The sequence below is a fragment of the Asparagus officinalis genome, chromosome 4 (genome assembly GCF_001876935.1).
Source record: "Asparagus officinalis chromosome 4, Aspof.V1, whole genome shotgun sequence".
NCBI classification, from domain to species: Eukaryota; Viridiplantae; Streptophyta; class Magnoliopsida; order Asparagales; family Asparagaceae; genus Asparagus; species Asparagus officinalis.
In genome coordinates this window covers 125,875,766-125,947,854 of record NC_033797.1, presented here as the reverse complement: position 1 = coordinate 125,947,854, position 72,089 = coordinate 125,875,766, and the positions used below count along the sequence as shown (strand labels likewise).

The 72,089-nt window shown below is 38.6% G+C and overlaps 4 protein-coding genes and 1 long non-coding RNA gene across 9 annotated transcripts; 2 read left to right on the top strand and 3 right to left on the bottom strand.

Annotated features, from left to right (window-relative positions):
* LOC109836137 lies at nt 18,104–20,364 on the top strand. 3 transcript variants are annotated; one of them, XR_002245852.1, is made up of 5 exons: nt 18,104–18,256; nt 18,758–18,931; nt 19,014–19,184; nt 19,254–19,355; nt 20,145–20,364. It is a non-coding gene; the product is annotated as an uncharacterized LOC109836137 (long non-coding RNA). The 3 variants fall into 3 exon arrangements; XR_002245851.1 differs by having other exon boundaries at nt 18,758–19,083; XR_002245850.1 differs by having other exon boundaries at nt 18,758–19,184.
* On the top strand, nt 22,380–24,495 carry LOC109836136. 3 transcript variants are annotated; one of them, XR_002245849.1, is made up of 7 exons: nt 22,380–22,650; nt 22,756–23,030; nt 23,133–23,440; nt 23,526–23,613; nt 23,707–23,803; nt 23,884–24,188; nt 24,278–24,495. XR_002245849.1 is itself a non-coding variant. In XM_020404028.1 (7 exons), the coding sequence occupies exons 3-7, from the start codon at nt 23,433–23,435 to the stop codon at nt 24,423–24,425; spliced, it is 642 nt and encodes a 213-aa protein (XP_020259617.1). In that variant the 5' UTR covers nt 22,380–22,650; nt 22,756–23,030; nt 23,133–23,432; the 3' UTR covers nt 24,426–24,495. The 3 variants fall into 3 exon arrangements, 2 of the variants coding, with proteins under 2 accessions (XP_020259617.1, XP_020259618.1); XM_020404028.1 differs by having other exon boundaries at nt 23,707–23,799; XM_020404029.1 differs by lacking the exon at nt 22,380–22,650 and having other exon boundaries at nt 22,659–23,030; nt 23,707–23,799.
* LOC109839259 (protein FAR1-RELATED SEQUENCE 5-like) lies at nt 40,585–43,346 on the bottom strand. The gene is made up of 3 exons (XM_020407688.1): nt 43,033–43,346; nt 40,699–42,936; nt 40,585–40,620 (listed from the first exon to the last, which is right to left on the bottom strand). Exons 1-3 carry the CDS (start codon nt 43,090–43,092, stop codon nt 40,585–40,587), a joined length of 2,334 nt encoding a protein of 777 aa, XP_020263277.1. The 5' UTR covers nt 43,093–43,346.
* Nucleotides 46,376–46,997, bottom strand: LOC109839258. Its single transcript, XM_020407687.1, has 2 exons — nt 46,480–46,997; nt 46,376–46,379 (listed from the first exon to the last, which is right to left on the bottom strand). Exons 1-2 carry the CDS (start codon nt 46,995–46,997, stop codon nt 46,376–46,378), a joined length of 522 nt encoding a protein of 173 aa, XP_020263276.1.
* LOC109839257 (protein FAR1-RELATED SEQUENCE 5-like) lies at nt 47,038–49,679 on the bottom strand. The gene is made up of 2 exons (XM_020407686.1): nt 49,518–49,679; nt 47,038–49,180 (listed from the first exon to the last, which is right to left on the bottom strand). Exon 2 carries the CDS (start codon nt 48,781–48,783, stop codon nt 47,038–47,040), a length of 1,746 nt encoding a protein of 581 aa, XP_020263275.1. The 5' UTR covers nt 48,784–49,180; nt 49,518–49,679.

The following is a 72,089-nucleotide window of genomic DNA, read 5'->3' as shown; positions in this document are numbered from 1 at the left end:
TGCACTAACAGTTCGAGGTCAAGATCCAAACCGTCGCCAGTTCAACCGCTCAAAATCAAGGAATAGGAGTGCCTATAAGAGTGTTGGTAGAAATCAATGTCGGTATTATAAAGAAGAAGGACATTGGAAGATTGACTGCCCAAAATGGAAAGAAAAAGCCAGGAAGAATAAGGGGAAAGTTGCACAAGCTTCAGAGGTGAATGTTGCTAAAGCTATTGGTGAGCATTCAGATTCAGATTCTTCAAGCTATTCATGCCCTGCATTATCGTCGGTTTGCTATGCGGATTCCATGGAGTGGATGATGGATTCGGGAGCTACATATCACATCTGCCCTAAGAGGGAGTGGTTCTCTAGCTTTGAGGAGCTGGAAAGAGGGGATGTCGTGCTTATGTGAAATGATCACGTATGTCCTATTGGTGGTATTGGTTCAGTCCGGATTAGGATGCATGACGGTGTAGTGAGGGAGTTAAAGGAAGTGAGGTTCGTGTCGTAGTTGATGAAGAACATCATTTCTCTTGGGACTTTGGAGGCAGCAGGTTATCGAGTGATCTTAGAGGATGCTACAGTGAAGGTCACAAAGGGTTCTATGGTGGTGATGCGAGGTGTCAGGGAAAACAACCTATACTACTTGAAGGGCAAGACAGTTACAGGGGGTCTGGCAGCTTCTATCACTACAGAGGAGGACACTACCACCTTATGGCACATGAGACTTGGACAAACAGGTGATAAGTCCTTACAGTCATTGGCAAAACAGGGGCTATTGAAAGATGCTAAGACCTACAAGATGGAACTGTGTGAGCACTGTGTTCTTAGGAAAAAGACTAGAGTAAAGTTTGGCACCGCTGTTCACAACACCCGAGGTACATTGGATTATATTCACACAGATGTTTGGGGTCCTTTCAAGAACACATCTCTTGGTGGGGCCAACTATTTTGTCACTTTTATTAATGACTATTCCAAGAGAAATTAGGTATACCCTATGAAGCATAAACATCAGGTCCTGGATATTTTTGTGGAGTGGAAAAAGAAAGTGGAGCTGCAGACAGGTAGAAAGGTGAAGATTCTACATTCAGATAACGGTGGAGAGTACAAGAGTAATCTGTTTCTGCAGTTTTGCCGGGATCACGGTATTAGAAGACACTTCACAGTTCGAGAGACACCGCAATAGAACGGGATGGCTGAGAGACTGAACCGTACCTTGCTGGAGAAGGTGCGGTGTATGATGACGCACAGTGGATTGCCTAGATCCTTTTTGGCCGAGGCGTTAGTTTATGTGAGTCATCTCGTGAACAGGTTATCGTGCACTGCGATAGACGGGAAGACTCCATTAGAGCGTTGGTTTGGTTCGGTGGCTAGTGACTATAAGTCACTTTGGATATTCGGGTGTCCAGGTTATTATCATGTCAGTTATGGTAAATTAAATCCGAGAGCGAGGAAAGCAGTCTTTGTGGGATTTAGAGATGGAGTCAAAGGCTTCAAGAGAGCGAGGAAAGCAGTCTTTGTGGGATTTAGAGATGGAGTCAAAGGCTTCAAGTTATGGGATCCATAGGACAAGAAGATAGTTATTAGCAGAGATGTCACATTTGACGAGGCGTACATGATGAGGCCTCGAGCCCCTCAGCAAGTGGAGGGAGACCAGACAGGAGAGATATCGCAGCAGGTGGAGGATGATGTGACTCCACTCACTCGAGAGAGCATTGTATCCATAGAGGCTCCTATAGAAGTGACACTGGGAGGAGATGAGATGATAGCCGGGCAGATAGAGGATACATTGAATTATGGGACTCAGGAACAGGGTCATGTTTAGGGGTCCATTGTAGCAGATAGACCGAGGAGAGAGATTCGTCGGTCAGCTAGGTATAATGATGTCATGGTCACATATGCATTATCAGTAGAGGTCGTTGATGATATGGTTCCAGCCACATTTAGGGAGGCAGAGTCTAGTCCCGATTCGATCAGGTGGAGGGAAGTTATGGAGGAGGAGATGCGATCTCTTCAGAAGAACGACACTTGGATACTTACACATCTACCTAAGGGTAAGAAAGCTATTGGTTGCAAGTGGGTATATGTGAAGAAGGAGGGATATTCTACTGGGGACATTCGGTCCAAAGCCAGATTGGTTGCCAAGGGATATGCACAGCTTGAGGGTATTGATTACAACGAGGTATTTTTACCTGTTGTGAAGCATTCGTCGATACGGATTTTATTAACATTAGTGGCACAATTGGATTTGGATTTGGTCCAGATGGATGTGAAAACATCCTTTCTATATGGTGATTTAGATGAGGAGATCTACATGACACAACCATTGGGATTTAAAGCTGTAGGAAAAAAAACTTAGTTTGTAAGTTGAAGAAGTCTCTTTATGGTTTGAAGCAGTCATCAAGACAGTGGTATAAGAGATTCGATGGTTTTATGATTGGCCGAGGGTACACCAGGAGCTCATATGACCCATGTGTTTATATGCACAAGCTACAGGATGGTGAGCTCATATATTTTCTTTTATATGTTAACGATATGCTTATTGCTTCCAGGAATTCTTCAGTTATTTAAAAGCTGAAAGAGGAGCTATCATCTGAGTTTGAGATGAAGGATCTTGGAGAGGCAAAGAAGATATTAGGTATGGAGATCGAGAGAGACAGGGTGAAAAGGAGTTTGAAGCTTACACAGAAGAGCTACTTGCAGAAGATGTTGAAGAAATTCAGTTTTGATGGCAATGCAAAAGCAGTTAGCACACCATTGGCTCCCCACTTCTAGCTTTCAGCATTGATGTCACATGTTTCAGTTAGGGACAGAGATTATATGTCGAAGGTCCCATATGACAGTGCAGTAGGTAGCTTGATGTATGTGATGGTGTGTACGATGCCAGATTTATCACAGGCCGTGAGCATGGTATCTAGATACATGCATGACCCCGGGAAGGGTCACTGGGAGGCCGTGAAATGTATTCTATGGTATGTTCGAGGCACCGTGGATGTTGGTTTAGTATTTCAGAAGGATGAGAAGAATGGGCGGGATTGTATTGGATATATGGATTCAGATTATGCTGGAGATCTTGACAAGCGCCGGTCTACTTTAGGATATGCTTTTACATTGGCAGGTGCACCTGTATGTTGGCGATGCACGCTTCAGTCCATAGTGGCTCTCTCTACTACAGAGGCAGAGTATATGACAGTAACTGAAGCTATTAAGGAGGCTTTATGGTTGCGTGGATTATTGGAGAACTTGGGGATCACTCAGGAGACCATTTGGATATATTGTGATAGCATGTCGGCTATCTATTTGGCAAAGAACCAGGTTTATCATGCGCGCACGAAGCACATCGACGTCAGATTTCACTTTGTTCGGGACGTTTTGGATGATGGAGACGTCATATTGGAGAAGGTCCACACGAATGACAACCCTGCAGATATGTTGACCAAAGTTGTTTCAGGTGTGAAATTTGGTCATTGCTTGAAGCTTTTGAACATCCTTCAGTGCTGAGGCCTTTGGAGGCCATTTGGGTGAACTACGCTCGGCTTGATTCCTTGGGCAAGAGGATACGTAGGCAGTCTTTCAGATGCAGCCGGTTTGATCAGTTGATTTAGATGGGGGAGATCGCGTTTCAACTGGTTCCCTGACTTGTTGAGGGACTATTGGATGATTTGGTGTCAGCTCAGTTTTGGTAGAAACATTCGCCGAGGTGGAGAATTAAAGAAATACAGGAAATAGCAAAGAATCAGCCAGGCAGACTGGTGGTCGACCGCCGCGGTTGACCGCGAACGTGCACAAGTGCAAGTAGGATTCGGAGCTGATGGCGGTCGACCACGGATGACTGTAATCGATTTTTACTCTCGGGTTTGTAGTTCGGTCGACTGCCGCGGTCGACCGCAAAACCTGCGCGGTCGACCGTCGCGGTCGACCGCAGTCTGTTTGGGCTGGGCCTTTTGGATTTTGACCCGTTTCGTTTCTGAGTTATATATAACTCAAAACCTGATTGATTTCTAATAGTAAGAACTCCCCCCTCCTTGCCCCGTGGACGTAGGTAACTTGCCGAACCACGTAAATCTTTTGTTCTTGCTGTGGTTGTGTTTTGTTTATTAGTTGTGGTTTACCTCGAGTTATTGTTTGTGTTGAACTCGAAGCTTCCGCCGCGCACAACAAGAAATGCCATCAAAAGAAACATTAGAAGTATTTTATTTAGGACTCTATAGCTAAGATAAAAAAAGCATAGGAGATGAGGGATTCTTCTAGTCGATACCTTTGGAGCATGTAAAAGTTTAGAGGAGACCTATTGACCAAGATAGAGGATTTAGACGAAACTACAATGAATTTCACCTTGTGATACCATTTGATCCCCAAGCCCCTAGCATGAAGGAATTCTAAAATTTAATCCCAATTGATACAATCATAGGCCTTCATGAAGTCTATTTTAAACACACTGATCTCTTTTTTCTTAAATGCATAAAAATACAATAGAGAATGGAATCAAGAGTAGGCTGACCACTTAAGAAAGCAGGTTGGGAAGGATCAACTAGAGAAGATAGAAGAGGTGCAAATCTATTTACTAAAATCTTGGTAAAAATTTTGAACAGACCATTTAGAGGTTTGATAGGTCTGAAATCTTTCACTTTGCAGGCTCCTTCAACCTTAGTGATGAGAGTTATAAGACAAAATTTGATCCTGTGAAGCGAACAATCATCTTGATAGAGAGAACTGCAAACAGAGAAGATATCATCTTTGATAGCTTCTCAAAATTATTGATAGAACATAATAGAGAAACCTTTTAGGGCTAGTGGAGTTTTTTAGGATGTAGTCTAAAAACTACGAATTTGATTTTCTCATGAGAAAAGTGATCATCTAAGGATCGCAGACCATTGATAGATGGCCCGGGTATAGAGAGCTCCAATCCAGAGAAAAGAGAGAAGGGTCCTTAGTAGAAAGAGATTAGAAACTCATAGAAAGCCTCCTCAGGGATAACAAAATGATCAATGATGAAGAGGTGAGGGATAAAATTTTTCTTCTATGGTAGGAGGTTGACTTGTGAAAAAAGAAAGTGTTATTTTCTACCTCCTTAAGCCACATGAGTCTTGATCTCTGCCTCTAGAAAATTTCTTTAGTCTTAGCATTGGAGGCAAAGTCATTTTTGAGCTGGACCATAGAAGCAAATTTAGATTCCACTCTAAAGAAGATAGAGCTTTTTGTTTATCGGGAGAGATGAATATATCTTTTTTCTATAACTTAATTATTCTTTGAAGGAGTTTGAGGTTAGAAGAGAAGGCTTCAACAGGATTTCCTTTGCATGAAAAGGATTGCTAACAAGCAACAATAAAAGATTTGAAGGATGGATGAGAACACTATACTTTTTCAAACATAAACATAGATTTAGGGATATGACCCTTTGAATTCAGGATAATATGTGAATGGTCAAGCATGTAGAAGGAAAAGCATATTGAACTAATGAAGGAAAGCGAGATTCAAAATTAGTAGAGATGTGAAATCTATCCGGTCTAGCAAGGAATGGATCTAGACCAAGTAAACTGTCTACCACTAAGAGGAATGTCCATGAGAAAAAGAGAATAAACTAAATTCTTGAAGGAGTTTATGTCCCTTAAGGAGCTTTTTTGTCATGCTTGCGACCTAATCGGAGCGCAACGAAGCTGCACTCACAACTCTGATGATGACTTTGTCACATTAATGTATTATGCCTATAATTATTGCTACTCATATTTATTTATTTATTTATCGAATAGGTCAAATTCAAAAAATATAATTTTTCAGAAAAAGGGAACAAATACTAAAAATCAATAATATCCAACATTAAAATCCATACCTAGCCATTTATGTTCTCAATCCATTCGTTGCTCACAATCTGGTTCACGTTAACTATTTGGGAAGGGAACAAAAACAATTCATTAGAGTAGATTTAGCAAGTACTGTCAAAGGAATAGAATCCAAATAATCGGACTTGTGAATAATAATTCACAATCAAAATAAAACAAATGACTAATAAGCTCAAGGAGATAGTGATCAACAAAAAGATAATAGAGCTCAAATAAAATGGTCAAATGATAACATACAATAAATGATAGTACTACAAATAGGATGTTGACTACAACATATATAGTGGACTAATATATAAGTGAATATATTACACCTCATTAAATATAACACCACTACTAAACATGTCTACTCAAGTCCTACAATACCGTCTTAACTTATGCCAAAAAGGTATAATAAAATACCAGTGAAAAATGATGAGAGTAAATCACCGATATATTAATTATAGCAGAGGACATCATCCACTCTACTACAACATCGTCATCATATAATGTTATCGTATTAATCATGATGTCATATAGGCACTCATCTTGAATTTTTCTCTAGTCAACCGACTCCCCTTAAGACACAACCCACCTCATTACTTATCCCCCATCCTCATGATTATTTAAACTATTTTCTTTGTACATATAAAATTATGCATTAAATCCCAGTCCTCCAAAGTATTGACTGTATGACTAGTTAGGTGTTATGTACTAGCATTGACAATATGGTCAGTAGCTAACTGGCTGGTGCGTACGTATGTAATCCTTAACCTAGGATATCCATTGCCTCACATTCTGGGAGCATGTTATTAAACTCATCTACATGTACAAATAATTAACAAATAAAATCCTATCAATCATCAATATTCAGCATCATTCATTTTATAATGATAGCTATAAAATTATTCAAATCGTCTACAAGTATATTCAGTAATTTATATTTGTTAGATAATTTTGTTTAATCAAGTGGGCCCCACTGTGGTGGGGCCCACAACAAAAGTGTTCCTCATGGTTGGCACCGTCCTGCAGCCAAAGTTGAAGAAAAAATGAAAACGTGAAAATAATTTGGGTGTGGGGCCCACATGAATAGTAAATAATATTATTTTATTAGTGCATAGTATTTTTCCAAACGCTATAAATATACCTCAAATCATTAAGGAAAATTCATTCCAAAAACAACAATCAATATATACAGATATAGATTGTAAAATAGCCGGTGCTTATAGGAATTTTGCCTGATAGATCGAGGAGATCTTTTGTCTGATAGATCGAGGAGATCTTTGCCTTATAGATCGAGGAGATCTTGACAGTACTGGGTCGGTGCACACCAGAATACTGGACTGATATTCCTGGAAGCAATTTGGCCTTGGGATCCTTGCACCGGAGTAGGCCAAATAATGCTTTAAGCACATCGTTTTACAAAGGCACAACAGCTGAGTTGAAAATTTTAAATTACTGCCCTTCAATTTTCTGTTCAGATTTTTGCTGTTATATATCTGTATTATTCCAGTTTTAACCACAGGCGCCAACAATCTTAAAGCATTATTTCGATCTACCATGGATCCTACGAGGACTCTTGGAGTGGACTGTCTTAAGTTAGAAAATTTTGACGGATCCAACTTCAACGCATGGCGTCGAAAAGTGATCTTCGGGATGCAACTCCTGAAAATCTACTATGTGGTTTCTGAGGAGAAACCTGACTCTGAAGAAGACTCTGAAGCTGAAGCCTCTTGGGCTAGAGATGATCACTGGCCGATCATCTGGCAGATGCTTACACCAACAAGCCCTCTGCAAAGGAAATCTGGAATGCTCTGGAGGACCAGTACAAGGATGAGGAGAAGCTGTCCAAATCTCACCTCATTGACAAATTTCTGGACTTGAAGTTCGAAGATGATACTGGGGTTTTGCCTCAAGTCAAAGAGCTTGAAAAGCTTGTTATGAAGCTGAAGGATGAAAAAATCGGTCTTTGTCAAACCTTCATTTCTGGTGCAATTGTCAACAAGCTTCCTCCATCTTGGATGTCATTCTCCACTGACATTCGGAGAAGGAAAAGACAGGTGACTCTGTCTGATTTGAAGAGGTTTATTCGGATCAAGGACGAGACTCGGACTCGCACGAAGACTGAGCTCCTTGCTAAGCAGAAGGCGTCTGCTAACATGGTGGCTGCTAACTCTGAAAAGGGTAATTATTCATCTTTCAAGAAGAAGAAGTCTTTTAACAGAAAGAAGACTCAGAATCCGAAGAACCTGAACGTTCAGAAGAAGGAGTTCAAGAGGAGCGGCAAATGCTTCAACTGTGGGAAGCAAGGACATTTTTCCAAAGATTGCAAAGCACCAAATAAGGAAACAACACACAATATCAATCAAGTTGATGATTGTGTGGCTATGCTCTTTCAGGTAACAACTCCAAGCAACATCTCTAGTTGGTGTCAATCAAGTTGATGATTGTGTGGCTATGCTCTTTCAGGTAACAACTCCAAGCAACATCTCTAGTTGGTGGTTAGATACGGGTGCTACTTGTCATGGGTAACAACTCCAAGCAACATCTCTAGTTGGTGGTTAGATACGGGTGCTACTTGTCATGTATGCTCCAACAGAGATATGTTCTCTTCTTATGTTGCTATCAAAGACAACGTATCAATGGCTGATCGTTCTGTGGTTCCTGTTCTTGGAACTGGGACTGTGGTGCTGACTCTTTCTTCGGGAAAGACTCTCACATTGAAGGATGTGAAACACGTTCCCTCAATTGCCAAAAACTTAGTCTCTGGAAGCATGCTGTGTGATGCAGGCATGAGGCTGGATTTCCAAGGAGGAAAGGCTGTATTATCCTTCAAGAAAATGTATTTTGGCAATGCATATCGTACTGATGGCATGTATAAAATCAATACGAGTGCACCCAACCCCATTGTAAATGAAGTATTCTCTTCTGCTTACTCCTCTGTGTTATGGCACAATAGACTGTGACATGCAAATTATAGAAAACTGTCTAGCATGGAGAAGATAGGATTACTCCCAAAATGTGGGGGTAACAAACCTGAGAAGTGTGAAGTTTGCGCGCAAGCAAAGCTGATGAGGAAGCCATTTTCAAGTGTCACGAGGAGCACCAACCTGTTGGATCTGATTCATTCAGATACTTGTGACTTTAAGAGCTTCGTCACTCGTGGCGGCAAGAAGTACTTCATCACCTTCATCGATTTTCGGACTGAAATCTAAAGATGAAGCCTTCAGCAAATTTGTCGAGTTTCGGACTCAAGTGGAGAAGCAGCTTGGACTTCAGGTGAAAAGACTCAGGAGCGACAGAGGATGAGAGTACCGATCTAAGGAATCAGAAGCATACTTCAAGGAGTATGGAATCATTGCTGAAACTACTGCTCCGTATTCTCCGCAATCTAATGGGATTGCAGAAAGAAAGAATCGCACATTGACCGAGATGGTGAATTCGATGCTGATCACATCTGGTCTACCTACCTGCTATTGGGGAGAGGCTTTGCTGATGGCAAATTGGATTCTGAATAGAGTATCCTATTCCAAAACTGATAGTACTCCTCATCAGTTATGGTTGGGATATCCAGATTCTTTGGATAGTCTCAAAGTGTGGGGGTGTCTCGCATACGTTCGAATACCTGATATCAGAAGGTCTAAGCTCGGACCAAAGGCAAACAAATGTGTATTTCTTGGCTTTGCTGGAGATAGCAATGCATGTAGATTCCTAGACCTTGGAACCAACTCCATTATTGAAGCTCGGGATGCAGAATTCTTTGAGGATAAGTTTATCAAACATAAAGGTTTATTGCTCAAAGATGTAGCAGAGAATGCTAGTACATCAGATGCATAAGAGGAGCCAGTCAATGATGAAGGAGTTATCGAACCATCTTCCAAGCGCTTCAGAAGACAGAAAGATTTTGGAGATGACTTCATCACCTATAATGTGGAAAGAGATCCACAGACTTTTCAAGAAGCAATGCAGTCAACAGACGTTCTTCTATGGAAAGAAGCTATAGATGATGAGATGGATTCATTGATCCAAAATCACACTTGGAAGCTGGTGGATGTACCTGAAGGTGCAAGGCCTATCAGTTGCAAGTGGATCTTCAAAAAGAAGCTTCGTCCTGATGGTTCTATTGAAAAGTACAAAGCAAGACTGGTGGCAAAAGGATTCTCTCAGAAAGAAGGTATAGATTTCTTTGATATCTATGCACCGGTTTGCAGGATCACTACCATCAGAGTACTTATCGCATGGGCGGTGATTAAAAGGTTCATCATACATCAGATAGATGTGAAGACTACCTTTCTCAATGGAAATTTCACAGAAGAAATCTACATGGAGAAACCAGAAGGACTTGATGCTCCACCTGGTAAGGTTTGTAAACTTGTTAAGTCATTATATGGAATTAAGCAGGCACCAAAACTCTGGCATGAGAAGTTCGATGGGGTTGTTCGTAACAATGAGTATCAAGTCAGTGAATCTGACAAGTGCCTATACATCAAGGTCGCTGAAGGAAAAGTGGTGGTTATTTGCCTTTATGTGGATGATATGCTTATCATCGGGAGTGATTTGGAGATAGTAACATCTATCAAGAAATTTCTCTCGGTACAGTTCAGCATGAAGGACCTTGGAACTGCGGACGTGATTCTCGGAATCAAAATCATATACTCTGAAGATGGTATTGGATTGTCCCAATCTCATTATGTCAAGAGCATACTAAGAAAGTATGGCTACTACGACTTGCCAGAACTATCAGTACCGTATGATTACAACAAGAAGCTTCGACCAAACACTAGAAAACCAGTAGATCAGCTAAGGTACTCAAAGATCATTGGGAGTCTTATGTACGCGATGAGCTGCACAAGGCCAGATATAGCATTCTCTATAGGAATGCTTAGTAGGTTCACAAGTAATCCTGGAAAGCTTCATTGGGATGCTGTCCAGAGATTGATGAGATACTTGAAATGAACTACAGGTCTGGGCCTATTCTACACTGGATATTCGGGTGTAATCGAAGGCTATTCAGATGCGAGCTGGTGCTCAGAACCAGATGAGTGCAGATCTACTGGAGGTTTTGTCTTCACCATAGGTGGAGCTGCCATCTCGTGGAAGTCTAAGAAGCAGACCATGATTGCAAAGTCATCAATGGAATCTGAATTCTTCGCACTCTGTGTTGCAGGAGATGAAGCTGAGTGGCTCAGTTGTATTCTCCGAGACCTTCCATTGACGGAATTGCAAGGTGCAATTACTATCTGTTGTGATAATCAAGCGGCTAGTGCTGTGGCAGCAAACTCATTGTTCAATGGAAAGAAGCGGACCATTCATCTGAAGCATGGCTATTTGAGAGAGCTCATTTGTCAAGGAGTCATCTCTGTGATTGACGTCCGATCTTTAGAGAATGTGGCTGATCCTTTGACTAAAGGTCTGAAAAAAGACATAGTCGAAAGGACGTCTGCTGGAATGGGTCTCAAAGTTTTGTAAGTCTTACAAATACTTACCATGTTTATTAAGTTATTAGTTCAAAGCTTATGCTACTAATAATAAAATAATTGGTTCAAAAGTCAAGTAAGATTTACAAAGTTTGGTGAGTCTTACAAATACTTACCATTTACATCTAGTCATTGGTTCAAAACGTATGCTACTAATGACAAGATAAATGGTTCAAAAGTCAAGTAAGATTTACAAGTGAAAGGATTCAAGTTTTCTTGAATTAGTCGGTGTCTAAGGCAATGTTTGGGGGTTGCGTAACGCGCTCCGCAAGGAACGAGGTACTTAATTGATCTTTGATCAACCTCTAATACTATCCTTACCTGGCTGAACTACCTGAGTAAAACTTTGATCTTTTCAACTAGAATCCTATCATGTAAAGGGGATGACTGTTAAGCCTTAATGAGTCCAAAGCATTTCGGATGCGGGGTGTTAGATAGGAAACACACCTAAAGGACTCACCTAGAATCCTATCATGAGAGAGGGTGGCTCTTAAGCCTTAATGAGTTCAACGCATTTCGGATGCGGGATGTTTGATAGGAAACATGCCTAAAGAACTCACCTATGCATGGGTGGAGATTTGGCCGTCTCCTATGGTGTCTTGTGGAAAGATACCTAGAGCCCTAGCAGAAACCAGGACATGCACATGGCCATAAATGTGCAAAAATAAAGGCAAGGCCAAGGCAAAGGCAAAGGCAAGTGTGGTTCAAAGTGAAAACTACCACAGATGAGTTTGATCTTATGTGATCACTAGATTTTTAGACATGTGCTAGTTCAAGTCTCTACGACACCATGCACCTATCTTTTATTCAGTTGGTCTAAGGGGGATTCAAGTCCTTGCGACATCTACCTTATGCATAACGATTGAAACGACGGCACCAATACACGACACTAGTTAAAAAAAAAAAATTTGTGGGGGATTGTTAGATAATTTTTTTAATCAAGTGGGTCCCACCGTGGTGGGGCCCACAACAAAAGTTTTCCTCATGGTTGGCACCGTCCTACAGCCAAAGTTGAAGAAAAAATGAAAACGTGAAAATAATTTGGGTGTGGGGCCCACATGAATAGTAAATAATATTATTTTATTAGTGCATAGTATTTTCCCAAACGCTATAAATATACCTTAAATCCTTAAGGAAAATTCATTCCAAAAACAACAATCAATATATACAGATATAGATTGTAAAATAGCTTGTGCTTATAGGAATTTTGCCTGATAGATCGAGGAGATCTTTTGCCTGATAGATCGAGGAGATCTTTGCCTTATAGATCGAGGAGATCTTGACAGTACTGGGTCGGTGCACACCAGAGTACTGGACTGCTGTTCCTGAAAGCAATTTGGCCTTGGGATCCTTGCACCGGAGTAGGCCAAATAATGCTTTAAGCACAGCGTTTTACAAACGCACAGCAGCTGAGTTGAAAATTTTAAATTACTGCCCTTAATTTTCTGTTCAGATTTTTGCTGTTATATATCTGTATTATTCCAGTTTTAACCACAGGCGCCGACAATATTAATGTGCTGAGTTATTTGAGTGGCAAAATACTCTATAATACAGTGTATGCGTCTCATAGGACTACACCACACTACCAAATAATTAAATATTCCTTCGAGCCTCATTACTTGTAAAAATTATTATAATTTTTCATAATTTTGAGGTGTCGAGTTTCTTCGAACATAATTGGACACTTTCAGATTATCAATCAAATAACGATCCCATTTCGGTTGTGAATCAAATACTCCATTGAGCAAAGATCAAAAATCATCTAATATACCCTAAAAGGATTGTGAATAAGCAGAGAACTCTACTTTGAGTTTCAAATAATAATTCATCCTCATTTGATTAATATAAATCAAATGGTTATATGTAATTATATTAATATGAGACACTCAATTATAATTCAACTATCCCCAATTATTTGTATAAGAGAGTTTACAAACCAGCATGATAAAGACAGACTCCAATCCTAGACAACTCTCTCAACAATACGGTTCGTGTAGAGAAGGATAAAGTCAATGCCTAAGAGAGCGAATCGTTCGAATGTCTTAACAGCCAACCAAAAGAACTACCGATGTGTTGAGGCAAGAGTATGCCTTAAAATAGGTAACTGGTCCAAATATAGACCCATTAGCCAACTACGGTCAAAGACCAAGTGGCTGGAAAGAATATCAAAAGGATATAATAATAAGGTTAAAATTTGCCAAGTATCATTCAAGACTGAATTAAAACATCCTATATCATCAATTAGTCCCATATTCTCTCTTAAACAAGTTTAAAACTGATAAATAGTCCAACAGACTAAGCTATAATTCATTAAAGAGATAAAATTGATTTAGAACAAATTTAGACGTCTGAAAAAGGAGACAAGACATCTGAAAATAACATCAGACGTCTGCCAAAGCGAACCAGACATCAAACTTAAAAATAGTGTTTTTTTGACACTGTGATCAGACATCCCTTTTTTCCACCACCAAACGTCTTATTTACAAATTAGATGTTTGATATCGGAGCACAAGCCATCTAAATTCAATTCAAGCATTTGATGTCATGCCATCTGACAATTGTGTCGTCGCTGTTGTGTTCCAACGATCTGTTTCACCACGTTTCTTTGTTGTTTGCTTCACAACGCAAAACACAAGACTCAAAGAACAGCAAACAGGAATCCAGCAGCACACAAAAGAAAAACATAAAAACAAAGACGCCACGACAACAGAAAATATGAAGACCGGTGCGACTTGACAACGAACACACAAACGGTAAACTCAGAGGAAACGAAACACAAACGGAACAGACTAAAACGCACAAGACACAGAAACACACACACCAAGGAAAAACAGAACCAAAAGAACACCGAACCGACAACACTAACAACAAACACAGAACGGGACCGACACAACGACAAGCAACAGTCAAACGAAAAGAAAAAGCAAAGAACAAAGATCAATACAATTGGGAGACAACAAACACTGCGAACACAGACCACAGAAGAGGGCGAAACAGAAAAATTTGAGTTAAGAGAGACAGATCAAACTGTAGGGACATTTAGAAAGAAGCCATGGGGTGGGTAAAACGGGGGAGAGCACAGGAGTTTTACGGGCGCACAGGAAAGCTGGTGAAACCACACTACCGAACAAACTGTAAACAAAAACAGACACCAGATATTCTCGTGACTCCTGTTAGAACTATGACATATATATATATAATAATAATACTGATATATACTATACTGAAAAAGTGAACTTGGGCGGTGACTCCCCCCGTATGGCTTGCCTGACGGTATGCGGCGATCTGGGCGCGTTATTATAAATCCCAATAAAGAGATCTGAGCCTTCGCTGAAGATCTTCGCCACCGGCAAAATCCGCTACCCTTTCACTAAGTAGAAAAACTGAGCAATTTGGCGACGGGGTATTGGCGAGGATTTCAAATCCGTCGCCAATACAAACATTGGCGACGGAACATTGAGACGGGGTTTGTAAATGTGTCTGTGCAGATGTTTTGTATTGGGCGACGGATTCAAATGTGTAGCGCGCCGCGCCGCCGGCCCGCCGGCCGCAACCCCAGGCCCCCGCCCGGCCGCCCGGGCCGCCCCCCGGGCCGCCCAGGCCCGCGCGCCGCCCCCGCCCCGGCCCGCGCGCCCCCCGCCCGCCCGCCGGCGCCCGCCCCCCCGCGCCCCCGCGGCGCGCCCGGCGCGCGGCGGCGCCCCCGCCCGGCGGGCGCGCCCCGCCGCGCCAATGATTTTCCGTCGCCAAACTCCTTGGGTGACGAAAAAAACATGGCGACCAGAAAATCTTCCGCGCAATACTTATTGGCCCGAGCGGATCAGATCGCGCCAATAATATGGCAACGGATTCAATCCGCACCAATGGTTTTCCTGTCTGCTAATAAGGTATTGGCGACGGGATCGAGTTTCGTCGCCATGAGTTATTGGCGACGGATTGATCCGTCGCTAATGTTCCGATCGCAATACTTATAGCGACGGAATTAGTGTCTCGTCGGCCAATCACCATAACGATCGAATAGATTCGTCGGCCATAAGTATTGGTGCGGGAGACTATGTGGTGACTGAATCGAATCGCGTCGCCAAAATGACTTATTGGCAAACGGATCAAGGATCCGTTATTGGCGCACCGGATTCGATTCGTTGCCATGAATATTGGTTGACGATTTGACACCGTCGCCATACTTATTGGGCGACGGAGTTCGGATCGTAGTCATGCTAATGTGTCCATCACGTAAAAAAATTTTTTGGTTTTAATTAATCATATTGTTGATGATTATCTCATTTGTTAATTGAGTGTCTTCATAAAATTAAGAATTATTTTTACTATTAGTACCCGTCAAAATCTTATAATATTTTAAATGTAGTCGCACACAAATTATGTAAATTGTTATACGACACATCTTACCGAGAGTCGTGTAAACACATCAATATATAAGTAATAAATTAGATACTCGCAAAATTAAATTCCTTTATGCGGAATAGATATACTTTGATATTCGATAAGTATTCGTGAGTTTTTTGGCGACGACTTTGATTAGTTCAGAGAAAATATTGTGAAAAGTGAAAATAATGAGAAAATGGTGAGATACATAGGAGATCATTTTAGTTATACGTGTCATGAACATGTAAGCATATTAATATTGTTAATGATATACCAGAACTTATCATAGCCATTTTTAATTAATTAGGAATATGATATATATTGGAGAAAAAAATAAGTTTTTTAATGGATTTGGGGTTCTATGTTAGTTTTAAATTTTGTTTTTTACTCTTTATGCTAGCAGATTCAATGATTTGAAAATTGTCACGCTCCGAAACTATAGTGAATATTCATAAACACGGGTTACGAGACAACATCAACCCTTGCACAAGCCAAGTCCTGTGTACGAGTCAAGCCTGACACTTTATATCACGTACCTCAACTCAAAATATATACATAAGCCTGCTAAAGATAGTAGGTCAAAACAAACTATATATATATATATATATATATATATATATATATATACTATAATAAGAGAGATGAGATGAGACGAGAGAGAGAGAGATTAATGGGTACTCTTGTCATATTGGAGGAGATTTTCCTCCTTGTCGCCATATGTTGACACAATCCCCACCATTCTCATAAAGTAGTGTAGGCGTCAAAAAATACGCTTACAGACGTCCTAACACCACTCAAGACAACATAGAAAGAACGATATACATGGTCATCAGGCAACACACTGCAGCGCGGCAGGACATGTGGGCCGCGGCTAAGGCCGCGCAGCATATGACGCCGCGGCTTAGGCGCTGCAGCCTAGGGTGCGCGGCTTTAGTGCGATAGTTAGGGTGTCGCGTCTTGGCGCGACAAGCCCTAGGGTGCCTGGCGCCCATTATAGAAAGAGTGGCTGTGCGCGGTTACAAGGCAGTTATACAATGATTATTTGAAGCCCACGTAGTGGCATATCAGAGATAGAATGTGTGCTGACGTGGACAAGCAGTTAAACCACGAAAAGAGTGGTTAAAGGTCGTGGGAGAGCGGTTTCAAGCACGATGGAACGTGCTGATAACCGCCTCTTTGGCCTCGGCAGCCTATACTGCCGCGCCAATAGCCGCGGCAGTGTAGACTGCAGCGGCCAAAGAGAAAACACTCGGTCAGTTATTTCGCCCCCGTTTCAACTGTGGTGCACTGAGACCCCTATAAATACCTCCCTAAACACGAAGTAAAGGGGAGAGGAGAGCAGATTAGGGTAGAGGGCCTTGAGTTTTGGGTGAATTAGAACAAGAGAGAGTCTTCCTTCTTCACAAACATCCTCAAGAAGCTTCTGGCGATTCCTAGAGATCTAAGCTCAGACTTGATCTTTGGAAGAGTGAACATCTTACATCGATAAGATATTCGCTTCAAATTCTTACTTTGATAAACGAAGGAAGAATCATTAAACCCCTCACGGTTCAATCAGAATCTGTGATTTGGTGGTCCACGAGTCAAAGCGCTCCCGGCACAGGCAAAGATCCCACGCAAGCAGCGATCCAAACAACGATCCTGCGTTTGTTTCTAAAAAGTTATAATTTTCCTTTTGTTGTGTAAAAGAAGTCTTATAAAAAGACTATCTCTTTTGAATTTGTTGTAATCGACCGAAGATATAATGAATTCCATAACAAAACTAACTTTTGACGCAAACAGTAGGCACAAATTCCCACCAACTCACACACTCTCTTTTACTTCATGAGAATGGTGGGAAATGTGCCACATAGGCGTCAAGAAGGAAATCACCTCCTATGATAAGAATATCCATTAATCTCATATATATATATATATATATATAAAATAAAACATATTATTGCCACTTTTTATCGCAAAGCATTGTAGAATCGTGGTAAAATATTCCAAAATCAAACTCTCTTTGAAAACAAGCAATTAGGTTCCCACAATCAAACTTGTTCATCATTAGGTATAAATATAAATTTGTTTAAATAAATTGTGTTTGTGGTATAAATATGCATATTTTGTATTTATAATTTTATTTTTTTACGTGAAGGAATGTCCTCACGACCTTCTTGTAGTCCATTATCTCTACATGGATCCTCACCTGTTGAAGGTATTAATTTTAAATTTCATTAAGTTAATTGAGGAACTTATTTACTTATATTGTTTTTATTAACATATACTAAAAAATTACTTTATTTTGAAGGATAAATGTTAAAAAAATTACTTTTTTTTCATTTCCCGCCTCCTTTTTCATTTCCCCGCTTCTGTTTTCATTTCGCTTCTGTTTTCATTTCCCCGCTCCCTCTAAAAACCCCCAAAACAGGCCAAACCCCTCTCTCTCTCTCCAAACCTCCAAATCTCTCTAGAACGATCGCTAGCAACTCCTCTCGCTGAAGAAACCTCCAGCACGCGCGCTGCACCCGCAGCTTCTCCACGCAGCACCCCCGTCTCTCACCTCCCAACTCTACCAAAACCCTTGGCGGCTCCTTCGAAAAAATAGGCCACCACCGAGTATTCCTTCTCTCAAAACCTTATTTCCCCCCTATTTTTTTGTTCATTATTTAGGTTTTTTTAGAAGAAAGTTATGATCTGAACTTTTGTTTGCAGTTTTGTTGGTTTTTTTAGAAGAAAGTTATGATCTGAACTTTTGTTTGCAGTTTTGTTGATTTATGAGGCTTGTGATTACTTATTTCGCTGGCTAAACGCAAAGAATCTGTTTGCAGTTTTGTTGATTTATGAGGCTTGTGATTACTTATTTCGCTGGCTAAACGCAAAGAATCGAAGTAAACATGCATCATTTTTTATGGATCGCTTGATATTTTGTTAGTGTTGAATCTTATAATCATGGCCCTGTAATTTTGGTGGATATAGCACGGATAGTTACATTATTTTGGTGGATAATCATGGCCCTATAATTTTAGTGTTGCAATGGGAGAGGTAGGCCAAATTACCAGATTGGTAATTAACTCGATTCTATTTTCTAATATAGTATTTATTTCTATATATTTACAGCGGAGGAGGGTGGTGAACATCTGGAGGCGGTGACCGGAGGAGAGTTTCACGGGGAGCATTGATAATTGGGTCTGGTCACTCGCGGTGTGATTTGTGAGAGTTTCACGGGGAGCAAATGAGGGGTTCAAATTTTCTTTGATGAATGAGGGGTTGGGATTTCAACAAGTTATTCAGGTTTGGTTTATTCAAAAAATATTTAACAACTATCATTATATTTCCCTTTTTCTATAATTATTTTGAATGTATATTGTAGCAGTATCAAGGTTTTCAAACAAATCAACCAGGTGACTATACATTTCCAGTAGTAAAGCGTCCTCCTTACTATAGTATGATGCAAGCAAATTGACAATTTTATTTTCCTCATCCATTTTTGGTATGATCATAAATTAACTTGTGCTTATAGCGATTTGTTGACATCTCAAATTAGGTATCAGTTCTCATCAAATAGGCAATATATATACTTGAATGTGTAGATACAGTTGACATCTCAAATTAGGTATCAGTTCTCATCAAATAGGCAATATATATACTTGAATGTGTAGATACAGGAGGATCAAGTCCAAAGAGCTCAGAGTCATGCAGATAAGTAGAAGTGCAGGTATAGCATTAACAAAGGATTTTTTTTTTGCTTATATTCTCTCTTTGCAGATTTGATGAAATTTATTGAATCTTTTTGGACTAGTTAATCCATAACATGTTCTTATACATGTTTTTATTTATTTATTTATTTATTTATTTATATTTGTAGAAGTTTGCAACGTGGAGAGTTAAACATGCTCCGAGTTGTCAAACTGAAAAGCTTGTTCAAAATCAAATGGAGAGTCCTCATTTTGTTTGCGTGGTTCGATATTGGTTTAAAACTGAAAAGCTTGTTCAAAATCAAATGGAGAGTCCTCATTTTGTTTGCGTGGTTCGATATTGGTTTAGAAGTTGGAATTTTAATGTATGAAATCTCTATAGCACTTGCAAGAGTTTTCTATCATATAAAAGCGACCTTTCGAATAGTTAGTGAAACATTTATCTCTTTCCTCTTCTTATTTTTCAGATATAGTTCATTGATCCAACCTGTTAAAAATTACATGGTATATATTTATTTTTCTTAATCAAATAAAAGGAGTAATTTACATGGTATATATTTATTTTGTTTTTACTTGTGGTGCAATGAATATAAATGATAACACAGGGAATAATCTTTAAACTATTAACTTCCTAAATTTATTCATATTTGCACACATGTATTTCTAATTAGAATTTCTAATTTATGATATTTTTTGGCGTTTGACGAGCATGAAGTTCATAGTGGTGGGGAGGTATATATAACGTGACATATATGTGTTTATTATGATATTTTTGGTATATATCTTATGCGGAGTGATAATCTTTTCAGGTTAGAGGAGGTACTCTCGTAGGGAGCAGCAGTACGATACGACGTTCTAATGCAGACGATGCTGTAATAAGGATGCCGACAACGACGATGACGAGGAGTGAGTGAGACTTGTGTTAAGACATATTATGACTTTTAAATTTTACCTATATGTAATATATTTGTGATTTTATTGCGTAGTGAATGAATATTATTTGAGCATGCGAGATGTATTGTGATTGTGATTATATGATGAGCATTGTTCAATATTGTGGATTGACAGATGAAATTGGATGAGTATTCATTTGGAATGTGAATGTATATCATGGTTGATTTTATGATATATTGTTAAATATTATCATTGGATTGATGTCGATACAGGTTATATGTGTATTCTCGTATGAGAGGCTATCAGAAAATTAAATTTTTTTGCGTAAATATATACATTGGCGACGGATTTCCCCGTCGCCAATGCACATTGCCGACGAGGAAATCCGTCGCTAATGCTAAAACATTGGCGACGACGGGGTTTACCAGTCACCAATGTTTTAAGCATTGGCGACGGATTTTTCGTCGCCGTCGCCAATAAGCATTAGCGACGGGGAAATCCGTCACCAATGCTTAAAATATTGGCGACGGTAAACCCCCGACGCCAATGTTTTAGGCATTGGTGACGGATTTTCCCATCGCCAATGTGTATTGGCGACGGGGGAATCCGTCGCCAATGTTAAACATTAACGACGGATTTACCCGTCGCCAATGTTTATTGCGACGAAACAACCATCGCCAAAGAAATCCGTCGCCAATAGTCGTCCGTCGCTAATAAGTATTGGCGACGGGAACCCGTCGCCAATACTTATTGGCGACGATATTATTGGCGACGGATCCATTTTCGTCACCAATATGTATTGGTGACGGATTTTGGGGTATTGGTGACGGATTTCCCGCGCCAATGCCCTGTTTTCTACTAGTGCTCTCTCATCTCTCCGCTCAGATCGCGCCATCACCGACCCCCTCCTCCTCACCACCGCCCGAAAGCGCCGCCGCCCAAGCTCGGCCAAGCCCTCGACGTCCCCGTTCAGCGTCGCCGTCGTCCCCTTGCCCTAGCCATCACCTCCCCTCCTCCTCTCCAGCTCCCGAGATCGCCGCCGCTGAGCGTCGCCGCCGGGTCAGCGCCGTCTACTCCTCCTCGCCGTCGAGCTCAGCCCTCGTCATTAGCCACGCCTCCGATGGCATTCGAGCTCAGCCCTCAGGTGTATCGCCGCCTCCGGAGCTCGACCAAACCCTCGACGTCTGCCCTCATGGCTTCGAACAAATTGAAAGAGTCGACGTCTTCGAATTCTTCAAAATCAAAGCCTACCTCTTCTAAATGCAATAATCCTCCAACTTCGTAAGTAATTTGCCATGATATATCTAATTTTTAACTCTTTCTGAATTATAATTTTTGTTGTAAGCCATGATGTATAATGTTTGTGTTAATAAACTTGTTAATATGCGTCTTAATTTGCCCAAATATATTTAATTTTTAACTCTTTCTGAATTATAATTTTCTTGTAGGGCTAAGATAACACACTTGAGAATTCCGGCCAATTTGTGTTATTTTCGAGATTTAATTGATAAGCGAATAATATTAGATGAAAGACACATAAAATCCCTACAGACGACACCTTTTCACAACTTTCTCAATATACCCACATCCTTGAGAAATGAGCAAATAGCAATTGATTGCTTGATTCAAAATTTTAATCCCGATAAATGCTCATTCATGATTGGGAATAAAAATTGTGTGTTCGGTATAGATGATATTCACCGAATTACCGGATTGCCAAAGGAGGGAATTCCGATAAAAATGAGTGGGGCAGCGGCTAATACAATCTACACCTATTTTGTAAAGAATTATAAGAAAGCCGATGAGGAAAAGAAGGCGGTGATTTCGGGGAAGCGCGATAGAATGGCCGAGATGATTGTAGATATGATTAATGAAGACCCTATAATATGTGTGAAACTTATTGTGGCTTTCATTATCGGCTTCATATTATGCCCGCGGACATGTAAGACATGTCCCTTGTGGGCGTTTAGATATGCGGAGCAGTTATCAACTTTGCATAAATATAATTGGTGCCATGCGGTGTTCACTTTTCTTTGCAAAGAGATGAGTAAATCAAAGAAGTCTCTCTTAGTATGCGGGAATTAGGTCAGCGCTCAAATGTCGGGTACATGGGTGGTTTTTCCTCCGTTTTACTGGTGAGTTAAATGAACATTATTTTGTATATCTTTTCATTTTGATAATGATTATTGTTTATGCACATGCTAATGTGTAGTTTCTTTTTTGTAGGTTTGGTTTTATGAAAAAGTGGGGGAATTAGAGTATACTTCAGATGTTGAAAGGTTACCGCTGCTCTTTTGTGTGAAGAGTACTGGAAAGTGGAGGAGGACTACTATGAACAAATTATATAGAGTCCCGAAGTTGGTTACGGATAATGGCCAAGAGAATACTCCTCTTATTCATACGGCATCGCCAATAGTATTTGTACATATCGTTGCTCTAATAGTTCATTATTTTATGTCCCTTTTGTTAGTATCTATGTTTGCAACTATAGTATACGTACTAATACTAGCTTTTTTTGTCAAATAGGAATCAAGGAAAGCTGAATTAATTTTCTTAATTGCGGAGAAGACGTACGAGTTGAATGAGCTCACTACAGAATTACGAGAATTAGAAGAGCGTAGTGCTAGATGCCAAAAAAAAACCAAGGAGAAAGAGGATGACGGAAATGTAACTGAAGAAAAAAAAATCAAAGAGGATATGGAAGCTAAGGAATATGAGAATTTGGAAGGAACTGGGGAAGCCGATTTATGTGATGACTTTGTGATGAGCGCAAGAGACGTGAGAATTTTAGAAGATGCTCGGTGAGTTTAGTTTTTTAAATTTTCTTGCAATTTTAATTTTTATATTTTCCATATAATTCTTGTGTAACTCTTTGTTAATTATATGCCTTCTCGACTCTATAGAGATGTTTCTCAAAAAGATGAAGGTGGTAATGAGAATAACAGAGAAACGCCATCTATCAAACGGGCTGTCGGAAAGAGGGAGAGGAAGGATGGACCCTCTGTTACTTCACCTTATATGCCTCTAGATCAACCAAAGGAAGGCACAAAGAAGAGACGTGTCATCCAGATATTGGATAGTCCTGATGGGAAAAAAAGTACAAAAATGAAGAAGGCTTCATACCTACATCTAGAGACTATCCAGGTAAGGCACTGGCGTTTGATTATGAGAACAAATTAATTGAAGACTTTCTACAATCGAGAATGAACAGGTAACTGTTACTGACTTATTCTAATAATAATCTTTGAATTTACTTAATTCTAGTAGCAATTTTCTCACAATGTACTTGCATATAGTGATACGTACATTTGGAAGTGTGCCGAAGCAAGCGTATCTCGCTTAGATGCTTATATACTATTAACGGGAGGTGAACTCAGTGACGATGTAGGTTCTAAACAATTGTGTTATTGATTGTTTGATGTTGTATATAAAATAATTTATATTAACTATTTTATTCATTCATGGTAATTTTTGTAGGTGATCGATGCATTTGTTATTCGGCTTTGTAACAAGATTGAAACAACTGATAGTTATGATCGAAAGATACATGTCACAAGACCTTGGCTTGCAGTAAGTATATCCTTGTTTTTTTCACTAATTGGTGGATATTATTATTATGTTATCCCACAATGTTGACATTATTGCATCTTTTAGCAAGCATTTCTAGAAGGAAATCTTGAAATGGTGGCAAAACGAATGAAGGAAAATGTTTCTCAGCAGAAGTTCTTGGAGTGTGAAAGAATTCTGATCCCGATTGTCAGCTCCGGACATTGGCACCTGGTAGAGTTAGTGAGAGAGGAGACAAAATTCTATCACTACTCCTCAATCAACTCCCCCATTTATACCGCCGATGCTGTGAAATTTATAAATAAGTTTATGAGTTTCATTGAGAGTAATTGGGGATTGGGGAAATTGGAGCATCATGGTCTTGTGTCAGTTGCCGTGCCACAACAAGGACCGTAAGTGTTTCATGCATTTCTAATTTAATTGTTCATTTTTTTGTTTCATTGTCATTTTCAATATTGTAATATTTTTCCCTTAAATGCAGAACGTTAGATTGCGGGATCTTTATGATTGAATTCATTAACAGCATTGTCGAAAAACGGTCGATAACAATTTCAAAAGGAGATTGTGCAAAATATAGAGCAAGGTTTTGTGCTGCTCTTTTGTATGCACGCGATTCACCTTTTTTGTAAATATTATTTTAATTTTCTCCAAGGTTTTTGTTGTGTATTCAATGTTGTAAGTATGTTCATGTTGTTAATATGTTGTTAATTGTTTTGCGTGTACATTTACAGACAACTACGTTGTTGTTGTGTGTTGTAAGTATTTTCATGTTAAATGAGAAGTGAGCTAGGGCTAACATAGCCACCAGAGCAAAAACTTGTGCTAAAAATAACGTCAGCCCACAGTAGAACTAACTCGAGAAGGGATAGAACTAATAGGAGGGCAGCTAGAACTAACAAGCGTGAGGTAGGGCTAACATGGACACCAGAGCAAACACTTGTGCTAGAAATAACGCCAGCCCGCAGTAGAACTAACTCGAGAAGGGATAGAACTAACAGGAGGACAACTAGAACTAACAAGCGGTTAGGTAGGGCTAACATGGCCAACAGAACACACACTTGTGCTAGAAATAACGCCAGCCCGCAGTATAGAACTAACTCGAGAAGGGATAGAACTAACAGGAGGGCAGCTAGAACTAACAAGCGTGAGATAGGGCTAACATGGACACCAAAACAAACACTTGTGTTAGAAATAACGCCAGCCCGCAGTAGAACTAACTCGAGAAGTGATAGAACTAACAGGAGGGCAGCTAGAACTAACAAGCGTGAGGTAGGGCTAACATGGCAACCAAAACAAATACTTGTGCTAGAAATAACGCCAGCCCGCAGTAGAACTAACTCGAGAAGGGATAGAACTAACAGGAGGGCAGCTAGAACTAACAAGAAGTGAGGTAGGGCTAACATGGCCAACAGAACACACACTTGTGCTAGAAATAACGCCAGCACGTAGTAGAACTAACTCCAGATATTGTAGAACTAATAGTAGGACAGCTAAAACTAATAAGAAGTGATCTAGGCCTAACATGGGCAATAGAACAAACACTTGTGCTAGAAATGAAGCCAGCACGAAGTAGAACTAACTCGAGATGGGCTAGAACTAACATGAGGGAAGCTCGCGTACTAACTAGGAGTGGGCTAGGGCTAACATGGCCGCGTGAACAAATACTTGTGCTAGAGATAACGCCAGCACGAAGTAGAACTAACTCGAGAAGTGGTAGAACTATTCAGGAGGGCAGCTAGAACTTATATAACCAATAGAACCAAAACTTAAACTAGAACTTAAAGTTATCTGGAGGTGGAAATAACAAGAGATCAGCTAGAACTATCACATTTAATCTAGAACTAACATAGTCATTAGAACACAACTAGAACTAACATAGGCATTAGAACCCACATTTAAACCAGACCTTGTGTTAGCTAACACGAGAATGGCAAGAACTAACACGGAAACGGCTAGAACGAACATTAACCCAGGTAGAACTAATATATTCAATAGATCCAACACTTAAACTAACATTATTCACTTGCACTTGGCTGTGAAGGTTACCGAGATATTATAAGTTTGACTGCATTCATTGTTTTTGCATAGTTCCCAAGGTTGAAGAGTTAACTCACCTTGCAAAAGTGCAGTCCCAAGGAGGAGAGTTATGATAAAAGAAATGATAGGGGCACACCCTTGGGCACACCACCAACCACATAATATGAGGATCCGGGTTCGAAGGGATATGTCTTTCTTGGGAACACGCGGAGTTAGAGCTAGCAAGAAATGAGGTAGAACTAACGCGATCTAAACAAAAGCTAACACTTACTGTATTATAACTAACACGAAGCTAGAAATAACAATAAATGGGAAAGAACTAACGGGGTATCAACTAGAACTAACACTTACTCTATTAAAACTAACTAGAATCGAGTTAGAACTAACAGAACCACGAAGTAGTCCAATAGAACTGACAGGAGGACAGCTAGAACTAACATGGGCAATAGAACAAAATTGACTAGCTGGAACTAACAATTAGGTAGAACTAACGCGAGCTAAACTACAGCTAACACTTACAGTATTATAACTAACACGAATCTATAAATAGCAATGAGGTACAAAACGTTGCCCAAGTGATATAGCAATTCTTTATGTTAGTTCTAATTGCCAAAGTTGTAGGACTCTTCAACAGCTTTTTAACAAATCTTAAATCACCTCATTCCGAGTTCGGGCGGAAAAATTACAGTGAAAACAACAATTAGAACTTACATGGTGTAGATTAGAACTAACATGGTATAAGTTAGAACCAACAAGACATAAGTTAGAACTAACGTGGCATAACTTAGAACTAACAAGGCACAAACTGGTCATTTTCTATCTGATTCCGCTCGAATCTGGAAAATCTCAAATGCTAAAGTTGTAGGACTCTTCAACAGCTTTCCAATAAATCTTAAATCGCCTCATTCCGAGTTCGGACGGAGAAATTACAACGAAAACAACAATGTAAACTAACATCGTGTAGATTAGAACTAACATGGCATAAGTTAGAAAAACACAATGGTGTTGTGTTTTTCCCTTAAAACATTTTCAAAACACTATGTTAAGTGTTTTTGGTCTACACTAGTTTGACCCATTACAACATTAGTATTAAACATATTATTAATATATTAAACATTAATTATAATAAAATATATTGTAAATAAAATGTTACAATATTTAGTTTACATTATTATATTATTAGAAGTATTAAATATAATACAATATAAAATTGTATAATGTATTATAATGTTCTATTGTACTTAATGAGTTATATTATATTATAATTATTACATATTATTTTCAAATAATTATATATTTAATAATTTTGGTATATCAAATTGTTATCAAATTGTTATGGTTATATATTATATTATATTTTTAAAATAACCTTATTTTATTATTAATATAATATAATATTATACTATTGTTAATATAATATAATATTATACTCTCATTCATATAATATAATATTATTAATAATGTTAATATTATGTTATGACTAGTATGTTATTAATAAATTAATATATTATAAATATTTTAATATTATGTAATATATTATGGTCTTTAATAGGTCTGAGTTTATTAATAGTAATTTAATAATACATTAATAATTTATGATATATATAAATAGGTATTATGAATATATTATTTTTTCATTAACATATTTTAGCAATAAATTATGTTAGATATTACATTAACATATTAACTCTATATTAATTACATTTAATATATTATGTTAGATATTATATTAACACCTTCTCAAACTCAAAACCAAATCACCAAAATTAAATATTATTTTAGGTGTTTAGAAAAAGTGTTCGTTTTTGGGTTGAAGACGATTTAGCTCAAAAAACACCATGGTATCCATACGGGAGCCTAAGTCATTTGTTTTACTGGTTTTATTAGTTCTAGCTTAGATGTTGTAAGTTCTATCATCTGCCGTGTTAAGTCTAACTGCATTCATGTTAGTTCTATCGCCAGCTAGCGCTAGTTATAGTTTAAGTATTGGTTCTATCGTCTTTGTTAGTTCAAGCTTAGTTGTTGTAAGTTCTCGCTTCTCTAGTAATAGATCTAGCTGTTCTCGTGTTATTTCGACCTCCATATAACTTTAAGGTCTAGTTTAAGTGTTGGATCTATTGTACTTAATGAGTTATATTATATTATAATTATTACATATTATTTTCAAATAATTATATATTTAATAATTTTGGTATATCAAATTGTTTTGGTTATATATTATATTATATTTTTAAAATAACCTTATTTTATTATCAATATAATATAATATTATACTATTGTCAATATAATATAATATTATACTCTCATTCATATAATATAATATTATTAATAATGTTAATATTATGTTATTACTAGTATGTTATTAATAAATTAATATATTATAAATATTTTAATATTATGTAATATATTATGGTCTTTAATAGGGCTGAGTTTATTAATAGTAATTTAATAATATATTAGTAATTTATGATATATATAAATAGGTATTATGAATATATTATTTTTACATTAACATATTTTAGCAATAAATTATGTTAGATATTACATTAACATATTAACTCTATATTAATTACATTTAATATATTATGTTAGATATTATATTAACACCTCCTCAAACTCAAAACCAAAACACCAAAATTAAAACTTATTTTAGGTGTTTAGAAAAAGTGTTGCGTTTTTGGGTTGAAGACGATTTAGCTCAAAAAACACCATGGTATCCATACGGGAGCCTAAGTCATTTGTTTTACTGGTTTTCTTAGTTCTAGCTTAGATGTTGTTAGTTCTATCATCTGCCGTGTTAAGTCTAACTGCATTCATGTTAGTTCTATCGCCAGCTAGCGCTAGTTATAGGTTAAGTATCGGTTCTATCGTCTTTTTACATTTAATATATTATGTTAGATATTATATTAACACCTCCTCAAACTCAAAACCAAAACACCAAAATTAAAACTTATTTTAGGTGTTTAGGAAAAGTGATAATGTTTTGGGTTTAAGACGATTTAGCTCAAAAAACACCATTTTATCCATACGGGAGCCTACGTCATTTGTTTCACTTGTTTTGTTAGTTCTTTCTTAGATGTTGTAAGTTCTATCGTCTGACGTGTTAAGTCTAACCGCATTCATGTTAGTTCTATAGCCGGCTAGCGCTAGTTAGAGCTTAAGTATTGGATCTAGCGTCTTTGTTCGTTCCAGCTTAGTTGTTGTAAGTTCTCGCTTCTCCAGTGATAGATCTAGCTGTTCTCGTGTTATTTCCACCTCCATATAACTTTAAGTTCTAGTTTAAGTGTTGGATCTATTGTATATGTTAGTTCTACCTCGCTTCTCCAGTAATAAATCTTAAATCACCTCATTCCGAGTTCGGGGGAAGAAATTACAGTGAAAACAACAATTAGAACTAACATGGTGTAGATTAGAACTAACATGGTATAAGATAGAACCAAAAAGACATAAGTTAGAACTAACATGGCATAACTTAGAACTAACATGGCACAAACTGGTCATTTTCTATCTGATTCCGCTCGAATCTGGGCAATAGAAGAATATAGACTAAGCTGGAACTAACAATACAAACCAAGATCTAAACTTGTGAACAAGTCCATAAACCTAACAATACAAAGACTAAACAACAGATAGCTTCACAACAACAGTAGAATTAAATGCAAACAGCAAATAAGCTTAACAACAAACAGATTAGATTTGACAACAGAGTGCTAAACTACGCAACCAGTCCATAAGCTTGACAACAGAGTGCTAAACTTCGCAATAAATCGGAGAGGTTGAAAACCAAAACATAACCTTGACAATCCGTCCATAAGCTTGACAACACAACGCCAAACATAACAATACAACCAGTCCATAATCTTTACAATAAAATATGATGACTTAACAAAACAACCTTGTATTAAAGTAATGTCAACTGCATGTACAATCTGTGTCTTTGCTCTTAGTTCCAGTATCTTGGGTGAGTATACCTGGCTCCCTTCAATGAGCTTGTGCAATAACAACAGTTAAGATTCATAAGCGCATGGAATACGATCAATTCAGACGGGTCAATACGTGAATCACCTAGGAAGGCATGCGAATGCTAGCAAAAAGATAGTCCTCTGGCTTACGTTAACACTGTATAGCTATAGAGTGTTAACGTATGCCAGAGGACAATTCTCTCCAGCATTTGCATGCCTCCCCAAGTGATTCACGCATGACCCATCTGAATTGATCGTATTCCATGCGCTTATGAATCTTAACTGGGCGTTAATGTACAAACTCTTTGAAGGGAGCCAGGTATATTCACCCACTGATGGAAGTAAGAGCAAAGACAATGGGGATAACATCTTCATCAGCGTGAGGGATATCCAAGATCCACATCAGCATGCGTCCCAGGCAGGCCATGACCTTCATCGGATGTACAGGAACTAGCCATGATTTTACAACGCCATATATACAGGGGAACTTGAAGGTGTAGGGGAGAGGGTAAAAGTATGGGGTTTATAAATAAACGAGGAAGAGTCTACAGAGAGTCGGCGATGGGGAGATCCGAAAAAGATTGCGCCGAAAAGGTAATCAATCCTATCCTGGGGTTGAACAGGCTTTGGGGATAGTGATGTTGCCGCGTGGGATGTGGGGATAGGTTCCGTACCAGGTTATCATGAGATTTATGAGAGGGGTGTTAGGGGCACACCCTTCGACACACCACAAACCACAACCCCCCTCTATCTACAGTGCAGGGGCCCCACATGTGCTTTTTTTTAAAAAATCACATGTGGGGCCCCTGCACTATAGATACAGTGCAGGGGCCCCACATGTGCTTTTTTTTAAAAAATCACATGTGGGGCCCCTGCACTATAGATAGAGGGGGGGTGTTGTTGGTGGTGTGCCCAAGGGTGTGCCCTTATCATTTCTTTATGAATATCCTGGTATTATCGATTCACCCAGAATAGTCACACATCCCACCTATTCGCGTCTTTCCAAGACAGGTCCTAACATCACTTTTCACGTCATATTTTCATGGTGTTAGCTTTTATATATGTAGGAGTACAAACTTTGATGTTAGTTCTATTTGAGTTAATGTTAGTTGTTGGTTATAGTGAGTATGTTAGCCCTCGTTAATTCAATGTTAGTTCTATCATTCTTGCGTTATTTCTACTTCGTGCTGGTGTTAGTTCGAGCCCAAGTGTTTGTTTTGGTGGCCATGTTAGCCCTATATCACTTATTGATAGTTCTAGCTGTCATCCTGTTAGTTCTAGTTCATCTAAAGTTAGTTCTAATTCGTGCTGGCGTTAGTTCTGTCACAAGTAGTTCTTCTGGTTGCCATGTTATCCCTAGCTCACTCCTATTCAGTTCTAGCTCACTTCTTGTTAGTTCTAGCCATCCTCCTGTTAGTTCTAGCCCTTCTCGGGTTAGTTCTACTTCGTGCTGGCGTTAGTTCGAGCCCATGTGTTTGTTGTGGTGGCCATGTTAGCCCTATATCACTTATTGATAGTTCTAGCTGTCATCCTGTTAGTTCTAGTTCATCTAAAGTTAGTTCTACTTCGTGGGTTGCCATGTTATCCCTAGCTCACTCCTATTCAGTTCTAGCTCACTTCTTGTTAGTTCTAACCGTCCTCCTGTTAGTTCTAGCTCTTCTCGCGTCAGTTCTATTCGTGCTGGCGTTAGTTCGAGCCCAAGTGTTTGTTGTGGTGGCCATGTTAGCCCTATATCACTTATTGATAGTTCTAGCTGTCATCCTGTTAGTTCTAGTTCATCTAAAGTTAGTTCTACTTCGTGCTGGCGTTAGTTCCGTCACAAGTGTCAGTTCTGGCTGCCATGTTATCCCTAGCTCATTTCTTGTTAGTTCTAGTGCTCTTCCTATTAGTTCTAGTCCATCTCGTGTAAGTTTTACTACGAGATGGGCGTTAGTTCTAAGGGGTTAAGAACATTTGATTTTCTTTCAAGTGGGGGGAAAGGAAAGCATTGTTTTTCCAAAGTATCGGATTTTAAAAACAAACGTAAAATAGTGTCGAGGAGTGTGCAGTGGAGACATCATGTAACAAGGCCCCTTGTATTCTCCCCCACGTGGATAAGCCCTAAATACACACAGTATTTGTGACGAGGCCCCAACGTATAGGATTTTATAAAAAGTGCCCGGAAAGTTACGAACTTGCCCATCTGAAAGGACTAACATGGGTTACTGCGCCCCCTCCCTACTCAAGTACCCTTTCTCACTCTCACTCTCTCTCTCTCTCTCTTCCACCGCTTAGGAGCCAAAACTCTCCAACTTCCAATTTTCTCGTCGGATTTCAACAGTGGTAAGGATATCGCCGAAAAAATGTCGTCCGTGGAAGTAGAATCCGTTAACGATTCTGAAGTCGCTCATTGCGCCGATTCGAAGGGAAAAGATGGTTCATCTGGGATTGGCAGCGCAGAGGAAGCCACTCAAACCCTCTTGGTCATGCAAAGCCAGGCAGTCGAAACGCGAGACCGAGAAAGAAAAATGGCAGAGGTTGGACGTACCAGCGAACCGTCCCCAAAAAAGCAGTATGTGCTAGGTTATATAATATTTTGTGACCTGACGTAATTTGCCCTAATTTTAGTTCATCCTAAACACTGATAGGTTCAAGCACAGCCCATGTTGGTTCTGGTTTGAGTCAATGTTAGTTATAGATTGAGTTCATGTTAGTTTTATAACAGCCCGCGTTAGTTCTATTAGATGACGTTAGTGTTAGGTCTAATTTCAGTGGGCGTTAGTTCTAATTTAACTTGAAAATTTTATTTCTTTACAGGAAAAAACTTGCTTATACTGAATCAGTTGAATCAATAAGGCTAAATGCCAATTTCGGGGCGTATTGGGAATTCATTAAGCGGATTGCCCCGAAGATGCGCCAGTGGCACAGGGATGCGTACCGTGGCTCTATATTTGAGCACTATATTTTATTTGGGCCTCCTGCGCCTGATCGCCCCTTACTGGAACTGCTGCTGAGCTATTATGATGAAGCCAATGGCAAATTTTCTATCCCTGATTCAAAGACTAGTGGGGTGAAAAGAGTTAAATTTGATATACCAAGGGTCCACAACCATACATATTTCCCAGTTAATGGAGAAGTCCCAAGTATCAATCGGGACTCAAAAAACAGAATCTGGGTGCAATACTTCGCTCCTCTTTTCAAGACTGAAGAGGGGAAGAAGTTAAAAAAAGCAACAATCACCCATCGCAGATACCTCGAAGGGCAACTGGAGAGGCTTGTGGAATCTACAGAACAGCAGGATATCCAAGACTTTGTTCTGCTGCAAATTCTGTACCAATGCTCTTTGATATGGTGCCCCAGATGCGGGGAGGGTATCCCTAGACCTATACTCAGGTACCTGGATAGCATTGAGAGGGTCAATGGAGTTGCATGGGCCCAATTAATTTATTCAGAAATTATCAGGGGCATTGGGGTTGCTTTGAAGGGCAAGAAGAAGCCAGGGGTGACATATGTCCCAGGTTGCATGACACTATTGTGTGTAAGTTCCATGTTTTACTCACTCAGCAAGTATTTTTGTTCTGATTTATGTCATGTGAGTTCTAATGTATGGTCATGTTAGTTCTAGTTTTTTCCATGTTAGTTCTAACTTATTTCATGTTAGTTCTAATTGGGGTCATGTTGGTTTTATCTGTGGATATAAGTTAGAACTAACAGAGATCATGTTAGTTCCAATTTATGCCATGTGAGTTCTAACTTTTAGCATGTTAGTTCTAGCTACACCCATGTTTTATTTACTTCGTTAATCATTTTAGTTCTAATTTATGCCTTGCTAGTTCTAATTTGAGTGCTTAATGTATTTGTTACAGCTTTGGTACTACGAGATGACCGGCATAAAGAAATATGCCTACGTCGAGTACTCCAAACCTCCAATGATATATTGGGCTTCAGCGGATGTGAAAGTCTCATCTCTGAGGGTGAGGACAATAACATCAAAGGCTAAGGCAGCTTCAATAGCTTTTGTCCATAGGCCTATTGTGGAAGTAGGGCCTGCTCCTTCAAATATACGTGCACTTCCCGCGGTACCGAGGGGCGAAGGAGTGCATCATAAGCCTAAGGCAAAGAGGAAGGCGAATGAGGAGGAAACGAGGAAGAACTTATCAATAGGCTATGTAAGTACAATGTTAAGTCTAACTTATTTCACGTTAAATGTAAACAACATCCATGTTAGTTCTAATCCTATTTTATAATATAATCTCCAAACCATCTCAGATCATTGCAAAGCATATTGACGATTCCATTGATGATGAAGAGGTGGAGAATCTACCCATTGAGCAGCAGCTTGCTTTTTGGAGAAATTCTGCTAAATGTCTCAAACGAATACTATCTGCCACAAAGCAGAGCAAGAGTACATATTGTAAAGAATTTATGATTGAGATCAACAGGCTAAACACAATAGTTCAAAAGCTTGGAAGCCATGATGAGATTATAGACCCGGTGGTGCTAAAGGCAAATATCAAACAGAAAATTGTGGATAGGAGGAAGTTGAAGACACGGGTAACTGAGGAGGAACAGCATGGCAAATCAAGCAGAGCACATAAGGAAGGCGCCACCATGCAAGAAGCTGTACATAAGAATGTTGAAGAGGTTGCTGAGGAGCCTGTTGATGATTTTGTTGTACATGGGTGCGATGTTGATTTGGGGGTCACCACAATGGAAGGCAAAGTTGTGGATGAAGCCCCCGAGAATAAAGATGAGGAGAGTGTAGATAGAGAAGATATTATTGTAGATAATAAGATTGAGGAGGATGTAGATAAGGTGGATGAAAATGTAGATAGGGAAGTGGAGAATGCAGATAGGGTAAAGGAGCATGTTGATAACGAAGAGGGGATTGTACATAAAAAGGAGGAGATTGTAGCCCCTGAAGACGAGCATGTTGGTAGAGAAGGGGAGAATGTAGAGATTCGTGCTGAGGAGATTGTACATAAAGGGGAGGAGCCTGTTGATATGGGAGAGGAGCATGTTGGTGGAGAAGGGGGGGGATGTAGATAGCAATGCTGAGGAGGATGTAGATACTTCACACCAGGTGGACAATATTATAGAAGATCTGTCAAGGAGTGTGCAATCGGAGACAGATGAAGCAGCTCCACCAAGGAATAAGCCCAAGGCAGGTAGTCCACCGCCGAAAAGGGAAAGCAAGAGATCTAAATGGAAGAGGACCCCTTACACAGAGGGAAAAGGAAAGAAAAAGCAAAAAGAAATGATAGATCTCATATCAAGTCCTGAATATGTACATACAGAGAAGAAAGTTTCCCATTTTTACCCCGGCAACCAATATCCCACTTGGGATGCGTTGAGGTTGAAGCCAATGTCAGCGGAGGAGAAAGTTTTATTGGGCGAGCTAAATAAAGAGGTTTCAAACCCTGATTTTTTGACATCCGCATAATAAATAGTTCTGGTGCCTTTGTACATAATTTTAGGATATCATCTGCCGTATCAGCCAGACTCGATACGGCTGAAAATAATTGTCTAACCAAATTTTACTCCCAAAAGATTCACAGGTAAGTTTCAATTGACCATTTATATGCTAGTTCATCCCATTGTTAGTCCTAATTCATGTTTTGTTATGCTTTTCAGGAGATATGATGTCATAAGAACAGCCAACAGCAGTATAAACAGAGAAGAGCTGTTGTATTTGCTTCGTGGTGGCCGACTTGATGACAATGTTAGTTTATACATGCTTAATAATTGATAATGTCTTTCGCGTATTGTATTTTAATGTTTCATTGATGTTACAGATGGAAGAGTCATTATTGGACACGCTTCAGCAAGAGGCATATGACAAAAAATTTGGAGTCGTCTCAGTGTTCTTTCTTGTAAGTACATGTCAATTCTCAATTAACGTGTTAGTTCTATCATGAGTCATGTTAGTTCTAGTTCGTTCAATGTTAGTTCTACCATGTGTCATGTTAGTTCTACCATTAGTCATGTTAATCCTATTTGGCACCGTGTTAGTTCTGGTTTATATCATGTTTGTTCCATCATCCATCATGCGTAATCCTGAATTCTCCCTTTTAAGTTCAACCCATACATTACTTTGTTTGCAGCACTCACTCTATGGCGTCGGGGCGGAACATTACGAGCTATTTTTGGAATATATTGAAAAATATACCGCTGTCCGTATAGAGCACCTGTTGATCCCCTTGGTCAGGGACGATCACTGGCATCATGTTCTGGTTGACTTGAAAGAAAAGATCGTGTACCACTACAGTTCAGCTGGCCACGAAGCTTGGATGGAGCCTGTTAATAAAATCATAAACTTTTTTGATGAACAACAAGTTGATTTTGTTAAGGCAAATGTTCACAGAGTGTTTAAATACCGAGCCATCAAATGCGAGCAACAAAGAGGGCGGTTAGTTCATGGCCCTAAATTGTGTTAGTATTCGATATAACGAAAATGTCTAATTTATTATTTTATGTTGCAGCTATGACTGTGGTGTGTTCATCTACCTCTATATCAGAGCAATAATTGGAGGTGGCTCGACATTGTTGGTTAATCCACCTGGCAATATCCCTAAAGCTATGCGTGCAAGACTTGCCGCTCACTTATTGATAGCTGGTTGTGCGCAGCGACATAAAGACGGCTCAGCGTATAGTGATGAATGACATGTTTATACAAATACAATAATGTAATATTATTTAATTGAAAATGCATATTTTCAGATGTATTGTTAGCTCTAACTTCGTGTCGGTTCTAAAAGAGTACTTGGTTCATCTAATTGCAATTGTGTTTGGGTTACCTCATTTCTTGTTAGCTCTAGTGGAGCGTTAGATGAACTAGAACTAACAAGATGACAGCTAGAACTAACAATAAGTGATACAGGGCTAACATGGTCACCACAACAAACACTTGGCGTTGAACTAACGCCAGCACGAAGTAGAACTAACCCGAGAAGTGCTAGAACTAACAGGAGGGCGGCTAGAACTAACAAGAAGTGAGCTAGAACTGACAAGGAGTGAGCTAGAACTGACAAGGAGTGAGCTAGGGATAACATGGCAGCCAGAACTGACACTTGTAACGGAACTAATGCCAGCACGACTTAGAACTAACTTATATACAGTCAGTTACGAACCGTATCGTGTTAGTTCTACCTCCAGCCCGCGTTATTTCCATCACAAGTGTTAGTTCTAGCTTATATACAGTCAGTTCTAGCCCATCTCGTGTTAGTTCTATCCCATCTCGTGTTAGATCTAGTTGTTTTCGTGATAGTTCTAATTGAAACTCTTGCAAAAAAGCTGTTCTACTTGAAATTCGAGGAACAGAACGAAGTAAAATTTTCTGAGTTCATAAGAAACATATTATTCAATCAGTATTTGCTCAAGTTGAAAGTAAAAAAGGAAATATTCAACATGAAAATACTTACAACGTTAGTTCTAATTGTTTTAATGTTAGTAGGCATTTATATGCAGGCAGTCCTAGATTTAAAGTGTTAGTTCTAACCGCAGCCCGCGCTATTTCTATCGCCCGTGCTGGTTATAGATGCTACGTTAGTTCTAATTGATTCAATGTTAGTTCTAGTTTACTTACAGTCAGTTCTAATTTCGCTAGCGATCTATTTGAGTAAGTGTTAGTTCTAGATGTTACATCATTTATATGTTCGCTGCTTTCCAAGACATGTCTATCACCCCAACAGTTCACATCATATATCCGCGTCTTTCCAGTTCAGGAAAGGGTGTTAAAATAGTATTTCCCTCGATATTCAAGCTTTGTCCTTTTCCACCAGCACAGGCGCCTCTCTAAATCCCTCATCCCCAAACGAATACCTATGTCCAGCATCTTCAATCTCTGTCATAAACCATCACAGATGGCTATGGATGGCACATGTACACACTGCCATGGGTCAGGGCATACTTCTCGAGATTGTCATCATGGTATTACTTCTCGTGCCCCTCCAAGGATGCTTACCGTCCCTACCAACACCGCCAGCACCATCCTATATCTCTCTGCTTTCGCAATCTTCAATCTTAGGTCAGGCCATCCATCCGTCCAGGAGCTCAGAGAGATGCTGGCTTTTCACTTCAATCGTAGTTCATGGTCCTATCAAATCAAAGAAGCACCAGGAAAGAGCTTCATGGTGCAGTTTCCATCCGTCGCCCTTCTTACCCAAGCCATAGAGCTCGGCCTGGTAGATGGGGGCACCTTTACGGGCAGATTCCGCAGATGGAAGGAGGATCTCAGGCTTTCAACGGTTCCCCAACCTTTTCCAGTATGGATCTGCCTATTCCACCTCCCATACCATCTCTGGGATTTTGACTTTCTGCAATCTCTGCTCGATGGTATCGGTGAATGCATCATGAGCTCTTGTGGTGACATAACACATGATAACTTCAAAGAATTGAAAGTGCTTCTGAAGATTAGGGATTTATCTGATGTCCCAAAGCATGTTCGTTTTCGTTACATCTCCCCAGTTGACGGGATCCTAAGGGAAGGCCACGCCGTCACGCAGGTACTCGGCAGGGGGGATTTGGAGAGGACTGAGGGACCCACTCGCATAAGCTTAGAGGCCCCGCGTGCGCAGCCTTTTAATACTGACCCAGAGTTACAGGAGGTTAGTTGGGACGGCAGGCACATGACTGTTGAGAGAGACCAATGGTTGCTGTTCCTCCAGAACCAAGGGGTCGGGGGATCCAATTTGCCGAGGGCTCTCCCCACCGCCAATGCTCCCCCCACCGCCAATGCTCCTCATCCAGATAACCCCACCGGCTCGCACAGTGGATCAACGAAACCCACCTAACCCTATGGTGTTAGTTCTACTGTGTAATTGTTAGTTCTAGTTGTGTAATTGTTAGTTCTAACGGCTCCCGTATTAGTTCTAGCTATTCTCGTGTTAGTTCTACCTCTAGCTAGCGTTTATTTAGTATAAATGTTGGTTCCAATGCCTATGTTAGTTATAGCGGCTCCCGTGTTAGTTCTATATGTTCTCTTGTTAGTTCTACCTCCAGCTAACGCAAGTTCTACTGCAAATGTGGGTTCTTTTGCCTATGTTACTTATAGCTGAGATATTGTTTGTTCTACCTGGTAGATAGGGTCAACCATCAAAACATTATCTCCGGAAGGATTGTCATTTGGAATCCTATCTGAAACACATGTGGTCGTCGATAACGGCGGCCGTTGATAACGACGGACCACAATCTATATTGTCATTGGGAAGCGCTGCAAATAAATAACATAAACAAAACAAATAATCATTAACTAAATCAATAGAAACATCAACAAATAACATAACACAATTAAGAAAAAATCACTAACGACTGTTTGTGTTAGAACTAGCATGAAATTCATCTGAACTAACAAGAAATCAATTAGAACTAACATGAAATCGATTAGAAATAACAGATTTGACCTAAAATGGAATTTGTCCTAGAACTAGCAGTAAATCGATTTCATGTTAGGGCCTGTTCGGTTGTTTTCTGCAAAAAAAAGAAACCAGCAATGTACCACGAAAACAAATTCCCAGCATTTCAATGTGTTTTCTCAGATTTGAAGTATTATGTTCGTTTCAACATGGAAATCAAGGGATTGAAATCAAATTTCACATTTATTGTGTTCGTTTCAACTCTTTGCAATAAAGAAATGTATTGTCCTTTGTCACATTTCTTGCATTTCACATGTTCGTATTGCACAACCTCAAATATAGGAAACCAGATTAGCAAGTTCAAGCAGTGTGCTTGCCTGCCCAAAAAACCAACTGAAACCAGCAACGGTAAAAATTGTGCAACGGTCAAAAAACCACAACTCAAAACAGTGCACGCCAGGTTCTTTGCTAACAGCAAGATTTTGCTAACGGAAACAATTTATCCCACCCCTGCACTTATATAGTTGGGATCAACTCCATCCTCCTCAACATATTCTCTCATAAAATTACAAGAAAGATGGGCATAAATACTTGAGCATAGAGGCAATTAAAGCTGCGACATGGAAACAAGCCAAGACTCTCATGAATTAGCTGCAGAGGTAATTCATGTTTGGTACCCACTTAATCAAGTTTGGTACCCACTTAATCAAGTTTGGTACCCATTTATTCAAGTTTTGCACCCACTTAACCATGTTTTGTACCTCATTATACTGGAATCAAAATTTTGTACACACTTATTCAAGTTTTGTACCCATTTATACACGTTTTGTACTTATTTAGGCACCGTTTTGTACCCATTTATACACGTTTTGTACCCAATTAATCAAGCCTTTGTACCCATTTATACACGTTGTACACACTTAATCAAGTTTTGTACCCACTTAATCAAGTTTGGTACTCATTTATTCAAGTTTTGTACCCACTTAACCATGTTTTGTACCTCATTATTCTGCTGCAAATTTTGTACACACTTATTCAAGTTTTGTACCCATTTATACACGTTTTGTACCTACTTAGGCACCGTTTTGTACCTCTTTGCTCTGGATTCAAATATTGTACCCACTTAATCAAGCTTTGTACCCACTTATTCAAGTTTGTACCAACTTAATCAAGCTTTGTACCTAATAATGCCATGATTTTATTTTTGTACCCACTTATTCAAGTTTTGTACCCACTAATTGCTCGTTTTGTACCCACTTAATACTGTTTAGTTCCTCATTGTTCTGGGGGGAAAAATTAATTCAAATTATCATCCATACATGATTAATCCATACAACCACATTATCATCCATACATACATAAATCTTAAGGGAAAAGTGAATAAATCAAATTGTGAACATTCAACCGAAACACATGCTTTGTTTTGGCCCTCCGTAAACTTTGTTTTGGCGATGCCGTTAACTTTCTCGACCTCCACGAGCAACATTTTTGTTCTACAAAAAAAATTGCAACTTTATCATGACAAATGCAAAGACATTGAAAAAATATTAAATCAAGATTAAGTATAATACCTTAGCTAAAGGACAACTCGTTATATAATGTCCTTTTCCCTTACAAAACCCACAAAATCTTTGTTTTTTTATACTCTTTTCTTGTGCTATCTCCACTCCCGACTTAATTCTAGTAGCATGTGCTGGTCGTCCCTTCGTGGCAACAGGCTTATCTGGATCACGAATAGTGATTTGAGTTGCTTCCTCTATAGAGATGGGTATGGATGAAGTAGGCATCTTATTGCTGGCATTGCTCTCATTTCCATTGTCGTTATGTTCCTTCTCAATCTTGTTATTCTCAACTTCTTCAAAAAATGAGTCTAAAAAAGCACTAAACTTATCATGAAGTGTACTTGAAGTCAATGTATCTTCTAGTGCCTTGTTACATCTACTCCTAAGGGCCCAATGTTTAATGATAGATAGTTGGTCTTCACTATTTGTAATGCAATTTCTAACAACTCCGCAACCAACATGTCTTGCTTTAATTGTCCATCGTTGCATGATATATCTTGATGGAATTTCTAATACTTGCTTCTTTACTAAAATGTGCAAGCTATGTTTGCATAATATACCTTCCATCTCAAATCTCGCACAAGAGCACTTAATTCTTTTTTCTTTGGATGTATCGAAAACAACATGATGCTTTACTATCTTCTTGCTTTCAGCCTCGCTATCTATATTCCAAACGGCATAAGTAGCACTTGCGCCGTCCTTCGACAACTTTTCATGAAGCATGGAGTAACTATCCTTGAGTTCTTTCTGAAAGATAGTAAACAGATTCTTCGTATAATTCTCCCGAGCTTGTTTTTCAATGGGATGTTCAATTATCAATGTAGGAACTGAGTTTGTGGACTTAAAATCTTGCTCAAGTTCAGCGGCTCGGCGAGCTCTGACAGCATTATCATACTGCTTAACAAAATCATGTAACTCGGTATTTACATTCACAAAATGATCAAAAAAAGCATTAATTCCCTCACTCCGCTGAGTAGATGTCATTCCTGCAGTAAAAGTGTCTTTAAGATACACTGGAGCCCAATGATCTCGATGATTGTATAAATTTACTAACCAACTCCTTTTATCTGCACCATATTTGTCCCTCATTTCTTCCCAACGCTTTTCAAATTTTTCTTCCGATTTACTCCAATACCATTTGTTATACTTTACACCAACATCCTCACCATAATCATTATGCATTGATTGAAGATTTTGTAAGGCATTCCTACGAAGGTGCCAAGAACAAAAGCGATGGCGAGTTTTAGGAAAAACTTTGTGAATAGCACCACACATAGCTTTATCTTGATCAGTGATGATTGTTACTGGTGCTATACCCGACATACATTTTAACCATTGGCTAAATAACCATATAAACGTCTCCTCCGTTTCATCGGCCAGTAACGCACACCCAAATAGAGTAGACTGTCGATGATGGTTAACGCCCGTAAATGGTGCAAACGGCAATTTTAAATTGTTCGTTCTATATGTAACATCAAAGCAAACAACATCTCCAAATTGCAAGTAAGAAGTCCTCGACCTACCATCCATCCAAAAAACACTTCTCATCGTCCCATCATTTTCTAAATCAAGTGCGAAGTAAAATTGAGGATCAGATACCTTTTTCTCTTGAAATTGACGAACTATGTTCACGCACTCATGGCCGACGTTGTTTCTTCGTTTAAGTCTAAGTTGTGCTTGGCATTCTTGTTGAGTGAGAGAGCCTTGTTCATTGCCATGAGCAACGTCTACAACCTTACAAATGGCAGAAGGCCGTAAACCTTGATTGTCAAGAGTATCTATCAACCTTTTTGTCGATTGAGCTCGATGAAGTGTCCGATGTGAGTAGTGCTTCTTTACCCGAGTTGGGGTGGTTAATGGATGACCATTATGCTTACTGTTTAACTTTCGGACCACCCATTTTTCAGTGCTTCTATCAAGTCCAATAACCATCCTTGCGTTGCATCCACATCTTGTATCGAACTTTCGAATTACATTCCGACCATCTTCTCTTTTATCTTTTAAAGATTTAAAGCCTTCTTTGTCACATACAAATATTCTAGATAGGATTGCATCTTTCTTTCTCGACCAAGCTGTGTGACCCTTGCGAACACCAAATCCCTTAAGTCTGGCGTATGCATTGTAGAAATTATAAGCTTCCTCATGAGTAGAGAACTCCATTCCGATATATGGATCAACGCTGTTTAAATTATCTTCACCATTTTCAACGCCCATAAGCTCATCACCATTCTCCTCATGCTCGGATGCCTATAAAAATAGAGAAACAAAACTCATGCTAAAAGACAACTATTTTGGTATATGTCATTAGTTAGTAGTACACTATAAACAATAAGATATTATCACCTGAGGGGGAAGCCATGTTGTAGATAGTAGATCATGGTCCTGGCTTTTATCTTCTTCCATTGTTGCCTCACGTGAGAGAATTGGTGGAGTGTCTATACAAGCTATCAAATTATCACATATAAGAAGTTCAAAATCGCTCAAAAAACGTCATCAAGTTGATCTTTCAATTTCACTAAACAATTTCTAAACGATAGTTTAAACCAAATTTAAAGTTTATATCCAATTTAACAATACATGGCAAAAATAGCTCTAAATTATCCGGCTCGTAGCCATAGAGTGAGTGCTGCAAACCAAGTAATGTATGAGCTGAAATTAAAAGGAAGAAGATAGATCCAAGGAATATGCATGAAGGAAGATAGAACCATCATGAAATCCACTAGATCTAACAGGAACGCCAACTAGAACTAACATGCCTCGTAATAGAACTAACATCATCTCCATTAGAGCTAACATGCATCCCGGTAGCATTAACATGCATTTCAATTAAAACTAACACGTTAATTTAGAGCTAGCTAACATGCATTTCAGTTAGAACTAACACGTTAATTTAGAACTGATGCCTTACCTCGGTGGAGGCGACCTCGACAGCGGCGAAGTGCGATGAGCCGGCGGCAACACTGAGCGGGGACGGCAAGCGCAGGCTGCGGCGATTTCGGGATGTGGAGAGGAGGGGGGAGGTGATGGCGAGGCAGACGTCGAGGGCTTGGTTGAGCTCCGGAGGCGGCGATGAACCTGAGGGCTGAGCTCGAATGCCGTCGGAGGCGTGGCTGATGACGAGGGGTGAGCTCGATGGCGAGGACGAGTAGACGGCGATGACCCGGCAGCGACGCTCAGCTGCGGTGATCTCGGGCGCTGGAGAGGAGGAGGGGAGGTGATGGCTAGGGCAAGGGGACGGCGGCGACGCTGATCGGGGACGTCGAGACACAGGCCGAGCTTGGGCGCCGGCGCTTTCGGGCGGTGGTGAGGGGGAGGAGGTCGGTGATGGCGACCGAATGCGCGATCTTGAGCCGGCGGCGACGCTGATCGGGGGCGGCGAGCTCCGGCGGCGATTTCGGGCGCTGGAGAGGAGGAGGCGGGAGGTGATGGCGCGATCTGGGCGGGAGATATATATAGAGAGAGAGAGAGAGAGAGAGAGAGAGAGAAAACTGTATGTGAGCTGGCAGCTCACATACATTGTGCGCTGCAGGGAGTTTTGTGAAAAATGTCCGCACAGCTGGATTCCCGTGACCAAATACAATTTATTTCTGCACTGTATTATGAGGATTGTATATAGAGAGATTACTGCAAATTTATTTCTGCACTTTGCACTTTGTATTATGAGGATTGTATATAGAGAGATTACTGCAAATTTATTACTGCAAATTCAGTAGCTACTTGTTTTCCGTGACCAAATACAATGCTCAGCTGGATTCCCGTGACCAAAAACAAGTTACTGCAAATTTATTTCTGCACTTTGCATCTTTTCCGCACCCTTTTCTAGTGGCAGCAGTGTGATAATATCACAGGGGAAAAACAAGTAGCTACTGAGCATTGTATTATGAGGATAAACATGAGGATAAACATGAGTTCTCTCTCGATGTTGTATTTGGACTACTTTAGCAAATTTAATAAAGTATATGCTCCTGCCATGTTTAATATACATAGAACAAAAAACACAATTACATCTTGTGATTGTAGCTATTTCTAGAGTCATGCAAAATAAAATAGATGTGATTTTATAATTTCTCTTAATTCCACAAAGAAATTAAGAGAGTTTTTACTGTGATTTTGCTTCAAACCATAATTTTTTAGGTGGTCCATGGCAAGAAAGAGTTTTTACATTGTGAAGAGAGGTCGAAGATGTGGAATTTTTAATAATTGGGAGGACTGTAAAATGCAAGTTGATAAATTCCCAAATGCCGCATATAAAGGGTATGCAACGTACGAAGAGGCTCTAGTTGAATGGGATAAGCACAGCATCGCTTGTGATTCAGCAGCCAACTCAAGACATGTCCAAACACCTTTTTATGTCCCGACACCTGATTCTGCATCGAGCTCAAGAACTACTATTTCCCCCATCTATGCTTTTGCATTAGGTTCAGTGTTTACAATAATATTAGTGTTTGTAATATGTATCGTATTTATTTTTTTCTCTCTTGCAAAAAATATGTGATTGTGAGAACTTATGTATCGAGTAACTTATGTGATTGTAAGATTGTGAGAACTTACGTATTTCTAAGAACTTGTGAGATTGTGAGAACTTATGTATTTGTACGAACTTATGTGATTGTGAGATTGTGAGAACTTACGTATTTGTAAGAACTTGTGAGATTGTGAGAACTTATGTATTTGTAAGAACTTATGTGATTGTGAGATTGTGAGAACTTATGTATTTGTAAGAACTTATGTGATTGTGAGAACTTATGTCATATTGTTTGTATCAGATCATTGTGTGTGTGCGCGTTTTTTTTAAGGACAGAGTTGTGGACTACAAGATGGGTAGTGTGATCTCAAGTGCAGCTGCAATTGCCTTCATTTGCCTTTATGCGAAATCCTACTGCTGCAAAAATCTTCATCTGCATATACACTACATTCCTGTAGTAACTCCGCCAACCTTCTATTGTTTTGATAACATGTTTAAAACCTTGAACTCTGTAAACATAGAGAAAACTATATGTACATCGGATTAAATAATAGATTCAACCACTTTGTTCAACAAAACAGGAGTCAAATAAGAGGAAGTAGCTCAGGTTTAAGAATCCAAAAGTTATACCAGCAATAATTTTAAAAATCACATGATTCACATCAGCATCATATTCAAAAATACATGATTAGCTAATCCGTCCTTGGACGGTATATATAATTTTGCTGCATTAGCTCACCAACCTGTAGTATGTAGTTTTCGAACTTAATACTCCTGAAGTTTCATCTTGACATGTAGGCACCTTGAGTGAAAACTTATATAGGTCTTAATACAAGACAACAATCCATATCAATTAACCAATAACACACACACATACATCGGTCTTAATACATTAGTCTTAACACATCAGCAGCTACAAGACACAATCAGTCTTAACACAATCAGTCTTAATACATAAAATGTAGTAATACATCAGCAGCTACAAGACAATCAGCAACAGTTGTGGATGAACCTGAGTTGCTTGTGCTTGTTCCTGTGTTAGTGGTAGCGCTGTAAGAGAAACACATGCACAAGCAAATAAATTGTTTGTTAAAAGTTGAAAACAGAGTAAATAAAGCGCTGTTAAAGATTGATACACAAAAATGCAAGCAATCATACGTACATTAATCATGAGATATAACTTTTTGAACAAACCAATACATCCACCACCCGAGCATATGTTTAGCTGCAAATTATATGACAAATTAATCATGAGATATGACTTTGTGCTATCAAGTTTCATAAACTTATATAGGGCTAAAACTGAATAGAAACGAAAATGGTACCTTTGCAAGTTAACTTTACAACTAGTTCTATAATGCCCGAGTTCACCACATCTGCTACATATGCGTTTCTTCCTTTCTTTCTTTTCTTGTGCCTGTTCTAAACCTGACTGGATTCTAGTAGCATTGCGTGGACGACCTTTAGTCCTTGCAGGTCTATCAGGATCACGAACTGTTATCTGAGGAATGTTCTCTATTGTATGTGAAATGGGTGCGGAAGGTTGAGGAATATCCATAATTTGATCTTGAGTTTCTCCAACTTCTTCTTCAAGTGATTCCATGAAATTTGTTAGCACATCATCAAGTTGTTGCAGCTTCTCTTCTGAATCAAATGCAAGCTCGAGCACATTATTGAATTTTGCTCTTAAAGCCCAAGATTTCAATAAGTTAATCTTCTCTTCACAGCTGGTGATGTTTCTTCCAAATACAATGTTGCCAACCCCAATGTTACGATGCCTTGCATGTATGGTCCAACGGTGTAGGATGTAGTGGTCGGGTAATGAATCCATTTGCCTAGCCATCATTAGCGATAATATATGTCTACATAGCACACCATTAGTTTCAAACAAAGCACAAGTGCAACAGAACTGCATCTGACGATAATATATGTCTACATAGCACACCATTAGTTTCAAACAAAGCACAAGTGCAACAGAACTGCATCTGTCTGGATTGTTCATAAGTAACCACCTCCCATTTTCCTCTATCTGTAAACTTACAGACCTTGTATTCAACAATGTCCCCATCTTTTCTCAATTCTTCACAGAACTCTGTACCAAATCCTTTGAATTCAGTATGGAACACATCAAACATATTGCGTGTATACATTTCTCCAGCTTGGATCTCAATTGGATGTCCAAGGAGCATAACCGGCTTTGTGTTCAGACTCTTAAAATCTTCATGGGCTTCACTTAAGCGACGATGAGTTACTGCTTTTTCATATTGTGTCACAAACTCGTGTAACTGAGTCTGTGAGTTAACATACCCATCAAAAAATGCATTAATACTTTCACTCCTTTGGCTTGATCTCATTCCAGCAAAAAAAGTGTCCTTCAGATAACACGGCACCCAGTGTTCTCTGCATTTGTAAACTGTTTGCAACCATCCCTCCCCTTCTTCATTTATATCAAACTTCTCTTTCATCTCAACCCAATATCCTTCACATTGTTCAATTGAAGAACTATTGCACCACAAGCCCCAATACCTTTGAAACTGTTCACCATAACGAGATACCAAAGTAGGCAAATGATCAATAATATGCTTTTGCATGTGCCAATAGCAATAACGATGTCTTGTCGTTGGAAACACTGAGTGAATAGCATTACACATTGCTCTATCCTGATCTGTTATAATAGCACCTGGTTCAATGCCGTGCATGCATTTCAGCCATTCTTCAAATAACCAAACAAATGTATCTTCCTGTTCATCGGCTAATAATGCACAACCAAGTAAAGTGGACTGCCTATGGTGATTTACACCAGTAAATGGAGCAAATGGAAGACCGAACTTATTAGTTCTGTATGTCACATCAAACACAATAACATCACTGAATTGCAAATAAGATGCTCTTGATCTTCCGTCGGCCCAGAATACACTCCTCATTTGTCCACTACTGTCTACTTCTATTGCAAAATAAAATTCTGGATCATTCGCTGTCATACTCTGAAAATGTCGAATGATAGATATGCATTCATGACCAATATTGTTGATTCTTTGGGTTCTGATATGATCAATGCACTGTTGTGATGTCACAAAGTCACCGTCTCTTCCATTGGTTGCATTGATAACGCGAGAAATAGTGGAAGGAGGCATACCTTCTTCTCGTAGACTATCAATAAGTTTTTTACATCTTTGAGTTTTATGGAATTGTTGATGTGATCTGTGCATTTTTGCTTTGTCTGGACTACTCAACACATGATTTGTATGTTCTTCAACAAACCCCGTGACCTCCCACGATTTGTCCTCCAATAATTTCACTCGCATCATTGCCTTACATCCCACTCGGGTCTCTCGCCGAAGAGGGATCTCTATCTTGCCACTATTAGGTTTATAGCCCTCCTTATCACAAACAAACTTTCTGTCTACCACTTCTCTAGTCTTGCGAGAGTAATTCACACTGCTCTTCCTTATTCCAAAACCCATCAACAATGCATAAGAGTTATAATAGTTATAAGCTTCTTCATGACTATTAAACTTCATGCCTAGTAGTGGTTTAGGAGCATTCGCATCATTGGCCGCAGTTTCACTTCCAATAACACTTGATTCTCCCATTCCGAACTCTACACTATTTGAATTTGTTTCCTCCATTCCAAACTCCTAAAGAAGAAAATAAGTTCAAGAAAAACAAACTTAGTATTTTTGTTGTGGTTAGAATTTAAAAGCAGTAAACTTAGCTACCGAAAAAAAGTTTATATACAGAGAGATTGATTGACCTCATATTAGGCTGGACCCACAACAATATTAAATGATTGGATAAAAGTCAGGATATCTTGCTTCAAACACCAAAGTTGGATTTGAGAGAGAAAAATCTCGACAATTAAAAAAACAAACAAATATCCAGAACCGGCAACATTCACCGCATTTGTAATTACAGCACACGTAACAGAACGTTAAGAAGTACAAGAAAACTGAAACGGGAAGCAACATACCTTCAGTTCACAGCTTCTCAGTAGATGTTGAGTTTTCTTTGGTAATTACTTGTGACCTGCAGCGATGCAAAAGATCCAGGTAAATGATCGAGCCTAAATGGCCGAATGAATTCCATGGTTACAATTTGATTCTTTTGGTAGTTGATTCATAATAAGTTTGTTCGTGAGGGGAGGGTGCTTGATTTTTATTTATTTATTTATTTAGAATAAACTCCATGGCCGAATGAATTAAAATAGAGTGCAGATGTAGCAAATATGGACGATTAACAGGTTATAGCATGCAGACGATTCAAGACGAATAGTTTAACTACAATTAATATGTATTTGCTCTAAACTCTTAAAGCATATCATGACAAATTTTGCTTGATTAGGAAAAAAAATCAAAGAACTGACCTTAGAATCGAGCTAGGGTTTAGGAAATCGACAGCGAGCGGAGCTGAGGAACAGAGGTTTAGAGAAAGAGAGCGGTGGTCGCGGCGGCTGCAAGGAGAGCGGAGGTGCTCGCGTCGGAGAGAGGAATTGGGGAGAGAGAGGAACTCACGCGGTGGTCGGCGGCTCGCGTCGGAGAGAGGAACTGGGGAGAGAGAGCGGTGGTCGGAGCGGTGGTCGGCGGCTCGCGTCGGAGAGAGGAACTGGGGAGAGAGAGCGGTGGTCGGAGCGGTGGTCGGCGGCTCGCGTCGGAGAGAGGAACTGGGGAGAGAGAGCGGTGGTCGGCGGCTCGCGTCATCAAAAACTGTTGACTAAACTGTAGTATATTTCTTTGAGTATATGCATGTGAATGATCTTTTTATTGCTTTTTTCATACTTAAGTTTGTTCCTCTACCTCATTTTGGTATGCCGAAGAGAAAATAGGATACCCTTTTGGTTAAGAGATTCTGTCCTATATATTTAATATTACATTAAACAATTTGAGACACTAAATAGAAATCCAAACTTTACATATAAAGGACTATGATATCAAACTCATTTGAACAATTAATTTATTCTTCAATAGATATAAGGTTTTCTTATGTAGCAACTAATCTACTATCACAACCGGGTTTTCTACGCTCACCCGAATAACGTTTACAACCACACTATGTCGGTTTTCAATGCTCACCGAACAACGTTCACTCCTCACACTCGGTTTTCTAGTTCACCGAAAACTTCACAACACACTCGGTTTTCTAGCTCACCGAAAACCTACAACACTCACAATGTAACAAATATGAATTTGTTCTCTACAATAGATGAGAACACAATTAAGCACAACTCAATGTTATAATCTCTCACCACCCAACTATACTATGTATGTAAATACTAAAAGCTCAATATAGGTGTGTGTAACAATGAGTAAAATAAAATCTAACTCAAATAGCAAACTAGCAATAATAAGAATATGAAAATCAATAATGAAATTGCTAGAGAAAAGAGTTAGAAAACTTCTCTAAGAACACAAAGAAGAGGATGAAGAGGATTGAGAATGAATCCCTCAATCTGCAGTGAAAAACTTCCTCCTTTGTAAACAGAAACCCAAACTTAAACAAACAGTAAAACCCTAAACCCTTGTTTAAACACCTTGTTTAAAAACTTCTTTTAAAAACTTCTTGGATTAACTTGAAAGAGAGCAGCAATAGGGTATTTATACCCACTCTAAATCTCAGTCAAAACCCCTAACAAAAGACAAAAACAGCCCCAGCAAATAGCTCAGGAAAAATAGCCGTTGAAGTCCAACGGATCTATTGTCGGTCGACCGGAAATTTTGTCGGTCGACCGATGGAGAGCAAAAACACGAAGACCAGCTCTGGACAATCGTCGGTCGACCGGTGCGGTCGACCGATGGAGCTCTCGGTCGACCGGACCGGTCGACCGTTGCAAAATAGTCCAAAACATGAAAACCTGAAAATTGATATTTTGATATTTTGACTTAAACAACATTTTGAAACCTTATGAAATGATTGTATAGACTTGATAAAAGATATAACATGTTGTTATGAAGTCTATAATCTAAATTTGCATATTCTATGCAATATATTCAAAACACTAAATATGATTTCATTAAATATAAGCTTGTTAAAGGTGAAATCATATATAGGCATATAAACATGAAACAAAATAGTATTTTCCAATCCTATTCATTTGTTTCATATATAAATTCGAAACCTATTAAACCAAAAACATATATGTATATATGTAACTGTATATATATAAAACCAAAACCAAAGCGTGTATGTGTGTATATGATTGAGCATAAAGTACTAACACACATAATATAAAATCTAAAACTAATTTACCCAAGCTTGATCTTGATCTTCATTGAGCTCAACTTGGTACACGTTGTGGATAAAGCTAAACTTGGATCTTGAACTTGAATTGTACGATGCTTTACTCCACAATTCCGCAAACCTCCTCTTGATATGATCGTGTAGGCTCAATCCATCCAACCTCCAACTAGTTGTTTGTCTACAATGAATAGATAACACAAGCACTAGACAAACAACATTAGTTATAAATTGTTTGTTAAACATCATCAAAACAAGAAGGCCAACAGTGTAATACCCCAACCCTTGAGAGGGTGATGTGATTAGTATTAATAGATTTGATTGGAATACTCATACCACCAAGATGCATCTTCTTTTCAGGAACCCAACTCTTAGAAACTCCAAAGTTTAGCGTGCTTGACCTGGAGAAATTCTAGGATGAGTGACCCCCTAGGAAGTTTTTCAGGGAGCGCGTGAGTGAGGACAAAACTTGCTGAAAAGACATGTGGTGGTTTGTGAGGTCAGTCCATCAGATCTAGTAGCGTACCGACTCTGGGATTCTGGGGCGGGGCGTTTCAAATGGTATCAGAGCAAAGCCAACCGGAATTGTGAGAGCTAAGTGCTATGCGGCGCAAAGTGCTACGTCGAGAGGGCGGAAGCCACCTCTTGAGGCCGTAGGAGCACCTCTAGAATCTCACACGGATGGTATGGTCTGGGATGATATGATTTGGTGAGGATGTTGCGAGTTTAAGTGGGGGAGTTTGTAATACCCCAACCCTTGAGAGGGTGATGTGATTAGTATTAATAGATTTGATTGGAATACTCATACCACCAAGATGCATCTTCTTTTTGGGAACCCAACTCTTAGAAACTCCAAAGTTAAGCGTGCTTGACCTGGAGAAATTCTAGGATGGGTGATCCCCTGGGAAGTTTTTCAGGGAGGGCGTGAGTGAGGACAAAACGTGCTGAAAAGACATGTGGTGGTGTGTGAGGTTAGTCCATCAGATCTAGTAGCGTACCGACTCCGGGATTCTAGGGCGGGGCGTTACAACTTGTAAGTTTGGTTGCATGAGTGAAGTATGGGTAGGTTCTTTGAGTGATAAAGAGTATTGTATAAGATTAAGAACTTAATTATATATGTAGAATGTGGGGAGCGTTATTTAAATGAAAGAGGGAGTACTTGACAAATACTATTCTCAGTTTATGGGTACAAGCACAAAAAAACACAGGACTGAACAACGCTTCGATTTCAAGTAATCTAGGATGATTTTTACTATTTGCAATATTGGCCTATTTGTTGCCATAGTCAACATTTCAGACATGAAGGATAACATTCAGGACGTCACAAGAGATAAAGTCAGATTTCATATAATAATTCATATGCAGTCAATTGATCATTCTATTAATGCTAAGCCTTTTTTCATAGTAATTTTTTTGCTTAAACTAAGGAATTGATACTATGATCAGCTAAACAATTTGATGTCTAAAATGTCTGAAACCTACATGAACTAAAAATATGCCCTTTATTCTTAGGATAACAAAAATATTCTTAGATAAAAAAGGATATCGTACACTTACATACAACTAACCTAAAAAATCCAGAGTCATGCCGGATTTAAATCACAGCTATAGTATCCCATATGCTGCAATATTGCTATGCTCCTATTATATTACATTACTAAAACATTGAACCAATATGAATCTATGGGAAAATTTTAAATCTTTAAAGAAATTATTTATAATTTTTGTATTTTTTAGGAACCTACTTGTAGTTTTTGAAAATTTTAAGGATGTAGCGTGTAATTTTTGAAATTTTAAAGGAGTTGTTAGTAAGTTTTAGATTTTAAAGGATTCATTTATAATTTTATATTTTTTAGGGGGGTGTTTGTGATTTTTTGCTTTTTTAGGTATTTGTGATTTTTCACATTTTCAAGGGATAGTGTCCAATTTTTTTCATAGAAAAGTGAAAAGAGAATCAAGAATATTATCATTTGACTTTTAATAGGGGTAATTATATATCACCCGACACTTTTAAGTACTTTCCAATACACTGCTAGCTACATAATCATTTAACATCAAAAAAATCACAAGCAACCAAAATATGTAAATAATAATTTTTTTATTTTTCACAGAGAGGTTTCTTGTTCATTTGTAGTCTTGAATAGATGATGTTAAATTGGGGGTTTCTAGAAAAGTTTTGAAAAGTTTAGGGGCTTTCATGGAAAATACCCTTAAGTTTTAGGATGTTCTATGCAATTTACTCTTTAAAACTGAGAGGGAAATCTCTTTACTTGGCTTGTGGCATACATATAACACTATCCAGAATCAAGATATAGGATTCAAAATATTATTTTTAATTTTTTTTAAACGCATATATTGGTTCTACATGCATATGATAATTGAATAATATACGTGCGTATTGATTAAACAATCTAATCTAATCTAATAAGAAGAAAATAACAAAGGCACATACCTGTTGAAGGAGATGAAAGTGCTATAAAAATTATTACAAATTTTTGATCTAAAAAAAGATGAAACATACAAACATACAATATATTAATTACCTTAAAATAATCTAATCTAATCTAATAAGAAGAAAATAACAAAGACACATACCTATTGAGGGAGACGAAAGTGCTATGGAAATAATTGTAATTTCTTAGCTTATATATATTGGTATGTTATATTGCATGTGAAAGGATAACAATTATAAATAGAGTTCTATTTAGATAATAATATTCAACAAGCTTAATGAGGGCTTAATTAATTTGTTTGCACATATGTTCACGGGTGCAAGATGAACAATATATATAAGGGGAATTTTTATTAGAGGTTAGTTAAATGGAAGCAGGATTAGATAATTGAGGTTTATGGATTAGTATTTGAATTCCAAGTATATTTTTGTCTATCAAAATATTTTCACGAACTCGTGCATATACATATAACACTATCCATAATCAAGATATAAGATTTAAAAACATTTCTTATTTTTTTTAAAGGCATATATTGGTTCTACATGTATATGGTAATTGAATACTATACATGCATATTGATTAAACAATCTAATTTAATCTAATAAGAATAAAATAACAAAGACGCGTACATGTTGAAGGAGATGAAAGTGCTGTGAAAATTGTTATAATTTCTTGATCTTAAAAAAGATGAAATATACAAACATACAATATAATTAATTACCTTAAAATAATTTAATCCAACCTAATAAGAAGAAAATAACAAAGACACATACTTATTGAAGGAAACGAATGTGCTAAGAAAATTATTATAATTTATTGGTTTATATATATATATTGGTACGTTATGTTGCATGTGAGAGGATAACAATTATAAATAGAGTTCTATTTAAATAATAATATTCAACAAGCTTATTAGGGCTTACTTAATTTGTTTGCATTTATGTTCACGGGTGCAAGATGAGCAATATATATAAGGTACATGGTCTATTAAAGAATTCTATGATAATAGTAACTCTACAATGATATAACAAACAAATCCAACTCTGAAGGATTAACATGCAAAAGTGGCTATAACAATTCAAAAATAAAAACTAAAAAAATCTCGTCAAAGTATGAGATAATTGAATAATATACATAATGAACAAATCCAACTCCTACTTAAAAGATAAAACAAATTCATAAAGACTATTAAATTGAATTGATCTAAAATTCTCCTAGCTTTAGGATTAAGTAAACATGAAAATAGCTAGATATGAAGGGCTTACATGCAAAAGTGGCTACAACAGTTCAAAAAAAAAAACCTCACCAAAGTATGAGATAATGGAATAACATACATGCATATTAGATATCAAAAGTTAGTCAGTAAACGGAAATTTTGATTGGAGGTTAGTTAAAAGGAAGCGGGATTAGATAATTTAGGTCTATGGATTAGTATTTGACGTTTCTACTATGTTTCTAAGATCAAACACAATGGGAAATATGAAAACTCGGTTTTGAATGAAAACCTGTATATATTTCAAAACTAACTATTTTGTTTGGGTAAACCCTATTATATCTCATCAAAATTATTCTAAAAATTAGGGAATCATCAAATATAGAACTCTAACTAGTTTTAGCACGAATATCTAGGGTAATTATCACAATTCATAATTAAAAACCGCGACTTATTTGTAATGCACGTGAAAATTCATGGAATCAAAGAGAAAGAAGAGCAAGTGGTACTTGCCCTGTGATCTAAAGACATAGATCCTGCAGTACGTACCATCGAGATGAGATCTGGTTCCTCCATTGCCATCGTATGAACTTTATGTGTTAAAAAGGATTCGCCAAAGGTTATCTCTATCTCTCTTTTTTTTTGTTAATTTCTAAATCTCTCTCTTCTGTCTCTCTACTCTCCATCACGTCTGCTCTCTTTCTCTCTTTGTCGAACAGAAATACAAAAATAGAAGCGGCAGCAGGAGCTAAAGCCTCGTTTGGTACGTGGGAATGGGGTGGAATGGAATGATCATTCTCACTTCTCATTCCTTCCTACCAAACACACCCTCTTTTTTAAAGTTGGAATGCCCATTCTCACTTCTCATCAATTCTCACTTTATGTGAGAGTGAGCAATCCCAATGAAATGATAGGGAATGAACATTCCCACTTAAATGAGAATCAATAAAATATACAATTTTAAAATACGTTCATTCTCACTTCATTTTATAAATTACACTCAAACGTGAGAATGTGAATGACTATTTCATTCTCACATTAATTCCATTCCATTCCTTCTTCCATTCTGTTCTCATTAGAGTCCATTCCCGCGTACCAAAGGAGGCGTAAGGGGGAAAGGGTTTTCAAGCATGCATATATGCAGGCTTGGGTGAAGATGGGCTTACATGAAGCGCATTTGAAGTGGGCTCTGCCCATTAAATGGACCTGGTTGAAAGAATTAAGTTGAGTTGGACAATATCCTGTAGTAAAATAAATATAATAATAATAATAATAATAATATTAACTTTGAAAGCTCATGGCTCGGCCCAAAAAAGACGAAAGATGTACAGCACATGGTCCAGCCAATTTTGATTGGCTGCACACAAAAAGTGAAAGTACAACTTACAGTCTCAATCATAAATTATACGTTATTGAATTAAATTCAATAATTCGTAACGATTAATTAGGATCTCGAAAAATTATATAAAATTTATACGAATGCCATACAGCTAGTGTTAATAGCACAAACTTTAGCTGAACTAGCACGAAAACTCATTTGGAGTTTAACCGCCTCCACTCAAATTACTAAAAGTATTTGTTTAATACACTCCAAAAGACTTACCAATTAATAATTCATATTTTTTGAGTTATTTGTGACAAACTTTAGATTAACAAAAATTTATTTATTTAATTTCTAACATAAAACTCTCAAGAATATCGGAATATCGTAATGATATTCCGCAGGCATTAAACTCACTACAACAAAACATGTAACCTACAATACATTTCTTGTTATCTCGCAACATAGTTTTGTGTCGCATGAATAAAGAGCGACACATGACAAAAGTGTGAGTATAACATGTGTGGAGAGGGTCTTTCTACATATAAAAATGTGTCAAAAATGTGTGGAGAGGGTCCTTCTACGTGGAGGGTGACGACACATATATGTGTCTAGTCATACTTTTTATTTTAAAAAATTTTCATTCATAAATCATTAGAATTTCTAATCTCCTCAGTACATTTCTAATGGCAAAAAAGCCTAGCCCACTTACACCTATCACCTTTCACATTGAAGCCCACTTATATAAATCACAACTAAGTTAATCAGAGCCTAATTAGACATTGCGTTATCATCGAGCTCAGTTTGAATAACGTCGCTCAGTGTGACTCTGTTTCCAAATCTAGCTATTCAACCTCATAATTTCATCAATCAAATTTAAACAATTCAATTTTTTTGGGGCTCAAAGATGTGGGACAAATTCCCCATTCGTGTATATATAATTTTGTTCTCAAAGGTTTAAAAGCTCGACACAAATTTGTATCACTAGGTCAAGTATAATCTTTTTGTTGTTTTTTCTTCTAGTTTGCATCTCATGACACAAACAAGTGTTGAGACTTGTGATATTTTTTGTTATATGTCATCTCAGTTCAACGTATGGCAACTACAACCACTCAACTATTTGTATGGAGAAATTCGTGCTGCAAGCTGCACTTTTTGTTATAGTGACTATTGTAGTATTTCTTTCCCCTATATTTAAAGTCATACTAAAATCTCTAAAGATGGCCCATGGCAATGGAAAGAGACAACTAAGACTCTTAATTTTCCACCATCACACATCTCTCTCTTCCCTATCACAATCAACATAGATCGAAGTGATTATAACTTTCCAATTATTTAATTCATGAAGGTTTGTAGAAATAGAAAAAATGCCAATGTAAGAGTCAAGGCAATCAAATATGTTATCATTCCATCCTAAAAGCACACCAGCCATGTATTCACCCTAGCTTCAATAGCATCTAAGCTAAGCCATGTATTCAATCTGCAACCACCCATGGGTTTAAGGGATCTAATTCTAACAGAGTTAAGTTTAGATTCTTGAAGATCAATAATGTCCACACTAGAGAAAAGAATGCAATCTCTAACTAACCTCATTTTACTTAGTCATTAAACCCTCTAACATTCTAGGAACCTAGCTTCATTACAAGATTGGTAAAAGACAACTCAACATTTAGTGGAGATGAGCAAATTAAGAGGATGAATTTTCTTTATCACCCTCTAAAGCTTCTAGCTTATCTGTACCTTAGAGATGGGTTCTTTAATGCTATAGTTAGTAACAATTTTAGCAAGTTTGTCATAAATTAAGGAATTAATAGGTTTAGAAGAGGAGGAAGAAGAGGACTGACCCTTCTTAGGAATAAAGGGAAACATCTGCTCGATGTTGCAAGGTAGTGGTGCAAAGGCTTATTGTTGGATCTAAGATGCAGACATGGAGGTGAATAGGATTGCCTATTATTTTTTGATATCACAGATAATATGCAGCAAAAATAAAATAGATAATTGAAATAGTAGACAAAGCAAGTAAACTTAGAATAAATCACAGCCAGAAAAAACAAGAATTTTATAGTAGTTCGAATAAACAATCCTACATCCACTCTTCCTTCTCGTGAATGGACTTCCTCACTATGTGAAAGTTTTCTTGAATCGCAAACCCAATTCAGTAGGTTTACAAGACCAAAATTCTAGTTTCTTCCAAACCAGTCGTCCAAACTAAACTCTTTGCATACAAGTATCGCTAACGCTAGCTAGTGACAAATCCCTCAATTAAGCCCGGGTTGAGTGTGCCGTAAACCCTCAATTCACTCCAACTTGGATACACCGTAAAAAAGTTCAAACCAGGAATAACAAATATCAATTAAGTGCAACTAGAAAGATCTTACGACCCATATTAATTAAGATCATTCTCTAAAAGATATATTATGGAGATCTAGAAGAACGACGATGAAACTGAGATCGAAGGGCAACACTACTTAAATGGTTAATGATCAGATGATGAAGAACAATATCGAGGATGCTTTCTGAGAAGCCTTAAAAAACACCTTTAACAAAGTTAAAACCTTAGCCCTCTCTCTCCCTCTTTCTTTTACTCTCTAATCTAGGTCAGGAAATCTATCTTGAAATGTTGAAGAGGATGGAGGGGTATGTAGGCTGTCAAAAAATTACTGCAGATAGCTTGTCCCTGTAAAACACTAATGATGAAAGTTACAATCTGACGAATTTCATGAAAACAAACAAGAGTTATAAAATGACGACTCTCACATTTCAAAAAAGCCGAATATAAGATTACAAGCTGACGATCCTTGCAAAATTCAAAAAAAGAGATTACAATTGACGATCTCTTCAAGGCCAAACGCGAGGGTCCATCCTCGCGTTCCCAAGGGTAAAGACAAGGGTCCACCCTCACATTCCCTATTTCAAACGCGACTCTCACCCCCATGTCCCCAATTCCAAACGCCGGGCTCACCCACATATTTTAAACTCCAAACGCGGGGACCATTCCCTAGTTTCAAAAGCCAAAGTCCACCCTCGCGTATTGAAGCTAGAACGCGAACGTCGCGTTTGACCATTTCAAATTACTTGAACGGTTACCCCCTTAATGGGGAGATTAAGCCCTATTATGGAGTGAATTAAGGGGTCAGTTACACCCCTTAAACCCTATAAATAACTGGTTTTATAGCTGAAAAAGGGGAGAGCTTTTTGGTTGGCTTTTGTTGAAGCTTTTGAGATCATGTGGCTTGGCTTTTTTTTGAACCATTTTTGGTTGAAGAACTTTGAGATCGGCTGTTTAGCTTATTTTGGTTTAAAAAGGATTAAATTTCCTTTCTAAAATTAACTCTTTTGCAGAGTTCTTAAACTCGTTTAGAGTTCTAAACTTTTCTGACAAGTTCTTCCCGATGTTAAGTCAAGAAGAGTAGACAAAGTTCCACGAAGCAAGACGTTCGGATCGTCAACGAGATACAAGAATCAAACTTCTATCGCCACTAAGAAAAACCCAACCTTAAATAAAGAGGAGGATCCGTCCTTCTCTCTTTTGTAAATCGGGAGACCGATCAAAAAGATTATAATTTTTTTTTCTAAGTCAGTTAGAGAGAGATTGCAAAGAGATTGTAATCTTTTCCTAAGTCAGTTAGGAGAATTAATAATATTTCTTCTCAATTTTTTCTAATTTTCCTGCAAACAAGGTATACTGTAATGAATGACTGTGATTGAATCTTAATTTGGAATTAGCCATGCGATCATCGATGGTCAAACTTGACTATCGATCGTCAGTGTTGTCATTGATGATTTGAACCTCTCTAGATATTTGAATCATTAGTGGTTGGGATGATCATCGATGGTCCATAGAGAATCATCGATGGTTAGTTTTAAATCATTGATGATCAGTTCTGAAATTAACTACTGAGCTTATTTTTAACACTGATTGCCTCGTTGTTGTTTCATACCTATATAAAACTGTACTAGATCATTAAAACATTTGTCAGACTCAAATGAATGGTGTTATTACTCTAACAAGAGATAATATGGACAACATCTTAACAATCTACCACTTTTGATAATAAAAAACTTGAAAATTGAAGAAAACTACAACGATTTGTTTGAGATATATAAAAAGTTGAAAAGCACACATCCACTTTCATGATATAATAAAAAATTATACATAGTGCTTCTCCTAAACTCATGCATACATGAAACATGAAATTCAAGTTTAGCAAGCTCCCCCCATAACTAGTTATGAGCTTCTCTTGTTTCAAAACTCATCCCCTTCTCCCCAAAATAAAATTTTCAAAAGTTTTCAAATTTCCTATTAATTTTTAGTTTTCATAGATTTTCATCTTTCAAATTTCAAATTTCTACATTTCCTTCCCCTTTTTAATTAGCAAAAGAGTACAATGCTTTCCAAATAAATATATAAAGATATAAATCATCGAATAAAATCGTCCAAATGGTAAAAAAGAGAAATGCTTATAAGTTCAACTGGTGGGAAAAATGACAAGTTGATATCAATTCATATGTTGAATCCATCAAATTACTTCATATATGTATTGAGAAGTCATAGCACCAATATGATGTGTATCACAAAATGTGACCCAAATCAACAAACAATATATGATATTCATATAAACAATTATATATAAAAAAGCTACTAAAAAAATATTCTCAACTTTCTTATAAAGACACAAATGTCAACCTATCACCTATGCCTTGTAGGGTTCACAAGGAATATTGATAGAGTTTGTTGGGCGATGTACGCCATCTCTAAACATATTTTGTTTAATATAGTTTGGGTACCATTTGAGAAATAATAAATCCACGAGTGTAGGTCTTTGACCATCTATTTTATACATACTCTTTTTGTGTGGATTTTATATGAGTAAGGATCTTGATCATCTTTTAACAATACATAAGGATCTTGATCATCTTCTAACAACACACCGGGATCTTAATCAATGCACTTCTTTAATCAATTTCATTGTTGCACATTGGTAGAAAGTTTTATTCGTAAGTTAGCACATAGAATCTGTTATGGTGTTCCCATTTGCGCCAAAATACAACTCAATACCAAGTAACTAACAAGTGTACTTCTACACGCTATGCTCCAATCAATTTGGTGGCCAAAGATAATTAGGGACGACAACTCAGCCGACCTGACGAGACGTCATACCTCAATGTTAACACGAAAGGCGGTGTATGTCGACACGAAAGGCGGTGCTTGTCGCCCCCCTTTTTATTGAAGACAACTCGCCATAAGTCCACTCGACCACTTTCCAGACGCCTTGCAAAGTCGACTCGAAAGACGTTACTTCTCGACGAAGGTAAATGGCTATTTTCATCTTGAGCCTTTTCCTCTATGACAACGTGTCAATATCGCATTTATTGCTTAGCAGGTACCATCATGACTCTAGCCCAGATAATCTTCATGACTCATCGGACCATGTGGGCCCCGCCATGCCCCCAATCTATTCCTATTTAATGCCGAAGCGACATTCTCTCCACTCGCTAGCCGACACCTGTAAAGTAAGTGCCGACGTGACCGCCAACCCATACTTCACCATCGCCTCTCTGCTCTCGGCCAATGTGACCAATTTACCCTTTCCACATTAGTATAAATACATGTACTATTTCAACTTAGGCGAGGACCCGAATTCTGGATTCTGATAAATCCTCTAAAATTGCAAATCATACTGTACACACAAGAATTATAACAACTCTTTAAAGCCCTACTCAAGTTCATCAGCTAACTTGATCGTCGGAGATACAACGGGGGAACCAAACCTCACCCTCATATGAATTTCTACTAGTGTAGATTTTTCAGATACCCCAATTCAAGAACTAGACATAAAGTCAGGGAAGAAAGCAGCCCCTTTATCAATGCTCAACAAATTTATCCAAACACGGATATAACTAACTGTGTGATCACTAGTACATCAACAGTTTGGCGCCCACCGTGGGGCCTTCTTTTCTTTTTTGAGAAAACATGTCAAGTTCTGAACAAGGGTCTAATCAGCCTCATCCTGTAGAATGACATCAGAGCTATGTTACTTGAGCTCAACTTGAGGAAACAACTCACAAGCTCTCTCAGTCTCTCCAAGAGCAATTCGCTATCTTTACTAGCGAACTTCTCAGCCGGTTTCCGCAGCTGCCTCTTTGTTTTCTTCTTCAAGAAAACATGTTAGGCCCTGAATATGAGGCCGATCAGTTCACCCTAAACAAAATAGAAGTTGTATTAGTCAAGCTAAGTGGAGTTCGGAGTTGTATCATTCAAGCTAAGAATTTTGTTTTGGCTGAGAGGAATCGACATAGTCCTATTCCTCTACAGCCTTAGCAACCATTTGGGAGTATTTATCAGCTACCCATCTATAGGATGGAGGAGCTCCTATCATCTTCAAAGCTTCCTCTAAGGAAGATTAGCTCCTATTTGTCTTTTTAGACTTTTTATAAAAAACAACTCCGGCTCCTGGTTGTCTTTTTAGAGACTACCCCGGCTTCTTGATTGCCAAATCATGAGAAAAGCAAGAGAATGCCTCCTTCCTTCACTGGGATTGCCTCTATTCTAGAGCCTTCATCTTTCAAAGATATTGAAGAGTTGCCTAGTATCCTCAGATCGTACCGCACAACCCATAAAAACTCGATCGGGGAGACATCATTCAAGCTAGCTTATGGCGTAGAAGCAGTCACCTCGTCGAAGTAGTCATGCCGACCATTCGGCTATTATGCTTCAACGAATGCATGAACTCAGAAGGACTTCGAGTTAGCCTTGACCTCCTAGATGAGACTCGAGAGAAAGTGCTTCAGACTCAGATCCCCAATCAGCAACAAATCACCTGCTACTACAATAGCAGAATCCGACCAAAGAGATTTAATGCTAGTGACCTCGTCCTCTACAAAGCTGCTTTCGACAAAGACACTCAGAGAGGCAAGCTAGCGCCCAACTAGGAAGGCCCTTACACAGTCCTAGAAGAGCTTCGAACTAGCACCTATCAACTAAGGTCCCCAAATGGGATAGTCCTTTAGCATCCCTAGAATATTTAGCACCTGTGACGTTATTTTTAATAATTTTATAAATTTAATTTTATATCAATGAAACTCTTATTGAAACCGACTCAATTGCTATCTTACACTTTCCTAGTGCCAAATCTATGCAGGAACACAAAGCCATTGGTGCCTTTTTAGGAATAAACCCAAGGCACTCACTGTTCGCGTGGAAAACCGTTGCTTTCTTCATTAATGAGATAATTGTCATCTTTAGTTACAACTTTTCGAGTTACAAAAGATCCGGTCTTTTATAGATCCGGTTACAATTAAATCAAAGAAAATAAAGAAAAATTACAACTCTCCTCAGTGAACAAATCACGAGCTCCTATTTTGCGGTCGCTCGCTTTGGTGGGTTCTTTGCCTGCGCCGGGGTTAATCCGTGGACCACCGCGCGATCTAGATCCGGTCGGATCTACACGAGTATGCGGGTATTATTCCACGAAGGGAATAATAGCCGAGAGGGATTAATCCACCAAGGGAATAATCGCTCGGATCTCGAGATCTAAGACCAAGCTTAGATCTGGAGTGTAGCCTCGTGTAGATCTCAGATCTGTTCTTTCTTCCTCTCGAGATCCTGCCTTTTCTGACGTGGATGGTCGCCGAGGATCAGATCTGAATGGTGCAAGTCTTCTGGTCTTCAAGCTCCGAGTTCACTCTTCAATCCGGCAGAGTTTCGGCTCTTGAAAGTTCGACCTCCGAAAATGAACATCTCTAGGCCTATTTATAGGCTCTCAGGACAGTGGCTGCAAAAAGAGAATTGTCGGCCACCTCTGGCCACTGTCGGCCACCTCGGGCCACTGTCGGCCACCTCGGGGTGGCCGACACTGTGCCTAGCCACCTTGGGGTGGCTCGGCTCATGGCCGAGCCCCCTAGAAAGAGAAGAAGAAAAAAGAAAAAAATGAAGAAAAAACCCTCTTTTATAGCCTTGAACCAGATCTGGCTGAACCAGACCAGACCAGGGTTGAACCAGACCAAGCCAAATTGAGCCAGAATGAGCCAGAATGAGCCAGAATGAGCCAAATTGAGTCAGATTGAGCCTGGCTGGACCAGACCAGATCAGAATGAGCCAAATTGAGCCAGATTGAACCAGAATGAGCCAGTTTGAGCCAAATTGAACCAGTTTGAACCAAATTTGAACCAGAATTCAAATTGGAGCTGAATTAAACATTGGAACGACTTTTGATCAACCTACGGTTCATTCCTTCACCTATTTAACCCCTCTACCATATATTTGGAAGGGTCGGAGAGATTTTGAACCCAAATACTGCCTTTTTTGGCACATTTTTTGGGGCCGGTTCAGATTATTCGAACCTAAAGAACACTCCGAAAAGTATACGAGTATAAACTGCTTCTTAACACTCCGAAAAGTATACGAGTATAAACTGCTTCTTAACACTCCGAAAAGTATACGAGTATAAACTGCTTCTTAACACTCCAATAAGGTATATGAGTATAAACTATTCCCTATTTTTGGTTTGAGAAGTTCCTGGAGAATATTGTTTATAAATATTCTTAAGGATAACTCAACCACACTACGCCGGACAACGCGTTGTACATAAAGACTCGACGCCACAATCGATGGTCAGCTAAAAATTAGAAATCAGGAATCGACTTCAAAGTTCAAAATTCCGACAAACGGTCAGACAATAAATGCAGCACCGGAACTCTTACAGACTTTCGACAAAGCACCGAAAAGCCTGGAGAATCGAAGGAATCAAGAACGGAAATCATTCCAAGGTCTCATTACACCGACTGAAGGTGGGAGGCAATCATATCCAAAGTATTTCAGACTCTTCTATAAAAGAACGAGACTGAAATACTTTGGAGGGGGTATCTGTAGGCATATAAAATTGCTTATAGGTCCCTTAGCTCAGCTCGGCACAAACCGACGAACCAACGAGGAGACGAGGTCGACCAATCGCACGCGAACAACAGAATGAATCCACCCGCGTGCAGAATCAAGCTAACGAATTAAGGAATTAACGAGTCATGCAACCGAGAATAGACTCGGACGAATCACGATCGAATCAAGATCAGTTTCGGACTCGAACTCAGAAGCGGATTTACTGCCAAATCAGGAATCCGACTTACTGCCAAATCAGATCAACCAATCAGAGTCTCAATCAACCGAATCACGGACAAAACCGGAAAACGGACACAACTCAAAAACTCGGAAAACCCACACCTAAGGGGGCTCGGCTTAAGCCGAGCCACCCATAGGTGGCTCAGCCAAGGCCGAGCCACCCATGGGTGGCTCGGCACAGTGCCGGCCACCTATGGGTGGCTGACATTTCTCTGTGCGCGGGCACAGTCTTGAGAGCCTATAAATAGGCCTAGAGACCTCGGGGTGGCTCGGCCATGAGCCGAGCCACCTCAAGGTGGCTAGGCACAGTGCCGGCCACCCCGAGGTGGCCGACAGTGGCCCGAGGTGGCCGACAATTCCCTTTTTGCAGCCACTGTCCTGAGAGCCTATAAATAGGCCTAGAGATGTTCATTTTCAGAGGTCGAACTTTCAAGAGCCGAAACTCTGCCGGATTGAAGAGTGAACCCAGAGTTTTGAAGACTTGAAGACTTGGACGTACAGATCTGATCCTCGGCGACCATCCACGTCAGAAAGGGCAGGATCTCGAGAGGAAGAAAGAACAGATCTGAGATCTACACAAGGTCATACTCCAGATCTAAGCTTGGTCTTAGATCTCGAGATCCGAGCGATTATTCCCTTGGTGGATTAATCCCTCCCGGCTATTATTCCCTTCGTGGAATAATACCCGCATAATCGTGTAGATCCGACCGGATCTAGATCGCGCGGTGGTCCACGGATTAACCCCGGCGCAGGCAAAGAACCCACCAAAGCGAGCGACCGCAAAACAGGAGCTCGTGATTTGTTCACAGAAGGAAAGTTGTAATTTTTTCTTTATTTTCTTTGATTTAGTTGTAACCGGATCTATAAAAGACCGGATCTTTGTAATCCAAGATGACAATTATCTCAATGAAAAAGAAAACAGTTTTCCACGCGAACATCATTTTAATTGACGAATGCAGGAATCTCCCCCACGGATGCGTGACTTGTCCTCATGTGCATGTCTTTCATCAGGAGAGACCCAACTCTTACGACACCAATCCCACCTGCGTGCACTTGCACCGCTCGAATCCGCCCAAAAGCCTCAGGCTAGCCGAGGGAGCCAAATTCACCCTAACTCATCAGGAACCTCTTTATTCAAAGTATTCCAGATCATACACAAGTTGGTTTAGGTCTGAAAACTTTGAAGGGGGTCTTATAGACGGTAAAAATTACCTTTGCAGGTAAGACTGAAGTCCACCTGCGTATTCGAGTCGCCCGCACGACTTGAAAATCGGGCTCACCTGCGTGTTTGACCCCCCAGGGCAAACCAGGGCCGTGCAATCGCCAAGTCCGCCTACATTTTAACGATTGAAGCTCACCTCGCCTACACGAGTCGAGAGCTGAATTCGCCCGCGAACAACAAGCGCCGAGCTAGCCGGAGTACCTAGCAGCCGCAATAGCACGTACGAGGATGGTGTTGGCCTTCTTGTTTTGATGATGATTAACCAACAATTTACTTCTACTGTTGTTTGTCTAGTATTTGTATATTTCTATTTATTGTAGACAAACAATGAGTTGGAGGATGGATGGAATTGCGCTTCAATGATCATATCCAATGGAGGTTGGCGGTATAGTGGTTGAAGCCTATGCAATTCAAAGTTGAAGATCCTAGTTCTAGCTTCATCCGCAATGTGTACCAAGTCAAGCTTATTGAAGATCAAGATCAAGCTTGGGTAATATTAGTTTAGGTTTATATTATGTGTGTTGGTACTTTAAGCTCAATCATATATACACACACATTATATTGGTTTCCTTATATATATAGTTATATATATATACAACACAAGTTTTGGTTTTCATATATATATATATATATAATATTAGTTTAGGTTTATATTATGTGTGTTGGTACTTTAAGCTCAATCATATATACACACACATTATATTGGTTTCCTTATATATATAGTTATATATATATACACATTTTTGTTTTTGGTTTCTATGTATATGTAGTTATACATATACATATATGTTTCTATGTATATATATAGTTATATATATATACATACATAGCTTTAAGTTTTCGTGCTTATAAATATGAGATTACATATTTATTATTGTGTTTTGGTTTAACTATATAGACATGAAACAAATTTACATTCATATATATAATCATATGTTTCATACTCTATTTTGTTTAAGAATATATTGCATAGAATATGCAATTTTAAGAAAATATTATTTTCTTGGTTTATGGACTTAACAATAATCATATACATCTTTTATTAAGTCTAAAAAATTATTTTGTAATGTTTCAAAACATGGTTAAGCTAAAATGTCAAAACTCATGTGTTCACATTTTTATGTTTTGGACTATTTTGTAAAATAATGATATTTCTCATTTGGGAGGTCCTTTTTGAAAACTAGTTTTTGTAGCATGTTTATTATCATGTCTACAATCATCTCCCAAAGTTTCATAATTTTTGGAATTTATTTGATATTTTTAAATATAGTTTAAAGTTGAGTTTTTCTGTGCATTTCAGATTTGTGCACGTTTAGTCGACTCATGAGTTGACTCATAAGTCGACTCACGAAGTGCAACAGAGTTGTGATTTTTCTTCTGCTGGGTCAACTCATATAAGCTGACTCATTCGTCGACTCATAAGTCGACTTATCAGAGAGTCGTTGCACAGTAACGGCTAGTTTTCTGTTTTGTTTGTTTATGGGTTTTTGGTCTTTTTCTTTGGGTTTTTGCTGATGTTTTGGATTCCTATAAATACTCCCTTGCTCTCATCTTTCATACTAACTAATGAAATATTTTAAACAAGTTTAAAAGAGTTTTAAAATAAGGGTTTAAGTTTGTTTAATGTTTGTTTAGAAGCTTTTAAGCAATTGAGGGTTTGAGTTTGTGAAATCAATTCCACAAGAATTTGAGGAGATCATCTATTGGAGTTTGAGCATACAACTATTCTCCCTCCATCTCTTGTCATCTATTGAGAAGTTTTCTAAACTCTTTTCTAGCTTTATATTTATCTGTTTGATTATCATCTTATTAAAAGCTAGTTTTATATTAAGTTTAGATTTAATTAATCTCATTGTTTTGCATTCATAATATATTTAGGGTTGTGAGAGATAGTAACATTGAGTTGAGCCTAATTGAGTTCTCACTTTGTTTAGAGAACAACCATTTGTTGTGTGCTAATTGTGAAGTTCACTTTGTAATACACTTGTACACCGAGAGGGAGTGTGTGGTGAGGACGGAGTCGATACCGAGAGGAGTGGCGTCGGTGGCCTAGTGGGAGGTGATAATTCTGAGCACTTGAGGGAGTCGATTCGTGAGGACCAACACTTGAGGTTGTAGCTTGTGTATGTACTTTGTGAGGATTTGTGAGAGTTGTCGGTTGACTTGATAACCGAGTGTGTAGAGTTTTCGGTTAGCTAGAAAACCGAGTGTGTAGAGAAGTTCCGGCTTCCAAACTGGGTTGTGTAGTGGATTCTCCCCGGGAGTGGGGAGCGGAGACGTAGGACGGAAGGTCCGAACTCCGTGATCATTTCCTTGTGTTTGAGTTTGGCATTGGCGTATTTATTCTTGCATATTGTTATATCGCCATTGTTGCATGATCATATTTTTTACCCTTGTTTATATTGTATATCCATGCACATATCTTGTAGCATATCATACTTGCTAGGATATATTTGTTAATTAGTTTTAATTAGCATAAAATCGGATTAGATTAGCATAAACCCTATTCACCCCCTTTTAGGGTTCTTTCCTAGTGACATTAGGGTCTAACAGATGGGCCTTCCCACTTCCCATGACGTGAAGGGAAGGGGTACAGTATTCCAAGCCCATCAAATAGCTGCTCACAGTACTAGTGGCTAGTCAAATATTTCCTGTCGTTGGATACCGCCTGTATACTTAACTCGCCTACACGAGTTAAATTCGATCGAGCTGCCAAAGTTTGCCTGAACGACCAAGCAAGTCGCCAAGCAATCGACAAACTTGTTAGACTCGCTCGAGTACTAGGCAGCCACAACATCACGTACAATGATGGGCCTTCCCACTTCCTACGACGTAAAGGGAAGGAGCATAGGTACTCCAAGACCATCAAGTGTTCGTTCATAGTACAAGTGATGGGTTAAACCCATTGTGTCGCTAGACTCGACCGCATGCTCGGCTCGCCTGCATGAGTTGAGTTCACGAGACTCGCCTGCATACCCGACTCGCCTGCATGAGTCAAGCCCGACGATTGGCAAGCTCGCCAAACTCACTAGGACATCAGGCAGCCACAATGTCACATATAAGGATGGGCCTTCCCACTCCCGCGATGTGAAAGAGAGAGGGTACAACGCTTCGAGCTTCTCAAACGGCCTCGCCTGCATGAGTCAAGCCCGACGATTGGCAAGCTCGCCAAACTCACTAGGACATCAGGCAGCCACAATGTCACATATAAGGATGGGCCTTCCCACTCCCGCGATGTGAAAGAGAGAGGGTACAACGCTTCGAGCTTCTCAAACGGCTGCTCATGGTACAAGTAAGAAGCATGGTATCTCTCAACAGTACATGGTCACATCCCATGATTCAAGGAAGTGACCACGCCGTCTCTCCTCTATTTAAGAACTTCTTCCGGCCACGAAGAAAGGGTTCATCAGTTCAGTTGGCTCATAGTTAATTGATTAATTCAATCAGTTAGCTGAACCACACTCTCAACTCTCGACGGAGTTGATGATAAGCTCTTTGCATGACCTTTGCACTGTAGCATCCTCTCCTAGCTTCGGGCCCTGATCGCCATCGAACTCGAAAACTCAAACTCGACTAGCACGAGCTTCTACTACGTACTGAAGCTCACCAGCAACCTCAGTCAAATCGTCCAAGGGAAGCAGACTCAGTGCGAGAACCGAGCGAGGCGTCCTATCGCTACCAAAGTCCCCACGTTAAACAAGGAGGGCATTCCCTCCGCTTCTGTTATAATTTTGATTTATTAGTTTGTAATAAGCTATTCTTATCAATACAAACAAAATCTCTGTTTCGGGAGATTAAAATTTACACCTACAGAATTGAATCATGTTAAGAATCACATTTCATCTTTAGATTCAACATTGAAAACTTATATTGCTAAAGTGATAAGCTTATGGACTTGTGTTTAAAGTCCCATGATAATTCTTCCAAAACATCTACTCACTATGCACACATGTATAGCAAAGTCTACAAATACATAAATTGCGGTCGTAAAGGCCATCTTGCTAGATTTTGTTATAATGCACGAAAACCCATCAAATCTAATCATGTTTGTGCATCCCATCAAGCTTCATCATCACATGAACATGCACATGCACATACTCATAAAGTTCATTATAGGCATGCTCATGTATTTAAATGTGATCTTTGTGGTTATTTTGGCTATTTGGCAAAATATTATTTTGATTTGAAAAAGGTTTCATATTTTCCAAATGTTTCTAAAAGACCACATAAGTTTAAATGTGATTTTTATGGTAGATTTGACCATTTGACAAAGTTTTATTTTGATTTGAGAAATTGTTCAAACTTGCCAAAATTTTCGAATAGACCACATTTGTTTGATAATGTTTTACATTTGTAAACTACTTTTAAAAGACTATCTTTACTTGCAAATGTTTCTCGTACACATCTAAATGGTCCACAAAAACAAATGGGCCTCTTTCATTGCACATATTACAATCGAAAGTGTCATTTGAGTAATTATTGTAATGACCAGACTAGTGCACTAAATACGCCCAAATGGGTTCATAACCCTACAACTTTGAGGTTAAATGATAGGGATCATGTCCCTAAATCTTTCCGCACCAAGAATGCTTGTGTGCCAAAATCTTTTTAATTTTAAATCAAGATTTTTAGTATTTTTATTTTTCATTTCTTAGTTTTGAAAAACGTGTTTTAAAATTTTAGTAAATGAAAACAAATTTTTTGGTCAATTCGTTTGTTTTCATTTTATTGACTTTGATTTTGATGAGAGGTTTATGTTTAAGCAACCCCCAGATTTATTGGTTAATTATTTTAATATCATGTTTACCGGGTGCTAAATATTTATATGGGTTGTAACAAGCTCAAGAGCTTGATATGTTTGCCTCTCTTATTTTCTTGTCAAATATGATAAAAATTGATATTGGTTTGTTTTTAAGTTATTATGGTTTAATTGATTGATTTATGATTTCATTTGGTTGATTTTTTTTTCTTTTGGACTTTCATGATTGTCATGATTTTCATAATCCTCATGTTTTGTTTTCAATCAAAAATATTTTTTCATGATTCTCATGTTTTTCCACTCTTTTGATTTCATAAATCTATATATACTACTTTTATTGAGACATTGTTTTGTTTATATATTGAGACACTATGTTTCATAACGATACATGAATACGTGCTCTCAATTAATCATGATTTATGTTGGATGATTTATAAATTTGTTTTGGTTACATTGATTTAATTCTTTTGACTTTTAGTGCTTGATTTCATTTTTGTATTTATTATTATTTTTTTGGTTTATATATATATATATATATATATATATATATATCTTATTGATATATATATATATATATCTTATTAATATATATATATATATTTATGTTTTAGACTCTTGTGA

Coding starts and splice junctions, on each gene's coding strand:
- LOC109836136 (XM_020404028.1), top strand. Junction 23,614..23,706: donor GAGGTGAACTCAGTGACGAT/GTAGGTTCTAAA, acceptor TAATTTTTGTAG/GTGATCGATGCATTTGTTAT. Junction 23,800..23,883: donor TCACAAGACCTTGGCTTGCA/GTAAGTATATCC, acceptor TGCATCTTTTAG/CAAGCATTTCTAGAAGGAAA.
- LOC109839259 (XM_020407688.1), bottom strand. CDS start 43,092: ATGGAAGAAGATAAAAGCCAGGACCATGATCTACTATCTACAACATGG. Junction 42,937..43,032: donor CAACATGGCTTCCCCCTCAG/GTGATAATATCT, acceptor CTATTTTTATAG/GCATCCGAGCATGAGGAGAA. Junction 40,621..40,698: donor CGAGTTGTCCTTTAGCTAAG/GTATTATACTTA, acceptor TTTTTTTTGTAG/AACAAAAATGTTGCTCGTGG.
- LOC109839258 (XM_020407687.1), bottom strand. CDS start 46,997: ATGGCTAGGCAAATGGATTCATTACCCGACCACTACATCCTACACCGT.
- LOC109839257 (XM_020407686.1), bottom strand. CDS start 48,783: ATGGAGGAAACAAATTCAAATAGTGTAGAGTTCGGAATGGGAGAATCA.